The following is a 52,317-nucleotide window of genomic DNA, read 5'->3' on the forward strand; positions in this document are numbered from 1 at the left end:
GGTTTAATATCTACTGTCTTTTCTCTTTGTCCTAGGCGCGAAAACCAATTTCTTCAGTTTCTGATATCCGTGTCTGTAACTCCAAGGAACTGGTTGCTCCGTGAAGCCAGTGTAGTGCTCGAATAACTTTTTAGCTTAATTAGCCAGGACTTTACGGAGAACGGGCCTACTGTGCGTATAAATACAGAAATTTATACGCACTTTAGGCCCGTTAAATAAAGGAAGTCTTTTCACTGACCATGTCTTAGAAATTAAAAAAAATCGTTTAAATATGGTAATTTGTGAAATAATAAATTATGAAACATCCTATATCAATAAATTCGTCACATATTCTTTGCACGTATCAAACCGTGAAATGCCTTTAAGTACTTCATTCAAAAACATTAAACGTATTGATCAAATTATAACATCAGAGTATGGCTCTAATGTCCTAGAAATAAAAGCTACTTTTGCGTAAACAATTTGGTTGCTCCATATGAAATAACGTTATTGAAATTGCGAAGTAGAAAAATATAGGGATGTCGTCTTTATTCTATGTGTCATAAAGATGGTAATTGAGTGAAGTATTTAAGTATGGAGTGTTATGGTTATTAGGGATCATTAGTGCAGTAATCCTACATTGAGTATAATAGAACAGTATGCGGTCGTTTTGAGGTTTAGGCAATTATATATGCACTTACGATGTTAATAATAATTTGAAACTTAAAATTGCTATTGCTAAATAAATATATAAAAGCCATACAGAAATCTAAGGCTCATACCAAATACGTTGTAGCGACAGTGGCTTTAGCCGTAAAAATTTAATAATTTCGTTCTAGATCAACATATGGAGCCCTAAAAGATGTTACTTACTTTTTAATTAAACTGCTTAAATTTCATCAAGACAATCTAACTTTAAGACAGAATGCAAAACATCCGTTCAATATTGACGTCTGGCGTTCCACTACAGCGCATCATGCCGCGCACAACCATTCCAGGTATTTCCAAATTTCAAGAGGAGAGCGTACCATTACAAAAGCCGGCAACGCACTTGCAAACATCCATCTGTTGCAGGTGACCATGGGCGGCGGTAAACACTTAACTTATAGTTCGATTGTTTGCCTTCTGTCCCTTAGAAAAGACTACTGATTACTGAACTATGATAGTTTTTAGCATAGTCTCAGTATTTTTAACACAAAACTACACGAATTTCAAACCAAAATAGAAAATCTGACGGAAATTAAATACAAAGAAATAGTGCAGTCAGTGTGAACGGTAATAAGCAGATGAGGTGCAGCGGGAAGTTGTGAAGAAAATGCATGCCTCTGAATTGTTTTCTAAACCCAAGTTATGTTCACTTAGCGATTAAAGAAATATCTATAATACAATCTATACAAATAGGTTTCTCGTCAACAGCCTTAATAATAGGTATACTATCATGTAGTTGTAGACGTTGCCCGACTTGGTCGAGATTCAGCACGTACTGCCCAGCGCTGGGCTTATTCTGAGGAATAAATTGGGTTTTTTTATGTTACGGGCAGGAGGCTCACCTGATGCTAAATGACACCGCCGCCCATGGACACTCGGACTGCCAGAATGCTTGCAAGCGCGCTGTCGACCGTTTAGGAATTGGTACGTTCTTTTCTTGAGTACCCTAAGTCGAATTTGTTCGGAAATCATAGTTCCACATAGTGGTGGTGCGCGGCAGAAATTGGTTGAGTGAAACTCTAAAACTGAGATCGAAAAAGATCGAAACTTTAGATATGTTATTTTAATTTAAAATTTATTCTTAGAAAAACTTTTATATAAGCATTATATTATTCTGTAAATAACATCTAAAATTTATAAATACCTTAATCTAAATATATGTTTCGTTTATAGCTTAAACCACGTTCGGGTACAATGAGTTGAGTCGTTAATAACATTAAGTTTTCCATTTCCGCCACCACGGCAGGTGGCGCTGCTCTCTATATTTCATTTTATTCATTACGTCGTTCCGGGCCCACTACATAAATGCATTTATAATAAGGCAAGTAATATTTTCGACTAATTTCCACCGAGGCTTAGAGGTAAATGTACATACATGCTGTATCCAAGGATTCGTTTATGGCGATCCAATAATTGTTTCGTGTTTAAAGAAAAGCTTTTTGTTAGTTGCATGTACATAAGTAGAATGAATTACGTTTATATAACTATTCATAACAATTATGTACCTACAAAAATGTAGGCCTACCATTGATTGTGCTAAAACTCATATTGCTAAATATATATGGATACAAGCTGCCCCGGCGAACTTTGTTCCGCCTTAATGGCAATAAATAAGCAGTTTGTTTTTTTTATTGGAAAAAATACATAAAAATTAAATACCTACATTAATCATTCATTATTATTTCTGTATTTTAGTACATAGGTTGTTCTTCACTTAAGTACCTTGTGATACACGACATTTTTTGTTTTATTATCAGGCGCAATAACAAACAACGCTGATGGTCTTCCGACCCGTGAACATGCCACGTATAATTGACCATGGGAAAAACATGAATGTTCTAGATTTAAACCACAAACTTTTAAGGATTGGCCTTGTGATTTGTTGATGGTCATGGCAAATGCAAGACGTATCGGAAATTGAAGTCTTTTAAATTCAAACGGCATATCGGTTGGGATCATCGGGATCCTCGGAATAAGAACTTCCTCACCTTTGAGATTTCCTATCATTATCGTAGCGTAAATTACATTGTTCTTCAATTTTCTAACCACCAAACGCATACCGTTGCAAAACTGTGCAACGGTTGGTTTATGTTTCGAAGCATGATTACTACGGAGCCAACCTTTAGGCGTAAATTGTGCGGTGGTAAGCCAGGCACGTCCAAAGAGTTTAAAAATTCAATGGGATAGTTGGTGGCTTCATCTTCATTTGTGACGCAGTCAATAGATTTGAATGAAGCATTGTTCCAATGATCTTATTTTGAATTATGTAGTTCAGGTCATCTACATCTTTATTCTTAGCCGCTAAAATTGCTCGCTCACTCAACCATTCATTATTTTTGTAGTTAGAAATAATGTTTGGAAACACATTGTTAATAAGTTCGTCTTTTGATTCCATTCATCGACAGGTACTTGACCATTACCGATAGTCAGCAATTGCTCCGAGAAATCTTCAGCAGATGTATCATTAAGCAATGTAACTCTCATGTTTGTTGTCAGCTGCAGTTTCTTCACATAGCGCCATAGGTTTGACGATTTGAGGCAAGTGTTTATTTCGTCGACAGCCGTAGATCTTGGAATTACTGGCAGTATTTGGCGGAAATCGCCAGACAGTAAAATCATTGCTCCTCCAAAACATCTTGAGTCATTGCGTAAATCTTTTAATGTTCGGTTAAGTGCTTCTAATGCACGTTTATGCGCCATTGTGCATTCGTCCCAGATGATGATTTTCGATGCCGCTAAAACTTTTGCCATTGCTGAGTGTTTTGCAATATTACACGTTGGTTCTTCAATAGTTTGAAGATTTAACGGTAATTTTAATTCTGAATGAGCCGTACGGCATCCTTCTAACAATGTGACTGCTATGTTGGATCTCGCCCGAACAGTTGCTAAAACTAATGACATGAGGAATGTCTTGCCATTTTCATCATCGTTTGCCTTCATTAAAGTATCATAAACTTGCTGGTAATTCAACAGGGTTACATTCGTTTGAACTACTAAGTCTAATTCCTGGTGATCATATTCACGTTCCCGCTCCAATACTCGATTAAATGCGTCTTTCGACAACAACAACAAATAGAAACATTAATCATTCTTTGGATGAACTGAATACATACGACCATGTCGAGTTTTATAGTTCTCTTCACTGTTTATACGAATGGGCAATGGCACTATCATTACATTTAATTATTTATTTAATAGAAATATTTTGAATATTGATTTCTTACAAATATCAAATTATCATATATACGTCATTACATAGCTGTCATTATACGTCAATTACATAGCTATCATTTGCGTTTTATTATTCTTTTTTGTTATACCACGTTTTATAGTGACTGACGTTTCATGTCAAGTCCCACGGGAACGCTGCCGAACGGGATAAAAAGTATCCTATGTCCGTCTCCTGGCTCTAAGCTACCTCCATTCCAATTTTCACCCAAATCTGTTCTTCCGTTCTTGAGTTATAAGTGGTGTAACTAACACGACTTTCTTTTATATATATAGATAATAGAGACATTGATAATACTATCTCCAATATTGTATGTAGTAAGTGCGCGTAAGATGTAATATGATGACAAGATGGCGTCTACCTTGTATAAATTCCATTATTAATTGTGAAATTAAATATTCTACTATCTATTGACACAGGAGCTGTTTCCAGACAAGTACACTTTTGCATTACTCATATCCTAACTGCTTCATTAAATATTATGTCTATCAAATATTCTTCTGTGTAAGTCTGCACACATTGAAATTTAAGTATCAATATACATTAAAAATATTCAATTGTTTCACATCGCCATTTTACTCAACTCCAGATTATTTTAAACAATTGAAACGCCATCTGTAGGATTCTATAAGGACTATTCTGTTCTTAAGATTAACTAATATTACAAAACATTGCCGCCTCACTAACTCACAGCATTTTAATCATACGCCTTTGTATAAAGGTGTTATGGCTCACACAAAAACGATTTTTTTAGAGTATTTGCGCAAATCACTATTGTGGTATGGATTAGTTTGTTTGGAAACATGCGTCGGGGGCTTAGAACTTATCTTTACATTTGTCATTCAACAAGATTCGAGGGTTTTAATCTTGAATTATCAAAAAACGTCGTTTGAAAGCTGCAGACTGATATGAGGGCCTCGTGTTCTAAGAAATGTCAAGAAAGAACTTAAGTTATAAAGACTTAAAAGTCATTACTTATACAATATGTATTTTATTTACAAATATTTAGTTCATTAACTACACATATTTAATTCATTCCGACACCTTATAAGAAGTACTACTAATTTTAACCTTGAAATATTAACGAATTTATAAAAATTATACCCATAGAGAGGTTAAATTTTTTTTAAACATTAATCTACAAAATAAATGTTTGATAACTTTATATGGTCCTTTGATTAAAAGAAATAATAAACACTTGAACTACGAAGAGAGCAATCGGCAATCAACTTTGTAATAAATATTTTGAAGGGTATTACAAGTTGGTTCCAGCATTACTCTGTATGTATGTATGTGTGTACTGTATGTGCCTGAAAAGTATTTCAGATCGCGGAGCCACAGAACTGGATATACGAGTACCCTTTAAAGGTCTGGAAGACTAAGAGACGAATTTAAGTCGTTTCTATATTATAGATAATAATTCTTTGTCATCTATGCTCTAAATAAACAAATAAAATTACTGTCAAGGTAAGTAGATAATTCAGTATTTTTTCGAAATTAATTAAAAAGGAAGACGAAAGACAGTACTATATATACCTACAATAATATTATACATAGTCCACATTTTATAAGGCTATGAAGTTTAGAATACTCATTTACGCCAGTGTCTGTTTATGAAGGTTTTAATTAACGAATTAACAAAATCGTAACAAATTGTAAAGGGTGAATCGTTCAGAATCTAACGAATAATCGTTGGCCAATTAAATCGCTTATTTCCTTTATCTCAACGAATACTTAAAAGTGTATTTTGAGCGAAAGTGTACCTTAGGTGTCAAGCTTAAGATTTAAATTTCTTCAGCAATTGTAAGGTGAAGTATGCTGATTTAGAGGCGGCGTCCTATTAAATGATTTGATACCGTAATTGAAGGCTTTAGAGACCATTTTGCGATGATAAATGTTTATGAGTGGAGGTAAATGGGAAATTGTGAGCTAACTGAGCGACGATGGAATAAAACAACTCTTTGCGCTAATAATGAGAAAGTATGCCCAGAACATACAGTCACAGAGATTTTGTAAAAAAATAATAAATTAATTAAATCCGCATATAATTCATAAACTTTTTAGTGTAATTATTTTAGGGGAAATGCTGCCAGCGTTAAAGGTACACTGCCACAGTGTCAATTTTTTTAAATTTGTTCTGATTTTGATTTTAATTATTTTGATTCATTTCTATTATTACTTTGTAGGTTAAGAAAATTGTAAATACGATAATATTAAATTATATTTATTTTAAAACTAACTTTAAATATTTCCACAGTCTTTGAGCTTTCGTACCTCATATAGCCCTGCATTGCTGATGATCGACAAAAGCGATAGGGATATATAAAAGGAAATACCTAACTACAAATGCCAAGAGTAGTAAGTAATATAGTAGGTACTTTGTTATTGTTGTATGCAACTACAGCGTATAGGCTATTCTGTACTTCTAAAGAAAACAATTTTTACCGGATTGAATCAATGTATTATTATAAACTTATAATTATTTAACACAATTTTAAATCTTCCAACGTTTCGCGTGTTTTACAGCGTGCGTGGTAACGGTGACCAAATTATGTTGAATGTTTTGAATGTTTGGATTGGAATTAATTTGGATATTATTAAAATCTCAAAAAACAATCCGCGAAAATGGAGGACACCGTGGGCAATTTCTGCAAAAACACTTCATCTTCGAGTCGATATCAACTCAACTTTTTAACATAATTTTAAGTTTATAATAAGCTTCAATCCGGTAAAAAGGGATTTTAGTTAAATGTGTAGAAGCTATTTATAAAAGATATTAGATACTATATTCTGTCTTTATTTGAGGTCTGTTTACACATTGCTCTGTGTCTGGTAAGTAACGGATTGGAGGCAGGCGCTAACTAGGCGCTTATTGAGGATGTACAGACTGACGACAGACAGGTTTGTTTATCTCTTATTCTAACTCATTATAGAATCTACTTTCCAAAAACCGTAACTGAAAAGCAATACACACAGTATTTGTTTACCATCACATTGTAAACATAATTTGACAGAAAGAAACGAAGGAGTACTGTAGTTAGAAGATTGCAATTGGACTGATTAATTTTTCAACAATAAGACGAAAGGGGTACATCTATATATTTTACTTTCGTTTAGAGGTGTGTACATAAAAAATTACTAGAATACTTTTGTCTAATTACAGGTTTTTCCTATTTCTGTTCTGGTCTTTGAGGCTGTCCTGTCGCCAATTTTGAGTTAAAACTCCGTTGAAAATAGAGAATATTCGTTCTGATTTTTTTGTGTAAACTCTGTGTAAACTGTCATATGTAACGTTTGAATTAACAGTGAGCTTAAAATATGGTCATATACAATCTCGAGGGCGTATTACTTAAGACAGTAAATTTGATTTAAAATAAGCTAAGCAAGGACTGATTTAGAAAGCAATCAGCAAGTGAAATAATCTTATCTGTGATGTAAACTTAATACTAGATGGTTTAAGAGCAGCATTGGCCTAGTGGCTTTAGCGTGCGACTCGCATACCTGAGGACGTAGGTTCGATCCCCGGCTGTTCACAAATGGGGTTTCCGCATTTAAAATTTGCTCGAACGGTGAAGGAAATCATTGTGAGGAAACCGACATGTCTTAGACCAAAATAGTCGACGGCGTGTGTCAGGCACTGGAGGCTGATCACCTACTCGCCTATTATAGATTTAAAAATGATCATAAAACAGATTCAGAAATTTTGGCCTCAGATTTCTGAGTAGGGCCACTGATTTGTATATTTTTTTTTATTGGCCTAGTAATGTCATATCTATGGTTTGAAATCCCCATAAAATTTCTATTGGCGCTATTAACGGTCCTACGGCGACGATTTACATTGTTAGGATAAAAGGATGTCTCACAAGTCGAAAATTTAAGTGTAACAAGCAAAGGCACCTTGCGTCTAAAGTCTTGTAGAACCATAGGATTTTGTTTTTGTAAGCCTTACCCGTCAATGGACTAAGACAATTTTAATTGGTTGGAATTTATAACACCATCGGATACATTGTTTTCCGTTTGTCTTTTAAGTGCTTCAACCAATTAAGTTCAACTCAATCGTGACTTTAAGAAAGGAATAAAAATACTTATAAAATTGTATGTTGAAAAATTGGGTTATCCTCAAAAAGACGAAGGGTAAGTGTATTGTTTGTTTGTTTACCGTATGCTTCTAAATTAAAGGTTCTAATACTTCCAGTTTTATATTGACAATTAAGTTTTGTTTGAAAAATATTGCAATCTTCAGCCTACTTTAATTATATAATAGAATAGATAGAATTTCATGTCTAAATGTGTCTGTCCAATATGCAATAATTAAAGATATTCGGTTAAAAAACATACGACTTTTATTTAATGGTATTTATTTAAATATAAATTATAATTATAAAAATTAAAATTAAAATAGGCGTGTAATTATTAATTACATTTCTAGCGTCAACTAATTATTAAAACTAACTTATTACTAAAATAGTAGTTTCTGTAGTTACGTCATCTATCAACAGATAGCAGAGATAATGAAAACATTGTTAAGATTGTTCAATAAAATATTGTAAATACCCGATAGTAAAAAAAATATAAATACTAGTTAAAAGATTTAAGTACCGTACTATAACTAATATAGTACTCTTTATAATCGAAGAATAAAGTTTGTATAAACTACTGTGATAAGCGCCACCTATCGTTCAGTAGCCCATCTTTGTGGAAGTCTTTCTAGTTCCAATTTCTGTTCGATGTCAATAACATCCGCTAAGCGGCGCACGGCGGTATTAATGTCTTCGAGTTTAATTCTTGTAAAAGTAAGCCTCAAATGTTGTGAGGGAGCGCTGTGGTCATATTGAAAAGCCTGTCCCGGACACAGCATCAGACCATGTTCAATGGCAGTGCGGAATGTCTGAAAATATGAAAATAATATTATTATTTAATATAAGAATACAAGTTCAATTATACAAGATTAACCAATTCTCGTGAATAACTCATGTAAATAAATAAAAAATAAAAAAAAATAAGTTTGGTATTTTTCAAATTAACGATTTACAATCTCACCATGTTATACACATCGCTGATGCCTTGAAGCCTTAACCAATAGAAGAGTCCAGCTTTTGGTTGTGACCATTGTGCAAGGTGGGATAGGCCTCGTAATGCGTCACCTAATGCTCCACAACGCTGTTCATAGAAGGATTTTGCTGAATGAATGTGGGCAGCCAAGTCACTTCGCTCGGATAACAGCCGTTGTATTATTACCTGTATCGTAAAAATATAAGGTAAGGCATTAAATCAAATCAAAATATCTTTATTTACATAGGTAAACATGTACACTTATGAACGTCAAGAAAAACAAATTAAATTAATTGCTAATTTACATTTACAACCAATTAAGGTAAGTAGGACTTCTACCAACCCCATAATTATTTAGAGAGGAAATTATACTGTTTTTCAGCTGACAATAACACAAGGAGTGAGTCTCTCTGAAAGAACCGATTTCTACAATTAAGTATTACGACAAAACAAAATTACAGTGGAGGTATACTAATATCACAAGCTTGGAATAACTTTGTATAAAAATGCAATTTGGCATAACCAAATAATTTAACGTATTAGTTAATTCCATTAACTAGGAAGAATTAAACAAATATTACGCCTTCGACAGAAAACAATTACAACCAGGAAAAACTGAAAATGAAAATCTACATTTCACTCAGCGTTGATCAATAATTACTAAACTGATCAATAGACGCTGTTTCTAGATAAGTTCTGTTTTGAAAAATAATAACTCTATTAAACAATTAATACGTATCTCTTGTTATTTCCCGCGAAATCTTTGATTACTAGTAACTATTGCTCCTCGATACAAGGTCAATTAAGATTATAGCGATCGCCTGTATGCGTTGTATGTCTGCGGAATTAAGCTCAGTTCTGAATAAGCATTTTATTCGATACCAGACCAAAATTAACTAAAATGAAAATTACTACACATAGCCGCAACAAGACAATATAGAAATAAAATTTTTTAGATAAAAAAAATATCCTGTTACATCATTAAAACGTCGACACAATCACAATATAGTTTTGTATTCTATTTGATCTTTTAACTTTATTTGTAAATATTGAATGAATCTACTATCTATGGCAGATATATTTATCACCTGTGATAGTGTACATGGATGCAGTAGCTCGGCCTGCGAGTGTCTCTCTGCTCTTTCAATAAACGGAGCGGGTGCAGTCATCCACGCACCGCGGAGTCCCGCACAAACCACTTTCGATACAGAGTCCAGGCGAATAACACGCCCGCACTGGTCCATTGATAAAAATGATGGAGGTTTCACCTGTAATGTAATTAACATTAATATACATACATAAGTAGAAGATTTACGACTAAAAAACAATATTTATGAGCGATAATCCTCTCCAATAGGTCAAACCTTTTAAGTTCTTTTACTTTGTAATTGATATTGCATTAAGTTAAATCCAGCATAAGTATGATAATTTTTATCAAAATTCATAAGTAATTCATCATAAGCGGTCAGGCCACTCAAAGTTCATACACCCATTAAAGTTTATCGTTATCACAATTAAAACATTTGAAATTTTCGTTTTATACAAACTCAGAGCGTCAATGGATGATATAATTCGATAACACAATAATTTGTCGTAAAACCAGAACAATAATACAAATCATCAACTGTTTTAGGTAGATTTATCTCAATTTGACATTTGGTATGTAATTTATCGAAATCATTGTTGTGCTTGTTTTTCTCATAAATGATATTGTGTTGTTATTCATATTGCTATTATTTTCTTTAATCTATTCAAAACAATTTATTACAGATTATAAATGTCTTTGACATTTCACTTCATTAAATGTCATGTTCCATCAGGTAAGGCAGATGTGCTGCCGTACTATGCGCAACCTTATGAAAGGACATCTAATCGTAGCTTCTTAAGCTTGGTCTAACTCTTCCAGGCTACAAGGATACTTACATTAGAGTAATTCAAAAATGCATAAGGATCGTCCTCTATAATAAGAAAGTCATATCGGCAGGCCAGCTCATATATCTTCCGTCTTCTAGCAGCGGAGATTATGGTCCCAGTAGGATTATTTCCTGTTGGAATCAGATACAAAACACGGGGCATTTTTAATCCCCGGGAAAGCCTCTCCTCTAAAACTGATTCTAAAGTTTCGGGAATTAATCCGTCTTCATCTTCAGGGATCGCTAGGACTTCAGGATCGTAGGGACGAAGCTAGAACAGGTTAAATAATTATTACATAAGCATAATCGAAAGTTTAAAGTCTATGCTGTTGCTATGACGCCATTTGTCTATGTGCGTAATTAATTCCTGGTGACATGGCAAAATAAAACATGGTAGGAAAATCAGAATGTCTAATAACAAAAGACGACGACGTCAATGAAGGTGATTTGTTGGTTTCAATTACAAACTGTTTTGTGACCTACACCGCTGTTTTGCAAGAAGCAAATTGATACTTACTGCACTATTGTATCCGGTAAAAGTGTATTCCGTTGTGATGACGGGATCTCCAGGGTCTACTAACATGTCTATGCACTGGTAGATGCCATGCTGGGCTCCATTAGTGATTAAAACGTCACGGTCTAGTGATGGAGGTCGGTGAAGATCTTCTTGAAACTCGCGTAGAAGTTTGAGAAGGCTAGGAAGACTGTAAATAAATATTTTGTTATTAAAGTGATCGTATGTGGCAAGCTAAGCTATATTATTTTTATATCATTCCTTCGCCTACCGATATGCAATGAAATCCTATATTAATAGGATTTCATTGCCTTTATTTGCCTTATATAATTAAAAACAAAGAGATGATACACTATTTATGATTTTGTCTGTACATTTACAGTTTATACTCTTTACATAAGTTATTTAAATATTTGAGAATTTATGTGCTTTGGAAATGGAAGAACTTTTGTATGGCTAAAATTAAATAGTCTTAAAATTAATCGTTATTGACGTGAAACTTAAGCTAATAAAATATAAACATATAAAACGCTAATAAAATATATCTGTTTATGTTTTCATTATCAATATATGTAATAACAATTATGAAAAATATAGAGTCAAATCATAATATTTATATATATGTAGATAGAAATAATAGGTATAACATAAATAATAAAGAGGAAACGAACGGTGGCATAGTTTATAAGCGGTCTCTTCTAGCTAACCTATAGTAGTAAAGAATAAGATAAATAAATACAAAGGGTTAACTGCAATAAGTGGATAACTAAATTAACAAAAAATAAAATTACTATATTATACCTACTATTACAAAACGAATATCTTAAATAATATAAGAGCTGTTCATAGGATTCTTGAATGACATCTAATGATAGGTTCCAAAAACCAATAATAATAATATATTTACAATTATAAAAAAATATATAAGACACTATTAAACACATTGAAACTTTTAGATGAAATTCTTAGATTCTCATGTTACACGTTATCTGTGTTATTTATTAAGGAGTGCATGTAAAAGATAGAAATGTGGAGTAGTGTGAAAAATATATAGTAATTACCCCTGCGAAGGCAAGTACTGCAACGCCATTGCCAGCTCATTTCCATCAAGCACCATCGTGTTACCGTTCTTCATGGTCATTTGGAGTCGGTCAAAAGGAAAGATGCCTTCGTTTGGCATTCCTTCAGCTAAAGATATCATCTGTTTGCCAATTTTGTACACCATCGATGCTGAAAATTGATATTGTACAGGTCTTCACTTGTTTTTTTTTCTACCGTAAAAATGTAATGAGATCCATGTAATATGTACATGTAATACATGGATCTCATACCTTTGAATAATAGTACAGACGTGCCCCTAGATTCCAGATACTGACAAGAAAGACTAGAAAGCATTCTAATTTCGAATTTCATTGTTTTACCGACAAAAATATGCAAAACAAACAGATTAAAAATTCGTCAAATCTATGATACCTATACTACTATGCATAGTTTGATAGGGCAGCGGGTGATGTATCATAATCTTGTTTACTAACCCAACCTTGAACTCCATAGTATGGAATGTGTCATTAATGGCAGAAATATAGATTATCTTCATAGGCCAAAGAATAGATTATACCATTATGTTTTGTGAATTTATAACTAGGCTTAGTGGTAAAGCATGCATCTTCTCAATCCTGAATTCATGCGCTCAAATCCAGGTTGTGCACAAATATTTTTTTTGTTTTGTTTTGCACAATTATGCGATTATATACATAAGGAAATAGGAAATATTACGTTCAGTCAATATCTTGTCTAAGAATAAAGGATATCGCTATCTGTCATATAAATCGCCTGCTTATTTAAGATAAATAATTAAAAGAAAAGACGTTATTGGAATCGCATAACGGATTATAGCGCATATAATATAAACTAAGGAGTAGTTAATGAGATTGTCAGACAATATAAAATATAATCGATGCAAAAACACGTTAAATTGTACGTTAGGATCGATCTGTTTGATATTTTTCACTTAAAGCCAAAGCACTGGATCTTTGTTATTTGATATAAATAAATTTTGACGTTCTTGGTATTATACATATTTTTGTGAATGCTTCTGATAATAGTTGTTTGAGTTGGCCTGCCAATTATTATATTACTTAGCAAACAAAAGCTTAATTTGCCTATTTTCAAATTGAGTTTAAGCTTTTTGTGTGTAGCTTATTTAAAAAATAATTTTCTTTCAAAACCTACCACTATTATGATAAAAAATCTTATGGAAGTCGAATTATAACTAAATCCACATTATAAAGTATTACTTATAAGATATCGTAGGACTCTCCAATTTATATATTCAAAAATTTTAATCCATAAAATTCATATACAAAATGGGCGCTTATAAGAATACAACTTCACCATGTTACATCATATAGCGTACCTCTAAAAATTATCTTATTGGCAAGGTCACACACATTAGGTCACTTGCGATAAGATTCCTGGCAAATCCGCAATGATAATATGACAGTTCATTGTCATAAAACAGTAATTTTAAGCTTGTCGGGAAACGAATGAAATGGCACGTATATAACCGCACTTCCAAATTCAGGAAATGTATTCAATTAGCATACATTAATACCTTTAAACTATATAATGATTTCTAAATTAAATTTCAAAATAATTTCCTTAAAGCCATTCAAATGATTTTTTTCTGTACATCTGATTGTACCTTATCGGTTTAACATTATCGAATAATCTTAATTTAAAAAACAAAAAGAGTTCAGTTTTCTAAAGTAACTTTTCTGTCTTACAAAAAGTTTTTAAATTAATTAATTCATAAACGAAATATTTGTTTTATTAAAACGTGTGTGTTTAAGTGAATTCATAATTAGCAATTATTCATGTTTTTGTATTAACGCGTTAAAAAAAATGATGGATGACGTAAATCAATTATTGGTAATAGTTTAATTCCCGATAAGAGTATAAAGAATGCATGACGTTAGTCGAAAGGGATGGAGGTGATTGTAATTATCAAAGGCGTAATTAAAGTTGTATTTGAAAATTTCAAGAGATATGAGGCACGGAGCAATATCTGTCCAATTTAAAACGAACGATTTGGCTCATCATGGAAATGTTAAAACGAACTAAGTTTATAATCGAGTATCAATGTTTTGGCCTGTGGCGAAAGATTGCGACGAAATTCATATCCAATTTATCGATAGAACCTATAAAGATGTTTGTCGGCGATAGCACGTTATTTTTTTACAATTTTATGGCTGATGTATAAAAATTGCCAACTGTAATAAACATTTCTATAATAAAAGGTGATTCAACAAAGTCATAAAACTTAATGGAAATATGGAGTCCTTATAATAAACTTCGGTAAGGCATACCAAAACCTAAGCATGTTATGTTAAATCTTCCAGAGGTCGTATAATATGTTTTATATATATTACGTAATAGCTGACTTATGAATAGGCGTAATATTGAGAGTTGAACTGAGAGATTAAAGATGGTAGTTGGTGGTAAAAGTATGTAAATGCTAATAAATATAGTAATGCTAATGCTGATTTAGGTTTTGTTATAGCTTATCAAAAATGCAGTATACAACTAATTGCCGTACCTACCGAATATACTGTATCTGTTGTATAAATTTAAAATTAGAATCGGTGAAGCCGTTTCTGAATGTTTTATATAATTTATTAACTAAATATATATACCTATATATAATTAAAATGAACTGACTGTGTTGATTTGTACTTACTCAATGATCTGGTCAATGCTGGTTCCCGTTTCAAAGACCTCTTACTGAAGAATCTGGCATAATCCTTCTCGTCCAGAACTCTGTACTTCTCCTTGAAGTTGTACTTCTCCCCATTCCCATCCAGGCGCAAAATATCCTCCACATTTTGCGAATAGTTCCTTAACAAGGAATACATGGGCCGCGTATCTAATACTTTTTTTAATAACTCTCCATTTATTTTCATACTTGATAACATTTTTTTAAATAAAACTATATTTTTATTTACAACACAAGTGTACTCTGTTATTGTTGTTTGAATAATGTTTCTTGTCGGAACGTCGCTGATAATGATTAATTAATTAAAACACCAAAAAAAAAATTGCAAATTTACAATACACTCCCCTGCCTGAAAAGTAGAACGGGAGAAAACTTGAACCGACTTCGATGCTACGATTATGTATTGAGAGATGTTTGTTTACGATTGAATAGGAACAGTTTTTATATTCAACTCTTGTAGGTACTATCGACACTACTTCACAGGTATTTAAGATGAGTTTAGAATCATGATTAATAACGTACTTACAATTGATGATTTTTTTCGATAACTATATAGTAGTATTGAAAATAGATTTTGCAAGAATAGCAAATATATATAATTTCTTATACGACAGATTTTTTTTAACAACTGTACTATATACTTTTATGAAAATACAAATTTAAAAAATAAGCAATTTTTACTTAAATATAATTTCAGCATTATTTAAATGTCTGTGAGTGTAGGTCACCATATTATGTGAACAAAATAAATGATAGCCAATAGATAACAAATTCATAACATAAAACAGCAGCCACAAATTATAAAGGAATTAAATATTGTAGCAGCTTATAGGCAACACACATTCGCAGCTTAAATATTAAAAACTTAAAATTATAATTGATGCTTGAATTATTTATTGGTGGATATTAAATTTATTTTAACTGGTCGATTTATAATCTATATTTTAGTTAATCTTTACAGTCAAATTTAAACTTCTTCCTGTTTTTATTTTTAACCGCAAATTGTTCGTTGTATTTGTATTTAAAACTTGTAGTTTATTTTTTTAGTTTGTTACTGTCATTGTAAATATGTAGGTAAAAAATAGTGGTGGGTAGGAAGCTAAAGACCTCAACTACAACACATTTCGTATAGACGAATATGGGAGTAATGTGAGTAATGTGCGAGCTGAAAAGACTAGAAAATCATCGTACAATACTTAATATAGATTGATTACACACTGCACTACAAATAACACTTTAGCTTAAATTATTTCATCTACTAGACCCAGCTCGGTCCAACGTCAATCACCACAGTGCTCCACTGAATACTCAATCAGAACTGTCCCTAGTCCCTATGTCCAAAAACAGGAAAGTGCCTCGACTCCACTCGAGAAATCTGTTCTGCTGAGATTAGTTGTAACAATATCGGTATTTTTATTAGTTAAGTAAGGATTCAAAGGTAGTCAGCTCATCATAACATTTCCTGATAATCATAACATTCACTGACAATTATAAAAATTGTACCACGAAAAGAATGTGACATGTATTGTAAGAAACGTAGTCTAGAAGAAAACGAATTTAAGGCTGAACACTCATATAATCTTTATTCCTTAAATCAATACTAATATATACGTATATCTCTATTATTTGAAGGTATTAAATAAATTAATAGTTTTATTCCGTGGTGTAGTCGATTGACTCGCCGAAGGAGTCACATTGACACTGGGACCCGGAAAGTATCTGAAAGAAGATAATAATGTTATAAAGAATACAATGTCTTACATATGTAGTATATGGATGAAAATATATTTATAATACTAACTGCTTAACGTGGTCATAACGCTTTGTCAGGTGAGTGAATGTTGGTAGCGGGTCCAGAGTGTACCTCGGGAGTGTCAAGTACGGCGCACAAACACTCACCGCTGACTTACGCTGAAATATTAATGTATATTATTTTTTGTATATCATATGAAAGCAAGGATTTTCATGTTTCGCATGCGAAGTCATATTATGAGTCGTAGAGACAACATGCTCACAGTGCAGTTGTATTGGTCTCGTCAGTTCTGGTTTAAGTTCACATGCCTGAGTTGTATATACATACTGTGCAAAAAAAATGCTATGATCATTTTTCAATATTATGTGAACTATGTAGCATCATGGAGAAACCGGAATGTAGACTCAAAATTCTGGCTAGCTGGTCATAAAAAAATATCTAATAACGAGTTATAACGTCACTGAATTATTTTCTTTACGTAAAAAAAATGTCCTATTACATATATCATAACAATTTTAATGAATTTTAATTGATTAATACAAGGTCATATTTAAATTAATAATGAACAATCGGCATAATAGCTTTAATTTATGCTGTCATATATATAGCGATAAACGATTGTATAATTTCCGTATTACAGAATTCTTTTCCTCCTATACCTACTACGTTGTATAAAACACATAGGTACTAGTCATGAACTTTGTACGAATTTATAATAATATAGTAGGCGAATTTATATTAATTGTAATATTTTAATATTAATTCCTTATATGTAAACCTGTATTTTAGAGGATTTCATTGTCAAAATAATAATATTTCATGGACAGTAAAATAATAATCGTGGTAGGTACATATATTTCGAAGTATAAGTTATATAAGTTTTAATACCAAAGCCTTAGTATCAGTTTTAACCGAATTCTGAGTTATATAACCTAACATTAGTTAAATTACATCTCTATATATGTATATAAAATTCTCGTGTCATTACCATTAGGTAGTTCCCATACTGCGAAACGGCTCGACCGATTCTTATGAAATTTATAATGCACATTCAGTAGGTCTGAGAATCGACTACTATTGTGACCAGATTTTTTGTTAGGTAAACTTACTTTAAAAAAATATTAAAGCCAGTTGAAACCTAACTTTACACAAAATGTTTCATTTATTTTAACATTCCTCGAACAACCGCCATCGAACTTAACTCCTGTATCAACTATTAATTAATCATACATGTGACGTATTAATTAAATCAAGCCAAGGAGATGGTTCGCTAATCACAAATGTTAAAAAAATCAAAGGAATGTTTTGTAAATTACATTGTGACCCATTTAAATTAAATATAACTTACTTTGCCAACTGTCGATTCCATCTCAAAGAGTTTCTTGTTGAGGTCATGTTTCAGTCCTCGCATTAGCACAAAATCCTTTTCCAAAATGTCTTCTAAGCCTAAAATATGTATATTATTTTGATTATTTGATATTAGTGTATGGTATTTTTAAGTCTAGCTGATCATGAACTCACACTGATGCCATGGCGACGTCGCTGACTACAGTTATCTCGCTAGGCGTTTGGCAACATATTAACTGTCAAACCCTTAAAAACCTTTCTGAAACTTTCAACTTCTTTTCTTTTTTTATCTTTCTGGAACCTTCACCAAGTAAATTAACTGTATGGAAGTTTTTAATTTCAATACAAATCGTTTTTATACGTACACAGCGACGTCGCCATGGCAACCCGGTGACTGGTGAGTTAGCGGCCCGATAACTATTGAAAACATTTTTTGTATCATAAATTAATAAGGATAATATAAGAATAGTACTGTAGAGCAGTTTTTAATAACAACACGATTTATCACTTTACCAATATGAACACAAAAGTTTTGTTTTGTATTTTTTTTTAATTTGTCGAGATATAGAAATTGCCCCACATAACCGAAACGTATTTTTACCTGCATTAGCGATGAGTTGGTCTAAATCATATGTTGTGTGTATGCGCGGCTGTAACAGATGTATGTCCGTTTCAGATGGGCTTTGTCTTGAACGTGGAGACAACGAGATTGACTGGGTTTTACTGCCTACAAAAATGATACATTTACAATATGTGTTTTGGGTAATTCTATTAAATTTCCCTCATATTTGTATATAAATATTGCAGTACTTCGACTTAAGTCCTTCAAGAAAAATGCGTACCAATTCTTGAAAGTCCGGCAACGCACTTGCGGGCCTTTCTGGCAATGTGAGTTTCCATGGGAGGTGGTATCACCAGGTGAGCTTTTTTGTAGGTAAACTTTTTTATATATTTATGTATTTTATTTACAAAACTATTTAATAAAATTGTAATTTCTTAAAAAATATCAATTGCAGCATATCTTGTTTAAGCATAATAAATACCAGTGCCCATGTCGACATCCCAGGCTGATGGTCGTCGCCCTTGGGCCATTCCGGCAGCTGGACGCAATGGTGATGCGTCGCTGTCACGCATTCGTAACGTATATACATAGTCGTTACACGTTATAAGGATCTCGCAACGTTCTGACTCGGCACTGAGAAGAAAATATTAAGTTTATTATGCATAAATCTAAAAAAAATACAAAAAGGAACAGAATGTTGCATTAGTAGGTATTGCCTTTACTAGGTCATAGCTAGTTCAGATATCATAAGTAGCATAAACATGAACTACTTGACTTGTTGTATCAGTCTAATTGAGGTCTTTGTGGGAGTAACATTTTCATGAAGATGATAAAGGTAATTCATTAATTAACAGGGCATACGTAAAAAGTCAAATCAATCAACAAGAAATAAAATAAGACAAGAGAGCATCTGTAATTGACACTATGATACCATTTATCGATTTCCACGTGGCTATCAGGTTCCAACAAGATGAGACCTCCAGTTGAACCTTCGTACACGCTGGAACCGCGCCGTGATCTGTCAATACCTTCTGGAATATCCTTCGAATGCTTTCTACGTGGAGGTCCTGAAATATTGTATTATTAAAAGTATTAGCCAACTATTATACTTGATTGTACTTCTGGCATATTTATCGGATTATTATTTGTCCTAGTAATAAACTGATTTTATGTATGCATAATGCAAACATTATAACATCCTAGACGATGCCAACATCGTCCAATTCATAAAGTGCAACAGGTTTAAGTGGCTGGGACATGTGCACCGAATGGGGAACGACAGAACCCCAAGGTCCTTACTAAACTCTCAACCCGGTAGCAAAAGAAAACCCGGCAGACCGAGGCTGCGTTGGTGGGATGGAGTTGTCAAGGACCTCGAAACAATAGAGGTTCGCGATTGGGCGCGGGAAGCACTAGATAGATAGCGATGGCGAAGTGTAATTGAGGAGGCTAAGGCCCACAAGGGGCTGTATAACCATTGATGATGATAATACAAACATAGTTGCGTGGTTGACGCCGGTACTATAGCCTATATCTTAGCAAATATATATATATACAACATATGCTAAGGTGTAGCATCCAGTTACTTTTCTTAATCACATTAAGAAACATACACAGAAACACCAAACTAATAATTTGACTTTACCTAAGTGAATGCAAGAAGTTCCAAAGTCCACCTTCTTTCCAAGTACTCCCAGAAATGGAAATTTTAGTTTAATCGACTGAAGTAAACACTCCTCGTACAAATCCCAGATGTGAACCATCTGAAATTGATTTATGATCAATTAATACATGTAATTTTATTAAACATAGTATATAGATTAGCTATCAAATATGATGTCTTCCAAATCAAAGTCGAAAGATCTTTATAACTCTACTTACTTACTTTATAACGTTAATTGTTACAAAATATCCGTCATTGAAAATATTGAAAATAACTTTGACTTGGTGATTAGAAAACTTTTATTTAATAATTTATTTTTGTTTAGAGCTAACTAAGCTACACTGCAAATCTGTTTTACAACATATAAACGTTTACTATAACTATTATGCAAATCAGTAGCAAGTTCAAGTTAGCAACGGAAGTGGATAAAGCACTGGATATCTTGCATGTGATTTTGTATAGTAATCGTAGGACACATATTACTTACACAGTTTTTATAATATGCAATGACGATCTTATCAAAATCAACAATCATAACATCCATAACGGGTACGGACGCTCCGCCGGGCGTCAGTTTTGCCAGTGGGACACGCTGTCCAAACGTCCAGAGACGGACTATGCCATCCTTACTGCCCGTCGCAAGTAGACGTAAGACTGATACGTTGTGGAAACATGAAACACCCTGTCAATATTTATTTAAAACAAAAAAAATTTTAGTAAGTGAAGCATTTGTCAATCCATACATTTCTTCTTGAGTAGTTTGTGTTCGCAATTTTATTTATTTAAGAAACGTTTCCTTTTAGCCTTCCTTAACTATAGTTTTTCAGGTAGAGATGAAGGAAATATGATCTAGTTAAAAACTCTTGTGAAATACACTTAAAGAAATCGTCTCTTATTAGTGTAAATTAACAATCTTACTTACCCTATGCACGCTAATTTCATAGTCGTCTAGTTTTCCATTAAGATGCGTCAGCCGTAACGCGATTTCATGGTGCGAACATGAAATTACGACGTCCGGCCGCGCGTAGGTCACTCCGCGAACTGAGCGGCCGTGCGCCCGAATCGTGCGGGTAGAACAATATGTGCTGTGTGGTGGGGAAGTCAGCTCCTAAACATATTAAAAGGTAAGTAAACTTGTATTTGATTTAGCTGCATCATATAACTTAATCTCCGTAGTACAGTTAATAAAATTTCAATTTTATTCTAGCTGACATAAGAATTTTCCTAATATCAGTAATGGCTTTCACGATACTAATTGACATCATTAGGATAGGTTTAATTAATACCATCCAGAAATAATAGTTGATCGTATCGGGATGTTTGATATGCAGCAGTGAGACCCGTGGCTGCAAAAATCTCAAGGTTGTCAGGTCTCCACGCTCCGTTCCCACTAAGAGCTCCGAATACTCAGCTTCGCCCATTGGGCTGTAGGCTAGACACTGAAAATTATTACATATATATTACTTAAATGTAGAGGTGTTGTAAGTTTTTATTAATATTATATTCCTAGATTTATTGTATATTTAAGAGTTTACAATTTCGTTTATATTTTTTGCACAAAATAAATGACTGAACACCCGCATAAATATATAAACTATAAAAACCAATATATGTATTTGTAAATCCTTTTGTTTTACTGACATTATTCTACATTTTTAAAATATGCCATTAAAAGAATATTGTGGATATCTTATGGATTTTAAAGTTTAACGAGTTTATCGTATCGACGAAATGAGCATTAAATTATAGATAGATATTTACGAAACCTAATATGGATAAAACATGAATGCGTCTAAAATATTTAATTTAAAATACCTAAGCATTGTAAATCTACATTTAGTACCCATAATAGTTTATCTATACTCACCGTTGGTATATTTGGCATTCCAGTGACGCAGTACAATGGAGCGTGAGCTGGACCTGACACGTCGTATACCGTTAAGCTACGATCTGACGCCGACACTGTCATACAGCATACATCCTGTATATTTAAAACTATCTATATTATATATATGAAAACAATTCTAATGGCATTTCGGATCGTGAATTCTCACACCAATTTCAAAAATAAAACCAAAAGCTCCAAAATATCCAACATTTGTGAAGAGTTTTTCATATGTAAATAGCTCTAAAAAAACACGTTTACTATATAATTGCCGTTATATATTAAATGACAAACAACTTACACTCATAAAGACAGCATCAGTGATCCAACAATTCTTCACGCGGCTTCGAACGCCCCTTCGGTGGTAGAAAACCTAAAGGAATAATAAAATATTCGGCCAATATGATGTTAAGTTTTTGTTTAAAAATGTTAAATATATATATAATCACAAGTGTGACAAAATATTTATTTATTTTTATAGAACAGGGGGTAAACGGGCAGGAGGCTCACCTGATGTTAAGTGATACCGCCGCCCATGGACACTCTCAATGCCAGAGGGCTCACGAGTGCGTTGCCGGTATTTTAAGAATTGGTACGCTGTTTTCTTGAAGGACCCTAAGTCGAATTGGTTCGGAAATACTTCAGTGGGCAGCTGATTCCACAAAGTGGTGGTGCGCGGCAAAAACTGCCTTGAAAAACGTTCAGTTGTGGAACGGCGGACGTCGAGGTGATACGGGTTTTCGTATTCTGCCCCGACGTCCGATGATAAAACTCAGATGCAGGTATTAATCCGAACAACTCCTCTGAACGCCATGATAAATGCAGTAGAAGATTAAGGATCTGTTTCAAAATGTATGGATAAAGTACCAAATAGCTATGCAACACATAAATTATTTGAAAGATAAAAGTTCCGAACAAGAAACTTCGCGTTTCATGACGAATAGCACTATCTGACAGTCGTGAAACGCAACAAACACTAGTTTATCCTACCTACTATCCTATAAGTAATAAATAGCTTATTTGTAACTTATCCGGACATTGTGAAACAGACCCTAAGTTAAGTTAATTTTAAATTAACCTCATATGACTTGAGTAACGTAAGATCCCCAGAATATATTCCCACTCGACCCCCTCGGGACACCACCACATAGGAAAATGACTCCTCTGTCTCCACACTCACCAGACGCACTATGGTTTCTCTCTGGAATTGTATAAAAACGTAATTGACTTTAACTCACACGAATTGTTTAATTTTTTAAATAATTGCTTCGTTGAGTAAGTGTAACATTGATTTGCACACCTTACAATGCTCCAATTTAAGCGCCCCTGCATCTTTGATAGGCTTCCAAGTGTCAAGTCTTGAGGCAGTGGCTCGGGCGCCGCTAGCCACCAACCGCGTGACCAACTGCGACCACGATACACGGCCTGTGTGAAAGCGGTCAATGGCGCGGTATAGACTCTCAGCATGAGGTCGGTACTTCGGCTTACCTGGAGGGATTTTTATGTAAAGTATAGTAGACTCAAAGGACTCATTATGTATTCTTAAACTACAATTACAAAAAAAAAATACATTTTAAAAGTTTGGTCGCTGTGAAAGGGTAACTTTTGATGATGGCTTTTCTCGTGGTATTGCGATACTTATTGACTATGTTGGCGCCTGTGCATTTAAACACCACGGCCCCAACGAAACAAAATCCAAGCATAGGAGGAAAGACATTTTTTGTAAATACTGTATTATTGTGTAACAAAGAAATTTATTTGTTTATATGTACGGCACACTAACTATACAGCTACAAAATATGATACTGATAAACACAGAATATGAATATACATCAATAACATGTATGCACGGAATATTAAAAATTTAAAATAAACACATAATAAATTACGGGGACATCGTTTTTTCGATTCGGATCCGCAATTTAAAGGAAATTTACTTCATACATACACAATTCAATAAAATCGGTTATAAATGAAAATTTTTGTTTAATGTAACGGCTCATCTGTTGTTTAGTGAACAACATAATCCGCCGCCGATGGAAACTCATTTTGCCAGAAGGCTCGCTAGTAGGTACGTTGCCTGACGTTTTAGAACTGCTGCTGCTGTTAAGAACGCTCTTTTCCTAAGGGACTGAGTCAAATTTGTTCGGAACATACACGGGAAAAACTGCCTTATTTGTATTCTTCCTTGACGTCCGATGATGAAACTCAACTACAGGTATAAATTCGAACATTTAGTAAGGGTAAGGAATCTAGTATTTTACAAACGGCTAGTTACAAGTAGCCTTAACTTAAAAAATAGAAAAATAAACTTTGACTGTGCAAATATTTATTGACTTACTATAAGTACTACTAGCCAAATCTAACTAAAACATAAACAAAACCAAATCCATATGTTTACACAAAAAAACAAAGTAAGTTACCCAATATATTATTAAGCGCAGAGACAAAACCAGTTTCATTCAAGTAAAGGTGTTCCGTATCAACGGGAACACTTTCAGCAAACTCAATTCCTTCCTCTGCAGCTGCTGCGCGCATCACATCTTCTACCTTTCTGAAATTGTTAAAAATATCCAATAATATTATATTTTAATCCATCTCCGGGAAGTCCAGTTGGAACTTTCAATTTTGTAGAAGCTTTATTTAGAGCCAAAATTTAACTAACTACAATTGATCAGAAATGTAAAGAATTTTATGAGAAAAGTACTTATCAAGATCCCTCGCTTTCTTCTCTCTCGCTCTCTTAAAGCATTTTCTAAGCTTGCCTAGAACAGCTGGAGTCAATTTTTTCATCAGCTCCGTTGACACGTACTCGTCATCATCATCACTGTGAAAAAACAAATCATGTAATTAAACACCAATCATGCCAAAACATTATCTCTAAAAGAATAAAAGACCTAATTTTAAAGAAAAAATAAATCGAATCATAATATGTATACATTAGTACTTGTTTCTATATCAAGGTCGGAAATCCGAAGAGAAGAACTGGCAACATCTATCCGCCAGTTATAAAAATTAAAACAAATACTTAAAAAAAGGACCTATTTGAAGGCGCCTCTCTTGCTAGGTATACCTGTCATAGGGCATACAATAATACCAACGCTTGGTTATCAAAGAAAGAATAGGATAATAATAATAATATATATAATTATAATTCCATAAGAGCAACGATTACGTTGTGGTCAATAAATCAAAGCAAGGAAAAAATATTGCATATCCGTTGTAGGTATAATGTTTTAATTTTTATAAATTCATTCTTACCTCGATAAACTTCCTTCTGACGCACTTTTAACAGAGTAGCTCCTTTCAAATATATCTGCACACTCTTCATTTAAGGATTTTTGCGATTTTATGGACATTTTAAATGAACTTACTCGATAATGTTTAAGAACATACCTTGTAGGTAAGTGCGTGTAGCTTTGTCAATAAATTTATGGGAGTAACATAGCAACGTCGTTATGAGCTTTCTGTCTTGGGCCTACCAAAATGCATTTCATTAACACTCTTGCTTTTTAGAATATAATTTTAACTTTATAAGAATCAAACTTTCCCTAAAATCTATAAAAAGTATAGAAACATTTATAAACAAGATAGTTTCGAACACTGCCATCTGTTGTCATTATGTAAAAGTGAGCAATGTCGAATTACATTATAGTTCTAAAAATCTATTATTTCACCTATAGAGGTCACAAAATTTCATTTTTTTATTGCTTTCTTAATATAGTTTTAATTTTAAAAAGGTGATAACGAAATCTCTAAATGATAGTGGTCAATGAACAAAATTTTCGAGATGGTTTGAATTAGTCGCATCTCTTTGAAATGGCTTTGCTAACAGCCAATAGATGTCGTTAGACATATACCTAAGTAGGTTAAGTTTGTACATTATACCATTTTCATATTTTAAGTATATGTAGTAGATATTATCTGAATAAATTTATTTTGTAATATTATTCAAATAAAAAAATATTAGAAAGCAAGCACATATGATCAAAAACTTATATATAAATTTTTTGAAGGTGAGGAATTTAAAATTTTTGAAGGTGAACAAAACTCAACAGATGGCGCCAAACGCCTCTGACGTCATAAATACATTAGGTAATGCATTCACTGTGTTCTATAATACATATATGTAAAAAACATCAAGGGATAAATAAAACACCAATAAACATTCACTATCGTACTATGTACTAATGTATGCTATTTATTTATACTTAACTAAATTTTACATTACGCACTTTCTTCCCAATATTTTTAACAACCATTCAGTCACTTTATACATAATATGTACTTATAAATAGATATTATCGTCTAAAATTCCAAATATTGTAATTAGGTGGACATGTATACAATATGCTACTGTCATGACATATAGGTACCATTTAATTGTATAATATTGGATAATATAGATAATATGTAATATACTATTAAATGTCGAGGATTTAAAAGACAATATTCAACACATGCTCAAGTCTCAGAAGCATACTCAGAGTCATTTATTGTTTTAGCAGTAATTAAACAATTTTTCATTGTGTAGGTATAGGCCAGTGTAATTAGTAGATACTGATCGGAATTAAATTCGTTGTTAGATATACCTATTATATAATGTCAATCTTACGTTGTACTAAAAGAACTCTGAGAATAGCTATTAAGATATGACTTTAGTTATTCAACTTTCAATCTATGATAATATCGTCTCTGGCACTTGTTTTACTTCATATCAAAAGGATATTCTAGAAATAAAAAACACATAATTCTATTGAGTTTCATGAACATTTATTGATGAACTATAAAATGCGATCTTTCACAAATATCTTCAATGAATCTATTACAATAACACTACATTGGAATGTATTAGACCTACTTCGCCCCTCCATACATAATGTACCAATTGTTAGATCACATTTGGTCTTATTCATATAAAACCGTGGCTTTGGATATTTTATTTTGATCTATAAAAAATCACGTAGCATGCGTCAAGCCCGCGGCTCGCATGCGGTTCCTACATTTCTCTTTCATCCCATTTTGCGAAGTAAGAACAAAAGCTAGTTTATATAAAAAGTTTTTATATAAACTAGCTTTTGTTTTACATTTGCTTTACATTTTTTTCTAAACAAATCATTGATTACTTCTTGCATTGGCATATATATGTATAATCCAAATAATTGCATACGTTATGTATGTAGGCGCTAAAGGCGGAATCAACCGCCGTCTACCTTAGCATATAACTTAATATATCTATCACTATGTTATTATTGTACGAACGCGTATACATGTATTATTAGACTCACATTAACATATAGACCAACGATTGCTTTGGCCATTAATTAAATGAGAACTTTAAGATATTTTGGCAAATGTAATGGACATTTTCGTTAAGATTTCTCAATTTTCAGTTCTGAATTTAAAACTGTAAAGAAAATCTACAATTTTTCGAGATATATGTACATGGTACACGTATATAAAAAAATTAAACGACAATATTTCGTGTACCATTTTTAATGCTGTACGGCACCAAACTGATGATAGTCAGATGTAAATAATGTAATGAATTTTCGTTTCAATTGTAGAAAGTTAACTTAAAATAAAATATGTACACGTATAAAAAAGGAACATAATATTTTAAACTTACAGAATAAATTATTATAGATAATTATATAATAAACAATATAAGCTTAACAGTACAACATTTACAAAGAAAAAAATGGGGAAAATTATTTATTTACTTACAATAAATTGATAGAGATTCCAAGCCAGACAAATAAGAAATATGACGACGATATCTACAACCGGTCTTTAAATCCGAAATACCAATCGTTTCTACCTTATATATACTCGTAAACGCGCATTTGTTAACTTTTTTTTTAAAAAAGATTACGTCCCGTCGGCTGTTCCGATAGATTTTTGGATTGTCGAACTTCGGTAAACGTAAAACTTGGTACTGATCAACTGTGGTAATTTGTATTAAGGATAATCACCAATATAAACTTGTTTTATCTGAAAACAGTTGAGGTATCTATCCTTCCTTATATTGGAGTGTTTACGTAATAAATTGGTAGACCCTAATCTTTTTGTTTGCTGGTTAGGTATTCGATTGAATCAAAATCAATATGTTACGAAATAATACCTTAAAATTGGAATAACATTATAAAATTATTTAACTTATAATAATTTGCGTAGGTTTATCTGCTATACGATTAGTAGACAGGGCTGTGCGCGTCATAATTGAGTTGGAGATAGGGCGGGATAGCAGCGGAAAGTTCTGAGGCGCGTCGGCGCAGGGCGGCGATGCTGTGACCGCGCCATACTTCCTCTTCTGGATGCTCGCCGCCGTTACCTTGACATTAATAAAACTAATAGAGCAGGTACACATGATCTCTAATAAGTTTTTTTGGTTTGAAATTAGTATTCATGAAAATTATATTTGACTTTCCTACCAAATTACCTAAACAAACGCTGATGAGAACAAAACAAAAATATATTTCTCCATTCTATCTCCACTTCTCATACACTTATATAAAATAGATTATTTATTCTATGTATATTTTTTTTAATCTCAATATCTTTCGTATATGTATTTTTTTGTGCAAGCTGATGTAGCAATGCCTACGGTTATGGTTAATACTTGTACTTTATTCTATTTGCCAATACTATGAGATCTACAGACTATTTCTAACAGATTATTTGATAGTCTGTAGTAATTTAATAGTCACAATTAATACTAATATGTATAGAGCGTTTGAATGTTTGTCTCACCGGAAGCTGCAGGTGAGCCGCTAGACCCACAGTGTGGCTGTGGCGGAGTAGGGGAGCCTTCCAGCGCGCTTTGCTGGTTAATATTGTTGCAGTACGACATCATTGTGTCACCTATGAAATTGTGTTGATGATAAATAAAACGAATACCTAAATACAGACACAGCTTTTTCAATTAATACTAGTATAAAGCTTATGTATAGTACTTGGGATCACGAATTTCACGGGATTAAATATATATTTGTAACTACAATAAATTTAAAACTTGGTCCCTGTCCCTGCTGTATTGCAATGAAAAGCAAGCGAGTACAATATTTAACCGAATCTAAATTTCGGATACTCACCCAATGAATTTAACGGATAGTGTGTCTGATAGGGCTGTGAGCCTACGGAGTTGATGGGCAAGGAGGGGTTAAGATCCGCCGCCAGCTGGGGCAGACCGCCCGAACCGAATCCGCCCATCGATACGCCGCCCTGGGAAAGCTGACCTAGACCTGCAAAAAATTCAAATTAAGCTAGAACAGTTTTAAAGACATGCAATCTATAACGTCGCCATTGGCTTAGTATCTTCATATTGTATACTGCTTTTAACCTGAGCTAAACTGTACTTTTCGTACTGGTATTAGAAGAGTGCCGTAAAGTATTTTCTTGTATAAATGCAGTATTTCAAAAATTACAATATGACGGGTTACATAAAAGTTTACAACTGCTGCCGTAATAAAAAAAATCAAAATAACGCCGAAAACAATTTCCTATACCTATTTATGTTATTTAAACGATAGAAATTAGTCTACTACTCACCAGGTGGCATACTCCAGCCCCTGTCCGCAAAAACTCCAGGTGAGCAAACATCTCCAGCACCAAAGGGAGGTAGTCCATGGGAAGGAAGCAGGGACCCAGGTGATCTGAACACATTGTTGCTCTTCTTACGCTTTTTCCACTTCGCTCGCCGGTTTTGGAACCAAACCTGAAACAAATTAAATTGTGAGGGTACTTGCTAAGATAGCAAAATACTTTGGGTCAGGGAATATAGAAAATGATTCAGTTGTTTTCAACATACGTCTAAGAACCTCACTCTAAATTCATTTAGGTTTTTCGTGGTCCTTCAGTACGGGATTAAGACACCGCTGGGATATAGTTGGTAGGGCACACCAGTAAAGTCCCACATTATGACACAAGAAGTTGCGCTGCGCGTATCCATAACGGCTTTTATCAAGAAAATTAATAAAATGTAATCTGTGGCCAAACTATCACCGCATAATGGTCTTAAGTCAACATTACGTAGTCCGGCGGCAGGACATTAATCACTGAACCCTCGCATCGCAAATCTCAGCTAAACCCCAAAATCACTTGTAAATCGCGTGTCATTTGTAAAGAAAACGATTTCATATTCTTGAACCTTAATTTCGGAATATGTATAGAAAGTACGAATTTTATTGTTTTTTTTTATAATCGGAATTGTTATTTGTAAAGGATTTTCTTACAAGGTAGTTTGTTATTTCGGACCATTAAAAAAATGCGTTTTTGAAATTTTCAGACAACAGCTGTTTTAAATGAAACTATATTTAATTGGCTTTACATATAATTAATAAAAATCAACATAATTATACCAACACTGAAAATAATTATTATTTTATGAGATCAGATAATTGTTTCAATTTAACCAACTGGTAGGATTAATTACCACGCGGTTGGTAATTTGGATACAGAGAAAACTTACCTTTAAAACTAAACAAAAACGCTTTAAAAAATATCTTTTGTAATACAAACAACGAATAAAATTCTAACTTACCATAAAAAGACTGAAAAATATTGAAAGTTTCTCTCACACCTGAGGTCACTAAAAACTGATATATATTCAGACTTCTTACAGAAGATAAGTTATTTATTCAAAAATAATAGTTCAAGTTTTATGTTAAATATCATTATGCCCCTTAAAATAATACTGTTTTTAAGCTCATAATCATATTTATCCCGACACAACAAGCCTGCACGAATACCTATCAAAATTTTAATCCACCTGCCGCGAGAACAACGTATTAAAAATGCATGACTAAGTGCGAGGAAGATAGAACTACTCATTTTCCGCCTGTCAAATGCAGGTTTCAACGCGTTGGAGAAAGAGGTGTATAATAATAGGGACAGCCGCATTAATTTGGTAGTGTCGGGGAAAATTATTTATTGCGACTTTGTACGTTCCACGTGAGCGAGATAACAAGCGTTTGGATTTTTACTCGAAATGATAAAACTATTTATTGCCTAATTTTATGAAGACGCAACGGGTGCCCTTGTCGGTAACAAGCGATCACTTCCAGGCAAACATTTTAGGAAAAAAAAAAAAAATCTGTCAAAAACGTGTTTTTATACAAAACGGCCATACATAAATGTGTTATTTTAGAAACTTTAATTTCAGTGTATAAAGAATATTATATTTATTACCTAAAAGTACATTTAGATAACTTCTATAAGAATTTTTGGACAAACAGAAGTAATGTAAAATAGAAGTCCCCCAGAATGTCCGAGGTCCCGAGAGGCTGATCCGCAATATCCCGGAATCAATAAGACTGATGACTGACGATTTGCCAATCCCACATCGTTTGTCAGTGTCGGTACTTTCGACTGACCTCGGTTTAACTTTGGTATATAGATGTAAAGGGAAGTTACCATAGACTATAATAATATTTTTATAGGATACCTACATACTATTAAATTTATGTACATGTGACATAGAATATGATATGCTGAGGCTATTGGCCAATGTCTTTGTGGTCAACATTAATATGCGTTTTTATAATAATAATACGTATAATACCTACAACATTTCACATTATATCCATATGTAGTTTTTGTTACAGTTAGCAAGTATGTGTAGTATTGGTCAGTAAAACAAAAGACACCTAGGTATATTGGTCCCAGCCTAACAACGTTTTAAGATATAGGCTATATGTGTTCTTTGTAATTAACACATTAAGGATACCATCGGTGCAGTCTTTATATAGGTTATGAAATTTTAAAGAAAAGCAGGTAATTCGCTTTTGTGTGTTAAATATTAATAAAATATTTAATCAGTTTTAGTTCGGTAGCCTTTGTACCAAAGGACTTTCTGTCTAACACTCGCTCGTACGGCGAAGAAAAACATCATGAGGAAACCAGCATGTGTCAAACAGAAGCCTACTTCTCTATTATTTATGGAATAAAAATCTTGAAAGAAATTGATGTAATCTGTAGCCAAGACCCATATCGCCACTTCATTATTACTTATTTATTTTTAATTCAACGCTTTAATTTTCATTAGTAAGAACAAAAGGCAAAAGGTACTTCAAGTATTTTACTATGTCGAACCAGTCCACTCAAGCTTTTATGAACCAATTCGACTTAAGGTCGACCTTTATGTCCATTGGCGGCGGTATATATAACATTAGGTGCTCCAGCGTCCAGCCCGTTTGCCTCGTGTTCCATAAAAAAAACTTCAAGAAAATTATTGAAGTAAATACTTTCAGAATTAATGGACTTGAAGAAATAGAAGACTAAAACATGATGCGACTTCGTGAATCAACCTACGTTCAATGTTTGCACGGCGTGATGTCTGCGTTAGCGTACTCAACGTTCAGTTTATGTAGCAGGTATTCATTGGCACAAGTTATTAAATTAAGCGTTTTAATATATTATACTTTTATTTATTATATTACATATTTGGACAGATAATTGAAACAGTTAATGTATTGTTTAAATGTATATATTTTCTTATTTTGTTAACGTTACAACCTACTATAACCATGATTGTCTATTCTCTATTATTTAATATCTTTTGTCGATCCGAAGTGGAGGCCTGATGACCTGTAACACAGGTGCTCAACCTTTAATAGGCATCAGTCTCAGATAAACAATAACTATCCCTTAAAAGAAGAATGACAATTATTTACATACATAAATAGTTATAACTTATCATGTATGAAGTTTTGTGAGAAAATAAATAAAGATTATTATTATTATTATTAGTTAATTGTAGTTAACACGATTCAAAATATTAGTGTTTAATTAATTTAAAATGGCATTAAAAATACACATATGATTCTAGGAGACTAAAATTAGCACGGCTGTCTGATGGCGACGCGCGTCTTGTTCGTATGATAATATTAAGTTTCTCATGTTAAAAGAATATATTATTTTTTATTTAGAAATAAAGTTATTTTAATGTCACACAATACAAACTTTAAAAAAAATCACATATTATACTATTGAAATAAAATAATAAAAACGAATTGGTTCCTTTTTAATATCGTCTCTATTAGGTTATAAACTGATGATTTCTAATTACTTTCTATATGTGTCAAGTTTTAGATACCTATCATAAAAATTTAGGTATTTTTTTAAATTACTTTAAGTAATATAGTTAGCTTATACAGGCCAGCATGGCCTCTGTTAGACCACTCCCTTGTAAATGAGTAAAGCAAATACACAGACACGGTAGCAAACTGCCTTGCCGAAGACTTTCTACTCAGAGGGCATTTTTTTACTGAAATATATGATGTTTTCATGTATAATTTGATATTCAAGTGTAAATTTATCGTTTTTTTTTTTAAATGAATCATATTGAAGAATTCAAAGTTCATATATACCTCAGATGGAGACAGCCTGTAAAATGTTACCTACATTGAAGTAGGTAAGTAAGTTAAAGTTCTATTACAGGGTAACGATTTAGAAATCTTTCTAATTTGATGATATTATTATTTATTGTTTGGTTAGATAAGGTTTAGTATATTAATATTATTTAAATAACTGTTTCCGTTGCGTGAAACTGGTTATTTTTCTAAAACTTCCTAACTATTATTTGCCGAGTGACGTTAATACGTAAGTACCAGTTTATTCTACACTATATAGAGGAATTACAATTTATTTTATATCCATTAATATTGTTATACAGGGAAGATATGCAAGTACTAAATATTTATGTAAAGGCGCTGTTTCCTTATTAATCATAGTTATCATATTTGATGGATAATAAGATTTATTTGGAAGGTTTTTTTGGTACTAATGTTACATAATGTATTGCATTCATTTTTTTTCCACTTATGCTAAGCGGTTGTTAATATATTATTATGAAATTGTGTCAATATGTCAGGTGAAGCAAGACCTCAACTTGAAGAGTTCTTATCAATTTCGTTGTACCAAAACTAGACAATTAAAAAGAGTAGCAGAGACTTTCTTCTCGCTCGGTCTAATAGGTACCTTGATTAGGGATTATTTATGTTAATTTAGTTCTTAGTTTGTATAGTTACCAAGTTAGTTGTATATTTGTTAGTTACCAAGTTGAAGTGTGTTTAGTTACCGAAATGAATAAAACTATTTCAATTTGATTTATTTCCTAAACTTAAGTTTCTTAAAACATGTTTTACTCTCAGAAAGCCTCTTCATAATATACCATGCGAAAACAATTTAAATTGAAAATATTAAATTTGGTCTTCACGTCACATTTTGACACTGTAATTAAGTACAAAACTTACGCCGAATTTAGAATTATTACGTTGTTAAAATATTTCAAAATAACACCGACGCACAGAGGCCCATTTGTATTCTAACGATGCGCTCCCAATAAATATCACTTAGTAGCGGCCGTTCGAACGTTGGTAACGGCGCGTAACGGCGTTATAAACGAATGAATGTCTTTCTTTTACGAATATGGCCGCTTTAGATAAATAGCAGTTTATGTACGTGTTCTTATCGTCCAATGTAACAATTGATGTATGTACTACCTGTACTGTTCAAACCATTTGTAACTGTCACCAAAGTTACACAGTGTTACTTACAATTAAACAAAATAAAAACCAGAGAGAAGAATAATTATAATCATAGATTTAAATTATTGGCGTCTTAATATTAGTATCATTTACATAGAGTTCGCAAAACCATTTATATTTTTGATATAATAACTTATTAATTACAAGTAAATGTCTTAATTTGCCGTTAATCTAAATGTGTGTACCTATTTGGAGAGTAAGAATTGTTGTTCATACAATACTACAATAAATCTTAATAAATGATACATACATATGCCTTTTTGACATATTTATATTACAATTATTTTTATAAAAAGATAATAAAATATTAGTGAACACTACCAGTTTACTATGTTCCTAACAAAAATCTATTTCTAAAAATAGGCCTTGAAGCGAAATTAAGTGTACATCGAATATATAGCACCGATTATGTACCGCTCGATACATAAACGCGCACGCGTAAAACAGACTTCAGTTAGTGATGTTCAGTACCTAATGCTCATCGTTCTATTGTTGAGAATGGAAACTAGAAATTCGTAACTATTCTCTTAGCAACATAGTTATACAGTAAATTTTTAAATTTAATTTACTGTGATTTTAAAGGATATATATATTAAACACCAAAGCACTACTCACATTGTCATTTATTACTAAGCTTTAGCAATGAATATCATGTTATTTTTATAGTCATTTTAGATATCAGTGTCAGTTTAGTAGTAAAAAATTGACATCTAATTATTTGAAGACCAAATATCGTTTCATGAAAAATTAAAGATAATCTGGTGTTAGTACAGTTGTAGAATTATTACTTGAATTATGTGAGCCGTATACATTTATGTGTATGCACACTTGTACGCTATAATCTCCTGAGTATGGTACAAAATAATATTGGGATAACAATAGTGTTAAGCCGCCATTATAATCTGCCAACGTAACATAGGATGAAACAGACTCATAATTTAAAACCGTATTAGTGATAAAACTATAGCAAGCAGTCTTTGTACCTAAATTTATGTTTGTCTATTTAATTTTATCATTTTTGTTTTTAAACACAAAAAATTACATATCGATAACAGTTTCTTCGATAACACATTCTTTCTATTACTACAAGTACTTCAAAATAGTTTCGAAAAGGGAAAAGCCATAAGGAATTATCAAATTTCCATGAAAAATAGATCCACCGTAACCAGAAACTATGTATATATTGAACACGGTACTAATACATGAACTACTGATATTAAATAATTATGAATTAATAATTATACACGTCACTTAATACTAACGAGTATGTGTATAGTATGTCGACAAGTATATGTTTATGTAGTGCATGCTTACTAGTAATTACACAAAGCGAGACAGAGCTGAGAGGAAATATTTCGTTAATTAAAATTAAATAAGCCACAATCGAAATACTATTCCACAACACATAATTATAATAAAACTTATTGATATTTTCGTGTAATAGTTGGATATTATTTTTTAGTTCTATTATGTATTTATAAATAATGTCTGTGTAATGTAGCTAGACGTTTCTTTATTGAATAGAAGAGAACATAGTTTTAAGTATTATTTTAGTTAAAGAACTAATTTTTAGTTGTGTTGCTCATGCATAGTAAATAAATATTTTACTCTTCTTTAGAAAGGTACAACATAACCATACGTAGCAATACGATGCTACGCCATTTAAAAGCTACGTACTACTCTCAACAAATGGCTACGCATCAGAATTTTTTAAGATTGTCTTTTTAAATCACGTATAGCAATAAATATCTGTTTGTTGGCCATAAAATCAGTACTGCTCGTCAATTTTATGCTATTATACTAATTTATAAAATTAACGGCTTAAATATATACTACCTAAGTACATAATTTTCACATAAATAAACCTGTATAACAGATACCACCTATCAGGAACGGCATAAAATCATATATGTACAATTTACTATTAAATCTCTTTTGTATACGTCCTACTACCAAATGAAATAGTCTTGACATTTTTACGATACAGTCTTATCTCGTACATTTTGCAGTTCTGTCCAAGGCATTTTATAAGTCATTTTACTCGTGTATTGTATGCGCCCGTTTCACCCAGAAATCATTGAATACACTCCATTCAGTGTAACAACTCGTTTAGATTGCTATTGGACTTGCTGATATTCTGTAGTGGTCAGCTATGGTTACCGAGACACCAAGAGACGGTTTAATGGCATCAATCAGGAATGCCACCTTTTTTGGTGTATCGTTTTACCAATGGTATCCTGAATATAAATAACACGTATATCTTAAAATGTTAGTATGCTGTCCATGCTACTACTACTTTAGTAGTTTTTATGTTTTATTCCAATACTAACATAGCAACTAAGACTGAATTGTTACCAACTCTAATTGAAACTACATATGAATATAATCTGAAATTAGGAAATGCCATAACGATGGGATTGAATGAAAGCTTTTAATCGTAAATCACACAGATTATGAAGACAGCATCATATCTTCTGTATCTAACTTTTAAGTCTTCTAAAATCCCAACCTTACCCTTACAAAGTAAATTTAATAAGTTACCCTCAATTTGCATACATTTTATAAGATTTGAATGAATAATTATTGAAACAATGGAAGTGAGGAACTTATTTAATAAGGTAACAATATTTAAAATAGGAATGCATTCATTTTATTTCATAATTTTTTTTTCTGTAGCTACTATTAGCAACTCAACATGCATTTACGTAAAGTACTAAGAAAGGTTGCAAATTTGTAAATAGATGTTTTTGTCCGTCTTACTCTATAAATTATCTGCATCAATATTTATTTTTATCAAACATGAAACATTTGGAAAAAACCAAGATTCTGTATTTTGGCTATTTTTTGAAAATAGTTACATATTAATGCCTTTATTAATTGTCTTAACAAACGTAGCATGCGCTAATTTTTCTCTACCACAATATTAATATTCATAACACAATAACCGTCGCAGATGCACCTCTTGTCTTACCCTCTTGCCCCGTGCCTCAAACCCCGCTCGCTACGCCCCCGGGACGTATAATTTGGTTCCTGTGTTCACGTCAACCAGCACCCTAATGGATGCAACCAAATACACGAAAAACGTTTTTATTATCTTTCGAAGAAATAATTTATTTTATCCTCGGAATTTATTAAGAGAAAACGGTTAGAGTCATGGTTTATTAGACACTCATCGTACTTTCATATATTTTAGCTATTTTTGTATATAAAATAAGGAATATTGCTTTTTCTACATCGGCAACACTAAATCGAATATAAAAAACATATTTGATATACTTTCAATAGTGTCACTAGAATAATATTCCTAGGAAGTAAAAATCCGGACCTCAAACAGAATGTTTGTAATATTTGAAACTATTACTATATTTAATATAGATATGCATGTAATAGTTATTTATTTATTGTAATAAATTTTATTAGAATAATATAACATAAACGATTAGACCTGTAAATAATAAATTGTATTTAAAAAACTCATTAGTGGTATGAGTAAGTAAAAAAAAAACACTTGCGCTTTCATGGTCTGGTTTCATAATCATCAGTTTTTTTAATAAGGAATTTGGTGATCAGTCTTCTGTGTCTCTGACACACAGAGTTTTTGAGTGTTAGGCGTGATGATTTATTTATATTTTCCTTCACCGTACGAGCGTGTGGATGAGTCATTTAGGTACGAGATATCTTAGGCGACAATAAAGTCTTATTTTACGATTCTTTCTAGAACAAGACATTAACGTAAATTTATCTAAATAATTTACGTGTTGGTATAAATGTGGATCTGTTAGGAGAGATTCAAAGGCCACACGAGCATCAAACGACTTATTCATCAAATATTCGAATTTGACAGATTACAGACAGAAGTTTGTTACAATTGTCACTACCGGTAAATTGCTCTTTGCATCTTAACCAATTTATATACGAGTGGTTTCAGTGTAAAAATCTATCAAAAATCTTCGCACCCTGATTAACTTTAAATACGTAAACAAAAGGCAATAAAGCGAGTAACACAAATATTAGGTCGACGGGAGGTCCCCTAAGTTCATTAACGGATTAGTCGATTTGCTGCGACCGGCTAAGCCGATGTTGATGCGGTTTTAAATTATTGCTTGCTATATATATTTGGTAAAAGGGTTCCTTTTAATTGTTATTATCAAGGTTGTTTTTGTAATTTTCTGTAATTTCGTTGCACAATTCAATTTAATGATTTACTTTATAATTTAAGAACCATACATAGGACGAAATACATTACTCGTCTATGGAAACTATGTTGATACATATTTAATGATTGTTTAGCTGAGTATACGTGTCTCTAGGTAGATAATTAATGACATCAGAAATAAAACGTGTTATTATCTAGTATAAAGAAACAGGAATTTGTTGTAATCTAGACCGAAACGAATCCTAAATATAATTTGAATAAAATAATCTACTAATACCATTTCTACAGAGATAAAATGAGAATTTAGATCTGGTCACCCCTGATCTCACCCCACATATAACTCTGATTCACGAAATTCTTTATTAAACTAAAGGTGTGTGCACATCTGTATACAATTAATGAAAAATTTAATATTTTAAAATAACATTGTGTACAATATATAACTATAAACTGTAGATTAACTCTATATTAAAAGACAATTCGTAACCGGAAAGGGTAATAGTAGGCCCAGGTTGTAGAGAGTGTTGGTGGAGACAGCAACCTAGAGCTAAGTTGGAATCATTATTGCTTAAAGTGATTGTTTTTTTCTGCCCGTGTTATGCCAGTGTCCTTAAGGGTGTGATGTTATGAGATCATGGGTTCTAACCCTGATGGCACCCATGTGCTTTCTGTCCACGTGCATATTTAACACTTACTCGTACGCAGAAGGAAACCGGCGCTTTAGACCCAAAAAGTCGACGACGCGTGTCAGGCTTACATTATTTCTTTGTGTTGAATTTTTTGTGTATATGTTGCCTAAATCTAATATAATTTTTGTAATTTATTTTACTTTTTTTATTTATTATTATAAGTGACACGAATATTCAACGCGTGTATGTATAACATTCAAATAATTATCGTTTCATCGTAAAAACCAAATGAACGAAGAGAAAGAACTGACCCACTCTTCTCTTTCTCTTCGTTTTGGTTTATAAAACTAATTTAATGTGATGCTTTTTTGTATGAATAAAAGGATGATATTGAATAAATTTTGTGTAAACTCTATAACACAGACAGTAATTCACGCTCATACACCCCAAAAGAATTAGCGGTGATCCGCAATATCATTTTATTGCAAATAGCCCTGAATAAAGCCCAAATCCCTATGATGGCGATATTTTCCGTATATTTTTTTGATGGCAACATTATCTTTTATTGAGAAAAGTGTTTATGGGATATCTTTATGGAAATACAACTCACTCACAATAAGTTGTTTCTCTTAAATAGATTTTTAAACTGATCACTTATTTTGCCAATTTTATTCATTACCTTACAATTTTCGATAATAATTTTACTGATTGTAACGAAAAATATCTAACTATCCGTTATAAATTTAGAATCAAGTCTTATCCCAGTCTATTTAACGTGTACGTATTATGAAAGACCAGTATAATAATCGTAAAATTACAAAGTCGTAAACGTGATTAGTACTCTCCGATATGTATCAATACATCTGTCGATCGATACTAGGCGCGGCATGACCATACTGTATAGTTATAATTAATTGGAAACTAAAAAATGACGTGTAATTTTTTTTTAATAGATCGTACCAGTGGTATGGCGTTACAATGTTATTAAGTCTAAGATTTCTGTATCTGTTTTATAATCATTTGTCTATCTAAAAAATATGGAGGTGATCCTGTACACACGCCATCGACCATGTAGATCTATGGCAAGCCGGTCTGACGATCCTTCACTATCCGAGCTATGTTAAGTACGCACATAGACAAAAGTCCATTGTGCACAGCCGGGAATCGACCCTAAGACGTCAACAACTACAGACCCTAAGACTTTCTAATAACTGAAGCGTAATATTTTTTTGGTGAAAAAATATTCCGCGATTTAAAATGGCAGAATAAGTTTAGCAATTATTCAATTGTGAGAAGTTCTTTTTGACAAGTTTGATTCTAAAAAAAGTTTGAATTATAGCGGTCAAAAAAATGATAAATGGCGTTCTTTAATTAAGAAGCTTTATTTTTTTGTATTTTCTGTTAATTATTAAACACTAACTAAATCTATTAATGTCCTTGTAGCTGAACCAATTATATCTATACAATTAAAATTGAATTGCAAAATATGTTACTAGGCTCAAAACTCGAAGATGGCTGTATCAATTCTACTCTTTTTTTTCGACTTTAATTATTTTTGTGTTAAACTCTGAAGAAGGTTTTAATGGAGAAAAAAGTATAAAATAATAAAAAGTTAATTCATTAGGTTAACATTCCAAAGGCGAACAGTTCTACGGGGTAGCATTGCAACAGAAAGAACATATTTAAAAGATGTTGGTCATGTAGCTATTCAAAAGATAAGCTAAGTAAAAGAATTATATTAAGGTAAAATGAAGCTTGCGGGTACGATGCAGTTAGATTATGTATGAAAATATACATCGCTCTCTCTCTCTACGTAAGAGTATATTAAAATGTAATTATAAATAAACTTAATTGACCTCGCAGCAACATTATTACACTAATAAATCTTAATACTACGCTAATACCGACTAATGCTTTCGGGATGTTGGACACAGGATCATACTTTACCCGCATAGAAGCCCTAATTTTTATATTTATTTTGTCAAATTTCAATATCATGCGAGGTGCTATGGTTATGTTGTATGGTTTAATACATAATTGAGTAATGAGAGCACTATAATATCTTTATTAATTTGCTAATTATCATTTAAAGTGATTAATTTAGGTTCATATACCTACGAAGTAAAGTATTAAGTAGGTATAAAAAAAGAAATACACCTTATAAAAATATATAAACCTATTCAAAGAAGTGACTTTTTTTCCTAGGAAAGTTAGCCTCCATTAGTAAATTATGTTTCATAGTTACATTATTGTTTAAAATCTATGAAGTTTACTAAAACCATCTCATTGAAAAGCTACAAGTCCATTAAGCAATTAAATTGTGAGTGAAAAATCAGTGAAATGAGGGAATAATTAACGTTGCAGAGAAACTGTTCTCGTGTACAGGTGTCGAGTATAAAATGCATCGACACAAAACTACTTTTAGCGAGGATGAATCTAATTTATTATTAACACGCGTGTTCTTTATTCGTAATAGAGGTGTTTCCAATAATGCTTTATTTTGGCTCGTATGTAATGGACTTCTAATATTATTATAAACTTTTTAGAATAAGTCAACACGTAACACTAAGATCTGTAGATAATTTTACGTTAGCGCTTATTACTTCGTGGTAGAGTTACTAGTAATAATAATTATAAATATAATTTATTTATTTAAATAGACAATCACATGTCCATATTGTGTTTCAATATTGCCCTAAATTAGTAACTTAGCATAGAGTATATTAAACCATAAAATTAAAAAAGTCACATGTTGATTGCAATGACCCATATAAGAGCAATCCAACCCAACGCTATTGCCACCAGGATGCTGTTAGGTCTTCCCCCCACCCGCTTTATCGGAGATATGCTGGCGGTCTTTCTTAAGGAGTAAAGACCACTAGTATGCTACAATTCATCTCGCCAAACTCCAAAAAAGTAAATTGTTTCTTTCCATTTTTTGTCATCGTTTCATGATGTAGGGCAAATGGAAACATATATGGTGGATTAAAACAGTTTATGTGTTTATGATTAAAATAGTCAAATTACATTTTGAATTCATTTTATTATATTATAATTCATGGAAATGTATATGGAACATGATTTTGAGATTCACCCAATATATTTTATCGTAAGCCAAGTAATCCATAAAATGATATTAATTTAATGTTTTACACAACTAATTGTTATTACGGACCGACACCGACACAGCAATTCGTGCTGAGGCCAAGGCCCTATGCCTTAAATTGAATTTTAAGAAGACGGCGTATGTACAGTTATTTCTATGAGAGGTCTTTATCTTATTCTGGATTTAAAAGCGTACTGTTTTAGTTATCATAAACTACTATTTATAAAAAATATATCGATTAAATCAATATAGTTTTATCGATACTTGCACATCTCTATGTCCATTTATCTTTTTCATAATGAAAGGATTTGGTAAACAAAGTGAGAATCACGGTCGGATCTTTTTTATGTTTATATTCGACGGCATGGGGCGAGGAGTCATGAATTTGTAATTGCACTACATTGCACAATATTGTTAAATTTTCATACTTAAATTAAAAAAAAATCGTAAACTATATTCGAATATTTATAAATATTAAAGGAAATCGCCCCCCAGCTTGGAAACATTTTTTTTAAAGAGATAATATATGCAATTATTTAAAAATGGAAGGAATTTCAGTATGGAAGTAGGCAGAATCTTTACATCCTTTAAATTATACGATTGACCACAGAGGCATAGAAACGGTTAATTAAGTACATACAGAGTCTGCGGCTGTCTGTACAAAAGGTCTAAACATAAGTAAACAGTGCAGGTATCACACGCACTCACGCGATATAAAAATAAATAAATCCAAGTAAGAATCTCGCAGTGTGGCGCGAAGACTCCGACAAAAAATTGCTTTTAGAGGCCTACACACTCGCGCATAATAAATTAATAAAGATTTAAATAATACGAGTATAATCAGAAATGGCATAAGCATTGACGCATGATAGACTAAAAATTATGAAACTTATTTAGTTGATTAGAATTGTACTCAATGATATTTTAGTTTTTGGTCCTATGTGCCACTTAGGATTTATTATATGTATCGGATTTGGAGCAGCGCAACAGTTAAAAAAGGAGTGGCCGAGAGGAGGTATGGCACAACATTGCTTTGTGAATAATTAAGAGTCCTCTGGCATTGAGTGTCCATGGGCGGTGGTATCTTATCATCAGTGAGCCTCCTGCCCGTTCACCCCCTATTCAATAAAAATTATATATGTGAATAATGTTAAAGTATATTTTGTAGTTCTTTATTACGTTTAAAATGTGGTTTTATTACTTTAAATATTCTCACACTCCTAGTGTCTTTAAATATAAATAAAAGCTAAAATCTTACATTTTGCCCATTAACGATAGTGTGAAAACACCTTATATTTATACGTGTGAGGCGAGGCTTCTGTTTTCGGGAGTCAATTGTCGCTTCAAGTAAATTGCTTTCGGATGTACCATTAAAGTTTACAACCGTTTACTTCGTATGACGCACGGAGTAAGGGCAATCAATGCTTCCAGGTGTTTAAATAAACTTTAGTAAACTTTGGTGTATAAACTAAGCCAGTATCGAAAACTATTTCTATAAAGAATATTGAAGAACTTCTTTATACAAAAATACTTCGTTTTATATAACTATACCTGTGTTAATCATGTTTATAATTTTGTATCTGTAACGTTTGTCTATGACTTTTACCCTATGTTAAAAAATAAATTAAAAACAGTCAACATATTTATTTTAATCTAAATAATCCGTATAATGTATAATAAATAACCTTACAAATGTCTTACAATATCCATTATGAAATCAAGGCGTACTTGTATCGCGACACAAGACAGAAGATGGCAACGCAGCCAATTCACCAAATGAGCGGCCTAAGAAATATGGCATACCTACTATATTCTTTATCTCTAAAAATATACACTGTAAGCTCCCAAAAAAGTTTCCATTCTTGCACAGTAAAGCTAGTATTTGCGATCATGTAGCTATTTGTTCACCACATACAGCCTCCAACCAAACCAAACATGGGAACGGGCAAGTTTCACGAAATCTCACAACTTTGTCTGTTTGTGTATCGGCCTGTTTATTTTACTTGGCTACGCTTAAATGATCGAAGCCTCTTTTAGATTGGTTTTTATGTTTATTTCGCTACTATTATTTGAAATAAAATCTTATTGTAGGTGCGTATTAATTGCTAAAATAATTTAAATACAACCTTCTAATACATAAACTAAATATTTAGTGAAGAAAAATAACTATATACCAATATTTTACATTAATGGATCCTTAAGCAAGCAGGTTTTTGACCATTGGTTCGTTTAGTTAATTACAAAGGTCTAGGTGACCTTAAAACCATAAGGTGTATTTAACTTAATTGTTCTCTCCAAGAGAACAAATATCCTACCAAAGTTTTGTTCTGACATAAATAAATTTTCTCATTTAATAAATTAATAATAAAAATATAAATACACGCGAAGACCTGAACTTAATAAGCTGAACCCAAACCCAACCCAAGACTTGGTAGCCGGAATGAAAGAAACGGCTATTAGAAAACTGTAAATAGAGTATTAACGTGTAACTAATCTGATTAGGAAGCAGTAAAGACACCGGCAGTCGCGTTAACGAAATACAAATATTTGAAGACACAAATTAAGTCTAATATCCAATGCAAAGTACTGTTTAACTTGAAACTAAGTGATTCCACAAAGTAACTGTTAGCGAGCCGTGGACAGAATTAGACGATTAACATCAATAATAACATGAATCAATACTATGTGTCAACTCTTTAGCGGTGAATTTTTATCGGCGTACGTACTAGTCTATCAAGCCCTGTAGCTGCAATACAAACTTTGTTTGACTCTCTATATATTATAAGCAAAGGTATCGAACACATTTCATCAGTAGGTAATTAATTATGTATTTTGTATCCCCTCTTTGTACTTCGTACTTTGTACTCGTTTTAGGACCCGGCTAATTCTATCTGTAACTCCCTTCACATATGGCAGGTAAGCTGGCTGGCGAGGAACTGTTTGTGTCTTGTTTTTGTTTCTGTGATGCAGCCGGGGGATGCGCAACTTGTTTCGGTGTAGCACCTGTTTGACATGCTGTAGTTCCTCCTTGAGGTGGGCCGCATCACAAAGACGTTGGGCTCTCTGAAACAAACATTTACCGACAGAGAGCAGTTGTGACGGGTGGTGGTGGCGGTGGTGGTTTACCTGCCATATGTGAAGGGAGTTACAGATAGAATTAGCCGGGTCCTAAAACGAGCTTCCATTAATACAATTTTCAAGCCGCACAAGAAGATTCAGCAATTCCTAAGACCAATCAAAAGTAACACCCCATTGCAAGATGCAGGTATATACAAACTGGATTGCGACTGTGGCCTGTCTTACATAGGGCAAACTAAACGCAATATGTCCAGCAGACTCAAGGAACACATCGCGGACATAAGACATAGACGACACACAAAATCAGCAGTCTGTGAACACACACTAGATAGGCCTAATCACTACATACGCTTTGACCAACCGAAAGTACTTGCGAAAGAAAAAAGATTCTTCCCAAGATTGGTACGCGAAGCCATTGAAATCAAAAAACACGCTAATTTCAATAGAGAGGACGGCCTAAAATTATCAAACACCAGGGATCCAATAATATCCAAATTAAAATCTCAAAATAAACAATCCGCGAAAATGGAGGACACCGTGAGCAATTTCTGCAAAAACCCTACATCTTTTAGTCGATACCAACTCCGGGGAAATAAATACAGATAACACAACATTTTCTGCAGCTGTAATACTTTTTGACATCTAACACCTTTGTCTTCAGTCACCGTGACCACGCACGTTGTAAAGCACGCGAAACGTCGGTTTAAATTTAAAATAATGTACAAATAATTATAAGTTTAAATACAATAATACATAACTATAATCCGTTAAAAAGTGTTTTTCTTTAAATGTGTAAAAGTTATGTTAATAAAAGACAATACTATATAAATTGTTTCTAGTGGGAAGGCTAAGTACTTGAAGGCTTAGGAGAATAAACATTTGACTTAAACCGGCTTATATATTAGTTACTATAATTAATAAATATGTCTCTTCTTTGTATAGAATTATTAAAAAATATTTTATAAACAATACAGTTCCACTATATTATTTGAATCTATGATTATAAGAATGAAATATATTTTGTCTGTTTGCTTAACCTCAAATCATAATAAGTTGGTAACATTTCAAATTTTGTGTGGTAAGAAATCACGCGACCACCCATATTCAACACCTCGAACGCATAAGTTAAAACACATCGGTACAAATGCCATTTATAAGTAATGTGAAGGCTTTATCAGGTAGAAGGTCTTGTGAAATGTATCAGTATAGTGCAAGTTTTGTGTGCGATGTGCGAAGAGGGACTCGCGCAAGGTGAACCATTGGGGCCGATGTTTTTTAGTTTTTTACTCGTTATTCACGTTAAAACTTTTCGAAAAAAAAAGGTAATAGGCAACTGTTTCAATGTTTGTATAGGGGTCAATCATTTAAAACTTCTTCATTGTGAATGGTTGAAAATATGGCCTATAATAAGGCTTTAAATGTTGGCCTAGGTAGTGCATTGATTAACATGACGCACACTAAAAAGTAAAATTGGCTATCAAAACTGCGATTGATTTTTAAGTATTGAATTATTAAAGAATTTGTAGTACTAAATCGATTCATTGAACCGAATTTCAAATCTTATATCAATTCAATATGAACTTGAGCTTTAAAAACTTCCAACTTCTGTTAAGTCACTAAAAACTAGAATCGTATTATCTAAAGTCTAAACCAAGGATAACTTACTCTCTAAAAGCTTACCTGTACTCGACTCTCCGTCAGACCAATTCTCATTGCGATCTCTTCTCTCATAAAGATGTCTGGATAGTGTGTTTTGGTGAAACACCGCTCTAACTCATTTAGTTGTGCCGGTGTAAATCTGTGTATGAATATTTAAATCACTTTAATTACACCGTTCTTATGAATGTCGTGTCTACACATGTCCTATTTAGTTTGGACTATCTATATCGTTGTTTTTACGTTCTCGGCTTTCTTCGTCTTCGCCACATTATTTATTTCAAAATTGGTCGAACGAATCTTTCAAATAATTAATTAATTTAATTTAATCAGTTAGTTAATTGTATTAAATACTTTGTCTGTTTGTTCCCTTTTGTAAATCTTTTTGTTATATAATGTATCATGTATACCATCTGTGGCTATGTTCTCGATGTATTTTTTTGCTATTATATGTAATTTGTGTTAACTGTAGGAGTACAAAATAAATAAATAAACGCAAAGCGTTAAAGTTAGTTTAAGGTTCAAACTAAACTCTATATATAACATGAAATATTAAAAACAGCTCACATTTATATTACGGTTAAATTTGAACCCCCCCTTTTGATTTGGATTTATTTGCGTTTGATTATTTTTAGACTTAGTACTTTGAGAAACCTAAATGAGTCTAAATTCAACAAACTTATAATATCACCTCGTTCTATGCCTTTTCTGCTTAGCTGGTTTGTCGCTATCGGATGCTGAGGAAGACATACTAACGGGCACTGTAGACATATGCCCGCTGTGCTGCTGATGTATACCACCTGCAATTTAAAATAATATTAAATATAAGAAGAACAGGTATTACTAGTCGAATTTATTCATCTCTGATCGTTTTCGTTAAACGTGATGTTAAATGTAATGTAGGTGATTCCGAACTAGGTACTCTTTATGCATATATAAAGTAAATAAATAAAATTTGACATCAATAGTATTTAAATTATACCTAACAAGATATTAATACGTATTTATGCACAAACTTTAAAATTTTGTGGAAGATCATATTACTATATACTATTATGTTAAAATAACCAACTGTAAATTAAAAAAGGGTTGTTTATTAACCTTTTATCAGATTGAGTATACCTTAATCAGAAAGCCCTTTCAATGTGTATTTGAAAAACTAGCTGCCTGACACATAGTATAATAAAAAATGTTATTATTTGTTATAAATGCATATCTGTCTAGCTCTTCTACAACAAACTGAAATATAAAAAATGTATTCACAATATTAAGATGTACTTTTAACAATTTAATTTATATATGTAATACGCGGCTGTGCGTATTTACTCGCCAATCTCTATGAATAAAGTGTTCATAGCTGTATTTGGAGTTAGCACTAAAGTGTAAGGGATGATGTCTACCTTGCAGGTGATCTTGTCGTATGGAGTGAGCAAGCAGCCGCGCTCCGCCGGCATGATGCCGCTCCACGTTCGGCTTCAGTTCGACTTTGCTGTCGCACTCTTTGTGACCTGCATGATATTTACTGAATGGTGAATTGCGTTATAATGAGTACGTGATACCGGCGTTAGGAACTTATTTTTACAACAGCACTTGTAAGTGACTTTTCTCAGCAGACAGTATTGTCTTGGTGGCTGGAGCGTGGGCTTTTCAACCCAGAGAAACGGCGCGTTCGAATCTCGACTGAAATAACACTTGCTTGTATGATGAACCGTTTGTAACTGACGGCGTGTCAGACACAAAAGACTGATTGCGTACTTGCTTAAGAAAAGATATACTATTCACTAAAAAATATTTGTGTCAAAGACGTTGAACCAAAAAGTTTGTTACGCCACTGAATTTTTCAGACTATCTTGTAGATAATGCGTTTAGACTTGTTACGGCTAGAATACACTTTGCGGAGTCAGAGTCGTTTTTATGACAGCCGTTAAAAAAATATTCTCCAGCCTTATTCGACCCAATGGTAATATTTAAATGTAATTACTAATATTGGTAATCCAATATAAATAATAATAATTATTGTAAATCTTTTATCGTATATTGTATCAAACATTGCTTCAATGATCTTGAATTTTTTAAAGGGTCTTCGTGCCATTGAAATACATATAAAATTTTATGCATTACTTTTAGTTGTTATATTTATATATAAAATTAGCATTGAAATAATACATTAGATTAAATGCTACGCTAAGCACACATAATTTATTATGTTGTTTATAACTTAAAAAATTAACTAACAGAATTAAATAAAGAAATTTAATAGATACTAAATTGAAGTTAAATAATTAAATGTATATTATCATAATATAACATAAACGTCACCCGAAACAAATATTACTAACAGAATATTCAAACAGCTAATGAAATTACAACATTTGGGCGCAAATAGAAAATTCAGAGTTCCATGAAGATTACGCGCCGTGAAAATGGCGAAACTTTGTCGATTTTCTTAAGTCTTTCGGCTTAATGGTGTTACTTGATATTTTGATAAGGTTCAGTTATGGTGTACAACAGTCAATAGTTCTCAGCGATTTCCAGTTGTTTTAAACTGGAATTCTACATTATACGCGAGAATTTAAAATTAAGACGAATTCAAGTAAGAATTTTTTTTACATTAAGTACTATTAAATACTGTTTTCACCCAAATGATCTAATCAAATCACAAATCAAAACGTTATATATTTTAATATTATTAAATGATGGTTTATAATAAGTATTAGACTATATTACAGGTGGTATTAATGCCATTTTAATACAGTTACCTATTTATAAAATTAAGTCAATCCTATTCACGAACCCAAGTTTTATCATTCAAACTATTGCGATGTAGGCAAAACAGATCGTAATAATAGTCAAGTTGGTGGTTTTATGAGGGTTTACGCTAAGAAACAGATTTCGTGAAATTCTTTTGGGTGAAAATATTCCAAATTCTCATTTATTGCTCCTTGACTATAGTTAAATTGGCTCTATCTGCAACTGCTGCGCTATAATCTACTTCTAATTTTGTTTTAATTTTTTTAAAAACCTTGGTCTGATGCGTGCCACGTGGGTGCTTTAGAAGTATACGACTTGGAATCGCCACTCCGCTAAATATGACTATCAAACCTTATACTATAATAGTTCGCACTAAGACTTATCCGCACCACTACTACTACTACATACTAGTCCCTTAATTGCCGTCAATTCACGCACTAACATGGGTGTCCATGGTTTCCCTGCGTATCATATAAAAAAATATTTCCCCGAGATGTTTGGTACAGACTACAAGTGAAAATTGCGCGCGTGCAATTTCCACACCGCCTTACATTGTCATTAATATCTTTAATAGGTTTTAAATAAAATGAAACAAGATTCTTAGTAGTTTCTAGAAAGCATTTTCTATGAGTGTCGTAGTAGTTTCTTTCAGATTTTTTTTTCTATAAATTATAACTACATTTTCTATTTAAATAGAAATGACAACAAAAACTTTAGCACCCGAGATTGTATTGTATGTGTGTTTGCATAGTTATTTTCCTTATAAGAACACGATATATTAACAAAATACAAGTCACTCGGATCGTTTTAGTTCAGGCAAGCCGACTGAAGTCTTTTTTATATATGTAAGTACTTATTAAAGATTGGTCACTGCGTATTTCCTATTTATACGATAAACTAAGAAAAAATAAATATAATAAGTTTTAAAATATATATATATAAAATTAATTGGAATATGATTTTTATTACTTGTCTAAGGAAGTACGTAATAAATTTTATCGACAATTCTTTTAAAATCTGCAACATTCGGAAATGATGATAGCAGGAATTTATAAATTAGTCAATATCGGTGGAATCGTTGATTTACAGATGACGTCATCTCCTCTATTTTCTTTAATTCCTAATATTACGCACGAAATTATTATCTATCTCCCTATGATGTAGATATCGTGATATAGGTTCTAAATAAATGTCGTCATAATGTTTTTACAGTAGTTGTTTGGAAACTGATTTAATTAAATTATTTTTTTTACCTCCTAAAGCCGTAGAGGTAAGGTTATTAAGCATGGCCCCGAAAGGCCAGACCTGGCCTCGCCCTATACCGCCATCTTCCTCCGGGCACCACAACAAACCAATCGTTGCAACTCACTTGACCACTGTCCAAAATCCACACACTCACGCACAATTCACACCGAAATGCATTTTCGATTTTCAAATTTTAAAAAACAGTTACACCCGAAAAGAGCAAAATACTGTCAAAAGCCGCCTTAATACAAAATAATTATCGCTATATTACACCCAATTAGTTTTAATTACGACTCCGCTCAAACTTATTTACACACTTAATTTTTGTTATAAAATTAATATAACCCGTTTAGTATCAATTTGTATAAATTTGCAGTTTGATTGGTTCGCCCTTAAAATGATCGTTTAATGTGAAAACCCGTCGACGACTGCTACAAAAACAGATAACGCGCATATTGTTGTACCACCAACCATACGACGGCGAATCATCAAAACTAAATGCATCTCTTTCTAACTCACACAAAACCCTTATCCCGCGTTCACTCTATAGCGACATCAGTAATGGATGCTTACATTTTGTTTACGGTCGATTTGAACAAACGAATAATCTATTATTTCATTCGTGCACATATTATTGATACAGCGTTTTCGGGTTCATGCAATATTCAAGAGCCGACTGTGATATAGCTATCTCTCTTCAACGTATGAGCTTTCGTTTGAGTTTAGATGTGTATCTGTCCTTGTCTACCGTGGATTTTCGTTATCGAT

At 32.6% G+C, this 52,317-nt stretch overlaps 3 protein-coding genes across 3 annotated transcripts; all 3 read right to left on the bottom strand.

The window, feature by feature from the left end:
* Positions 1-8,322: 8,322 nt before the first annotated feature.
* LOC110992721 (kynurenine/alpha-aminoadipate aminotransferase, mitochondrial) lies at positions 8,323-15,451 on the bottom strand. Its single transcript, XM_022258649.2, has 7 exons — positions 15,135-15,451; positions 12,457-12,625; positions 11,399-11,585; positions 10,892-11,152; positions 10,057-10,236; positions 8,957-9,154; positions 8,323-8,804 (listed from the first exon to the last, which is right to left on the bottom strand). The coding sequence occupies exons 1-7, from the start codon at positions 15,367-15,369 to the stop codon at positions 8,589-8,591; spliced, it is 1,446 nt and encodes a 481-aa protein (XP_022114341.2). The 5' UTR covers positions 15,370-15,451; the 3' UTR covers positions 8,323-8,588.
* Positions 15,452-16,350: 899 nt separating this feature from the next.
* Positions 16,351-25,725, bottom strand: LOC110992736. Its single transcript, XM_045629030.1, has 17 exons — positions 25,642-25,725; positions 25,088-25,207; positions 24,804-24,934; positions 23,681-23,868; positions 23,459-23,581; positions 22,682-22,753; positions 22,363-22,476; positions 21,782-21,934; positions 21,418-21,603; positions 20,983-21,177; positions 20,478-20,595; positions 19,764-19,899; positions 19,314-19,465; positions 18,872-18,997; positions 18,272-18,369; positions 16,972-17,081; positions 16,351-16,889 (listed from the first exon to the last, which is right to left on the bottom strand). The coding sequence occupies exons 2-17, from the start codon at positions 25,171-25,173 to the stop codon at positions 16,793-16,795; spliced, it is 2,085 nt and encodes a 694-aa protein (XP_045484986.1). The 5' UTR covers positions 25,174-25,207; positions 25,642-25,725; the 3' UTR covers positions 16,351-16,792.
* A 1,406-nt stretch (positions 25,726-27,131) lies between these two features.
* On the bottom strand, positions 27,132-51,967 carry LOC110993792 (homeobox protein orthopedia). The gene is made up of 8 exons (XM_022260174.2): positions 51,558-51,967; positions 48,954-49,061; positions 48,245-48,353; positions 47,578-47,695; positions 29,932-30,097; positions 29,475-29,624; positions 29,134-29,244; positions 27,132-28,714 (listed from the first exon to the last, which is right to left on the bottom strand). Exons 1-8 carry the CDS (start codon positions 51,589-51,591, stop codon positions 28,575-28,577), a joined length of 936 nt encoding a protein of 311 aa, XP_022115866.2. The 5' UTR covers positions 51,592-51,967; the 3' UTR covers positions 27,132-28,574.
* Between the last annotated feature and the right edge of the window lie 350 nt (positions 51,968-52,317).

The sequence above is a fragment of the Pieris rapae genome, chromosome 7, assembly GCF_905147795.1.
Source record: "Pieris rapae chromosome 7, ilPieRapa1.1, whole genome shotgun sequence".
Taxonomy (NCBI): Eukaryota; Metazoa; Arthropoda; class Insecta; order Lepidoptera; family Pieridae; genus Pieris; species Pieris rapae.

Excerpts from the sequence above, each read along its gene's own strand:
- LOC110992721 (XM_022258649.2), bottom strand. The coding sequence starts at position 15,369 with ATGTTATCAAGTATGAAAATAAATGGAGAGTTATTAAAAAAAGTATTA. Across the intron at positions 12,626-15,134 it reads AGCATTGACCAGATCATTGA|CATCGATGGTGTACAAAATT; the intron begins GTAAGTACAAAT and ends ATCAATTTTCAG. Across the intron at positions 10,237-10,891 it reads CATTTTTGAATTACTCTAAT|GTGAAACCTCCATCATTTTT; the intron begins GTAAGTATCCTT and ends ATTACATTACAG.
- LOC110992736 (XM_045629030.1), bottom strand. The coding sequence starts at position 25,173 with ATGAAAAAATTGACTCCAGCTGTTCTAGGCAAGCTTAGAAAATGCTTT. Across the intron at positions 19,900-20,477 it reads AACTTCTTGCATTCACTTAG|GACCTCCACGTAGAAAGCAT; the intron begins GTAAAGTCAAAT and ends ACAATATTTCAG. Across the intron at positions 18,998-19,313 it reads GGATGTCGACATGGGCACTG|GCAGTAAAACCCAGTCAATC; the intron begins GTATTTATTATG and ends TCATTTTTGTAG.
- LOC110993792 (XM_022260174.2), bottom strand. The coding sequence starts at position 51,591 with ATGCTTAATAACCTTACCTCTACGGCTTTAGGAG. Across the intron at positions 47,696-48,244 it reads CAGAAAAGGCATAGAACGAG|ATTTACACCGGCACAACTAA; the intron begins GTGATATTATAA and ends ATTCATACACAG. Across the intron at positions 29,625-29,931 it reads GGGCTGGAGTATGCCACCTG|GTCTAGGTCAGCTTTCCCAG; the intron begins GTGAGTAGTAGA and ends AATTTTTTGCAG.